The 72,089-nt window shown below is 45.3% G+C and overlaps 1 protein-coding gene across 2 annotated transcripts; it reads left to right on the top strand.

Moving 5' to 3' along the window:
• The first annotated feature begins 41,809 nt into the window (after positions 1–41,809).
• LOC123401238 lies at positions 41,810–45,807 on the top strand. Of its 2 annotated transcripts, none has more exons than XM_045094986.1 (4): positions 41,810–42,658; positions 43,660–43,960; positions 44,720–44,824; positions 45,633–45,807. In XM_045094986.1, exons 1-2 carry the CDS (start codon positions 42,024–42,026, stop codon positions 43,688–43,690), a joined length of 666 nt encoding a protein of 221 aa, XP_044950921.1. In that variant the 5' UTR covers positions 41,810–42,023; the 3' UTR covers positions 43,691–43,960; positions 44,720–44,824; positions 45,633–45,807. The 2 variants fall into 2 exon arrangements, with proteins under 2 accessions (XP_044950921.1, XP_044950922.1); XM_045094987.1 differs by having other exon boundaries at positions 44,720–44,919.
• Positions 45,808–72,089: the final 26,282 nt, after the last annotated feature.

Genomic DNA, 72,089 nt, shown 5'->3' with positions numbered 1-72,089 from the left:
TAGTCCCTGCGGGACCTGCATCAACCCGTGGCACCTCTGCATCGCCCTTCAATCCTTCCGGAACCTACTTCATCCCGTGACACTCTCACATAGTAACATGCTGCAGCTGTATACGCCCGAGGCCCCCCGAGGATGCGGAGGGGTCCCTCCCACGCCCAGTGGCAGCTCTACGCTACGTGCTGGGGAGAAGACGGAGGCAATCAACTTGGTCCGCCAATGACTATGACCGCAGCTGGCAAGGAAATCAACACAGTACACCAATGACTATGCCCGACCCAAAAGGAATCAGGCGCCTATGCCTCGGGGGTAGGGACACTCGCGAGGCCAAAGCATCCTCACGACCTCCCAGATACAGTCCCACCGTGACACTCTCACGTAATAACAAGTTGCGGTTGTATACGCCCGGGACCCCCCGAGGACGCAGAGGGGTCCCTCCCACGCCAAGTGGAAGACCTATGCTCCGCGATGGGGGGAGATGGCGGTGAAGATTAGCCTAGGTGCCGGACGCGGCATTTGCTTGCTTCTTCCTGGAACTTAAATTATCCTGTGCCGCACTTAAATTTGTCGATTTCAATAGTTGATGTTTGAAAAACAAAACGGGGGGGGGGGGATTTTCTCTTCCTCTTTCTCCTTTTGCCGGCTTTGAAGCCTCCTTTTCTGGATGACATTTTCTGAGGAGCAGAACTCTCCACACCGCCCCTAGGCGCCAAGGAGCGTGAAAGCAAGTACGTGCCGTCCTAGGGGCCAACATTTTATGCGATCAACCCTCGCCCGGGGGCCCGGATCGAAGCACGATACCGCCAGAAAGAGTCTCGGGAGGCCTCAGGGTGCCGTGGGGCGATAACCAAAGGGACGGAATGGGGAATCGCTCGAGCACCGAAGGGGGCTCCTGGGCACTGCTCCAGGATCCTTACCGATCATAATGCCGCTTGCCACCCCTCATGTCGTCCTGAAGCTCCGGTCGGTGTCAGGGGCGGCGGGGCTCCGCCCTGTGAAGTGCATCGAACTTAACGGCGGGGGGGAAATGTCTAGGACAGGGACCCGTCGACGTAGAGCGGCGTGAGTGTCAAGGGGGGCTCCTGGGCAACATGCCTCAGGGGGCTTACTGGTCGCAAAGCCACCCGGCCACCGAGGTGTCGCCCATGTCGGCACCCAGGGCGTCGGGGCTTTGCCCCGTGAGGAACAACCTTGGTAATAGCTTGCGCCTCACGGTGACGGGGAAATGTGCGGGACTAGGACCCGCAGACATAGAGTGACGAAAGGGTCTCCACCCCGTCCCACCGACAAAGCAGGAGCTACTTAGGAGGAGATGCTGGATGGACCGACGCAAACCCACGAGCTAAGTACTCCGCAGGCCCAGACGGGGGCCATCTGGTTTCGCGTAGAACCACGAAGGAACAAAAAACATGCATACTAATGAAAGGATGCAAGGCCTAAGGACTAAGCTGCGGCAAGGAACAAGGCCATCGACCAAGCGTGTAGCGGCATGAATGATGCCTCGGGAGGATGGGACCTCGTGAGGGCCCTGGCCGCCGTTGCTCCCGAGTAGAGGCTGGGTCAGTGACGGGCCCTATGCAAGGAAGCTAAGCTGCAACGAATACCAGAGAGCAAGCCATCGATTGAAGAGCGAGAGGTAAAAGGGAGAACTGTGAAGGTAACATACAAAAGTCTAATGCCCGACAGGGCAGAGTTCATGGTCCAACATTACAGGGGAAGGAAACAGAAGCTGGGGGACACCTAGGGAGAGCGGCCACCGACACCGCCCTTGGCACCGGCGGGCTCGGCGTCGGAGCCCTCCACCTTACTGGAGACGGGCACAGACGTAGCGCTCCACCAGGGCGTCCATGCGCGGGTGCACTTCGTCCTGGAGAAGACGCCGGAACTCAGCGGGCACCGACTCGACGACGCGATGGAGATCAAGATGTGGGACGAGGCGGCGCAGGTTGGAGAAGTCGAACATCAAGGCAAATCCCAAGAGCTCGTGCGCGTCGGATGTGCTGTCCTCCTCCATACGGGAGACGCCGACCTCCAGCGTCTCCACCACCTTTTGGAAGAAGGCGAGGTAGCCCCCGTCGCCGCTCACCCTTGGCAGCGTCGGGGCATCCCTCATGAATCGGCGTGTCGCGCCTGCCGCCCGGACGGCGATGCTCCCAAATTTTTTAGCACGCTGGGACTCCATCATCCGGGCGTACGCCGCATCATCCTGGGCGGCCTGAACAGCGTAGGACACCTCCTGGTCCTGTGTCTACAGCGACGCCAACTGCGCCTTGGCTTCCGCTTTGCCCTGGCGGGCGGCCTGAAGGGCGGCCTCGGCGCTCTCGAGCTGAGCCCGCATCCCCTTCCCCCTCCTCCTGAAGCTCGCCGAGCTTGAGCTTCTTGGCTGTGGGAGTTCTGGAGAAAAGGGGAGATCAACCACCAAGCAGCGGATGGGACAACAAGGAAAAGAGGTGCAATCGAGGGACTTACTCATCAATCAGAGCCCAACGGCGGCGGGCGCGCGGCGACCCTGAGGGCCCTCCCTCACTGCTCTTGGGGGCGCACGAGGGCGCGAACGGAGTCGCACATTTCCCCGTGCCAGGATCGCCTCCTAGAGACACCATGGAGGACGTAGAAACCAAGGGGAGAAGAGGTTTATCTCGGCAGAACAAAGGAAGCAAAGAGGAAGCTCAAGATCGCAGTGCCTCCCCCTTGCCAGGGGCGGGGCAGATTTATAGGTGAACTGCGGCTACCAAGCCTCGTGGGAGCACGAGCGTTGCGCGCCCCTCGGGTGCCGTGAGGTGGGCCGGGAGGCGCATTGCTGCCCACATCGCCTCACCTTACAACCGAGCAGTCATGTCCGTGAGGGCCGTTGGGCGTGGGGCGGGTGCGCTGATGCCATCCAGTGAGTAACTATGATGGCCGGCGCGGTTCCTGGAGATCTTGCCATCGTGGTCTGGCGTGCCCCGAACGCCTCGGGGAGCAAAATCGTCGCCGCATGGCGGCTGGAAACGTGTGCCGCCTGGCCCTCGACGCATCGGGCCATCCCGAGGCTTCGCCCAGAAGCCAACCCGAGCATGCCTTGGGCCCGGGGGCTATTGTCGCCGTTCTCGGAATGGGGGTACCAAGCCCTGCCTGCCTGTGGCCCAAGGCTGGCCCACTTCATCAAGCAAGCCCAATCGGGCACGGCACCACTCAAGGCAAAGCCCTCGTGAGGGACCAAGCCTCGCGAGGAGGAACAACATCAAGACCCGTAGAGGGCCTCCTTAGGACCGCTCCGGAGCGGCGGATATTCCGAAGCGAGAGCCGGCCTGAGTAGTCGAGGATGACGCAGGGCAAGGATAGGCGAGCAGCGGACATCAGGATGGTGCAGTTCCCCCTTTAGTGCAAAGGGGATGAGGACTGACTCCGTAACAGCAGACCTTCCCTTGCAACGGCACCAGAAGAATGTTGCTAGCACTCTCCGGCAATCGAAACTAGAAGAATGTTGTTGACGGCCCACCAGCGCGTCATGCCAATAGGGACGCAGTTGATTTGTCGGCCATTTGCAGAGAAATTTCAGTGGGTGTCAACTTATCCAATTCAAGTCTACGATAAAGAGAGAGCGGCATAACACTAACACCGACTCCAAGGTCACATAAGGTAGTTCTTACATAGTTTCCTTTAATGGAGCAAGGTATAGTGGGCACTCCGGGATCACCAAGTTTCTTAGGAGTTCCACCTTTGAAAGTGTAATTGGCAAGCATGGTGGAGATCTCAAGATCTGGTATCTTCCGTTTATTGGGAACGATATCTTTCTTGTACTTGGCATATGGAGACATCTTGAGCATATCAGTTAACCGCATCTGCAGAAAGACGGGTCTTATCCTCTCAACGAAGCGCTCAAAATCCTCATCATCCTTTTTCTTGGACGGCTTAGGAGGAAAGGGCATAGATCTCTGAACCCATGGCTCCCTTTCTTTACCATGCTTCCTAGAAGTGAAGTCATTCTTATCGTATCTCTTAGGTTGTGGGTTATCAGGATTAACCGTAGGTTCAATCTCCACATCCTCATCATTGCTAGGTTGAGCATTATTATGAACATCACTGTCCATATTGTCACCAGGTTCATGTTCATCACCATATTGTGTTTCTGCATCAGACGTAGGAATATCATTAGGTTCTTTAGGTGTGACAGTATTTGGTGAACTGGCATGTAGGTTTCTATCATCCTTCTTCTTCTCCTTAGGATGACTAGGTGTATCAGCATTGATTCCTTGAGAATCTTGATGAATTCTCTTAGGATGACCTTCAGGATACAAAGGTTCCTGAGTCATTTTGCCTCCTCTAGTAATGACTCTAATAGAGTTGTCATGCAATTCATTGAGCAAGTCATTCTGAGCTTTAAGTACTTGTTCTACCTAAGTAGTAATCATAGAGGCATGTTTACTCAGAAGCTTCGGATCATTGACATTTCTGTCTACACAAGCACTTAAATGGCTAAGCATACGAGTACTTTGTTCCAAATGTCTGCTAACATAATCATTGAAACTCTGTTGTTTGGCAACAAAGTTATCAAATTCATCAAAGCACTTCAGATCTAGTGCCTTTCTCTTGCATAGATTTCTTGGCTTCTTGCATATCTTCGGGACTGAGGAATAGAATACCTCTTTTCTTCGGAGTTGGCTTAGGAGGTGGTTCAGTAATAGTCCAAGCATTATCGTTGATCAACATGTTATTCAGTAGGGTCTCAGCTTGTTCTACAATTCGTTCCCTAAAAACCAAACCAACACAACTATCTAGATGGTCTCTAGAGGTATCGGTAAGTCCGTTATAGAAGATATCAAGTATCTCGTTCTTCTTAAGAGGGTGCTCAGGCAAAGCATTTTGTAGCTGGACGAGCCTCCCTCAAGCTTGTGGGAGACTCTCTTCTTGGAGTTGAGCAAAGTTGAATATTTCCTGCAAGGCAGCTTGCTTCTTATGGGCAGGGAAATATTTCTCACAGAAGTAATAGACCATATCCTGGGGACTACTCACACATCCAGGAGGAAGAGAGGTGAACCAGGCTTTAGCGTCATCCTTTAGAGAGAAAGGAAACAACTTAAGGATATAGTAGTGGCGGATCTTCTCCTCACTAGTGAAAAGGGTGGCTATATCGTGTAGTTTGGTAAGATGGGCTACGACCTTCTCAGACTCATAATCGTGAAAAGGATCAGATTCGACTAGAGAGATTATCTCAGGATCGATAGAGAATTCATAATCCTTATCGGTGATAAAGATAGGTGAAGTGGCAAACTTCGGGTCGTATTTCATCCTAGCTTTCAGAGATTTTTCCTTCCACTTGAGAAGTAATTTCTCAGTGTCATAGGCATCCTTACACGCAAGAAAATCCTCAGCTATCTCTCCCTCCATAACGTAACCCTCAGGTATATCAGGCAATTCATATCTAGGAGAGCTAGATCTAGCAGGAGCAAAAGCAGGTTCTATCTCAATAGTATCGGCAGTTTCAGAAGCATCACGAGCATTGGCAGTAACTCTAGCAATATGAGCATCAAGGAACACCCCTAGTGGAACATCAGGCAAAGTAGTATCTCTAGCAGTATCAAGCATAGCATCATCAGGCAAAATAGCATCTCTAGCATCATCAGGCAAAGCAGTATCAGGCATAGCATCAGGCATAGTATCAAGCATAGTATCACCAGGCATAGTAACAAGGATAGCATCTCTAGCAGTAGCATCATAAGCATCATCAAGCACAGGCGACATATCAAGATTTCTAGCAGGAGGTGATGTCGCAAACTTACTCATAAGTGAAGGTGAATCAAGTGCAGAGCTAGATGGCAATTCCTTACCTCCTCTCATAGTTGAGGGCAAGACTTTGGTTTTTGATCCTTTAGATTCTCCATAGTGATGAGCAGATATAAATCCCAAGTGACTCAGAGAATATAGCAATACCTCCCCGGCAACGGTGCCAGAAAAATGCTGACTCCGTAACAGCAGACCTTCCCTTACAACGGCACCAGAAGAATGCTGCTAGCACTCTCCGGCAACCGAAACTAGAAGAATGTTGTTGACGGCCCACCAGCGCGTGGAATCGTAGCAGTTTTCGAGGGTAGAGTATGCGACCCAAATTTGTTGATACGCCTATAGGAGGTGAGAGGATACTCTCAAGTATTAGCAGCTGAATATGTCAGATTCAACCACACCTGAAAGATTAGTATCTCCAAGCAAAGTATCAGTAGCAAAGTAGTATGATAACAACGGTGTCATAAATGATCTGTTGAGGGCAGACTATTCCTAACGATTGTATCAATGGCTCCAAGTTGCCTCGTTGATGGAAATTGTCAGTTTCCGTCAAAGACTAGCGAATCAAAATTGTAGCAGGTAGCAGCAGTGTAACGAGTAATAGCAGTGGCAAGGAACAGCAGTAGTGACATCAGTAGCAAATAGCAACAGTAGCAAGCGACAGTAGTAGCAACAGTAGCAGCAGAGCAAGACAAGTAACAACAGTAGTAGGACGAACTCGTAGGCAATGGATCGGTGATTTGTTTGGATGATATTCATCATGCAACAGTTATAACACGGAGAGATATGTGGCCAGCTCCCGTTCGTCAATGTGATGTACGCATGCATTCCCTGTGTCGTCATACGTGCTTAGGGAAAAGAACTTGCATGACATCTATTGTCCATCCCTCCCGTGGCAGCGGGGTCCAAAAGGAAACTATGGGATATTAAGGTTCTCCTTTTAATAAAGAACTCGACCAACGCATTAGTACTTGGTGAACACATGAACTCCTCAAACTATGGTCATCACCGGGAGTGGTTCCAGTTATTGTCACTCCGGGGTTGCCGGATCATAACACATAGTAGGTAACTACAACTTGCAAGATCGGATCTAAAACACACATATATTGGTGACAACATAATAATTTCAGATCTGAAATCTTGGCACTCGGGCCCTAGTAACAAGCATTAAGCATGGCATAGTAGTAGCAACATCAATCTGAGAACATAGTGGATACTAGGGATCAATCCCCATCAAAGCTAACTCGATTATATGGTAGATCTCATCCTACTCATCACCGCCCAGCGAGCCTACGAATAGATTACTCATGAACGACGAAGAGCTTCATGGAACTGGAGAGGGAAGAAGGTTGATGATGACGATGGCGGCGATTTCCCCTCTCCGGAGCCCACAACGGACTCCAGATCTGCCCTCCAGATGAAGAACAGGTTGTGGCGGCGCCTCCGTATCGCAAACGCGACGAAATCTTCTCTTTTTATTTTTTCTGCGACGAAAGTGAATTTATAGAGCTGAGATTGGGGGCGATAGAGCCACATGGGCCCCACAAGCTTGCCCACCGCCACCAGGGGGTGGCGGCTAGAGGGCTTGTGACCCACTGACCTACCCCCTCAGGTGGATCTTTGCGCAGGTATTTTTCATATTTTCCAAAAATAATCTACATAAGTTTTCAGGATGTTTGGAGAACTTTGATTTCTGCACAAAAACAACACCAAGGCAATTCTGCTGAAAACAGCGTCAGTCCAGGTTAGTTCCATTCAAATCATGCAAATTAGAGTCCAAAACAAGGGCGAAAGAGTTTGGAAAATTAGATACGATGGAGACGTATCAAGGACACACGCAGGTCTCCAAGGCATTTCCCAAAGGTTTCCATTCTGGTGCAACAAGGTCATCACCGCTCGCCAGCAGGACAGACATCATCCCTAGACCCGTCCCTGCAGTGCTAGCAGCCCCTTTGCAGCCGAATATTACTTTTGGATAGGGGAAGCATGTTCCCCTACCCCCCCCCCTTAAAAATTGGCCGTTGTGGGATCCCATCCCGCCGAAACGATAAGGGAAGAGGACCGGGGCGCCACTATATATAGAGAGAGTAGGTTACTTCATAGGGCACGAGATCCATTCATTCACACACAGACACCACATAAAGGCCACCTAGCCTCCTGAGGCCCTTGAACACTGTACTAGTTCATCCACCAACCTCCCCGAGAGGCAATCCACCAAAGCACGAGTAGGGTATTACGCTTCTCGGCGGCCCAAACCTGGCTAAACTGTCATGTTCTGTGTCTTCCTCACCATCGAGTGAGTTCACTGCCATCCCCAACGAGTAGCGAGTTAGGCGGGGCGAGGCCGTGAGAGATCTTCGTACACGCCCCTGAGTTCGAATCTTTAGGGTTTTTTGGAGCCCGAAATACGACAGCGTGCCCGGAACACATAAAAACGGCATAGTCGCCTTACCTGGCACGACCACGTCACGAGAGTGACCATATCACTTCCGCCACTAGTAATGCAAGCTCTTTGCTAGCACTGACCAGAGTAATCAGTAGAGCCCCATCCCATAAAGTGGTATCGTGGTCGCACATGTAAGGTTGGTACGTTCGACAAATCTTAAATCTAATCCCATTTTTGAAACCACTCACACAAACCTTTCCAGTACATGACTTCTTTCTCAAGTGTTCATCCCGCTCTACATCATCACCCTCGGTCATTAGTGGCACCCGGCGGGGTTTTCGTCAAACTTTTGATATCTCCTCTGTGTTGCCATCACCATGCATACGCTCATCCAATGCGTAGCACTGCTAACTACTTGTCAACTTTTCATCAACGTGGCCCTCATAGATGGTAAGGTCATGCTCCAATGCAAGTGCTCCAGAGGAGCCATCGGTAACACCATATCAAAGGTTTACCGATTAATCATGATCATATGCATCGGAGTAAAGTAATGGCATGCACAAAATATTTTCTTAGACATGGTCAAAGGGCTCGTTGCCTTGCTCAAGTAGGTCTCCGGGATCTTCGAGGTCTTCTAGTCAAACTCCGAGTACCCTGTCTATTTCGCCAGCTGTCGTCGGAAACAAGTAGAGTAAGCCACACAGCAAGCAGGAAAAAATTGCTCTAAAAATAGGAGTTTTATTTTTCTTGGACCTCTCTAGTCATAAAAAAAACTTGAAGCTTGTTCTAGGAGATTTGGATCATCGGAGATTTTTGAATGGAGGAAAGGAGGAATAGGTGATCCTTTAAGAAGTTTACAGAAATCATTCTACTAAAAATGAGTGGAGGCACTCATTTAACACATCATGAATTTAGAAACATTTAAGAAGTGGTTTCACTGGATTTGGAGTTGGTATGAATTTCCTATTGATTTTATAATATGGAACAAATAGCAAAAAGGGGCTATTTATTTGATGCAACATAAATATAGGGAATGATTTAACAAACCTCTCGAAATTAGAATCACTCCATTTGGAGTTGATTTGGAGGCTGCAAGAATTTACAAGGGTGGAGTTTGAAATAATCAAATCCATGTTTGCATTAGATCACTACTGAAAATATCTTGGGGAAAATGTGCAAAGCACCTATTCGGGTAGATCTTGATTCCTGGAACCTACAAAAACTTGAATCACAAAATTTGGAGGTCAAATGGATTAGATATGAATTTTTGAAGTTTCTGCTAAAAGAAAAAGTGTTAAAAGCAATTATACGATAGGGCTATTATCGCCCTAGGCGAAAGATAGTCATTGGGCCAACCCAGCGGCTTCGGCTGCGCGCAGCTCGCCATGCCAAAGGTGCAATGTGCGAAATACATCTCCACGCTTGGGAGGCGGCATCCAGCCGGGACGCGGCCACTCAAACCTGTGGCATCGAGGCCTAGCCGCTGACCGAGGGGGCGCGCTCGCCAGCTCCTTCGTTCTCCTCCCGCTCGACACAGAGGAGGATGGGGAGGATGGCCGAGCTAGTGCTGGTGCCCGCTCAAGTGGCTCTGGCCTCCTCTGGCAGAGCTTCAGCAGTCGGTGGCTCAGGGAGGCCTACCGCACGCGCCTGGGCCCTCATTCCCGTCGAGAGAGAACCGCGGAGAGGGGAAATCCAGGCCGCGGTGGAGATCTACTAGGGTGCTCTTGGGGGTGAGGCTGTGGTCGCCGGAAGGAGAGGGAGGAGCCTGCGGTTTATCTTGGGTGCTCTGAGAGGTACTACGGGGAGAGAAGGGGTCGGGAGAGCTCAGACGCAAGTGGGGCCGAGGCGACGATGCAGTGGCCATGGGAAGTGGAGAGAGCTCGGGAGAAGGAGAGGGGATGCTCAGGAGATTCACAGGAGTAGGGGAAATGGATTCAAGGCTCTGGGGCTCGAGGGGAAAAGGATAAACGAGGGGGCACCAAAGAGAACCTCATATGCTCTCGGGTACACTCTCGACAGAGTGGTCACGCGTGCCAGAGCCATCTTGGCCACATCCTAGCATCAGGGAGGGGCAGGACCAGTCAAAGGATGCTCCGTGGCGCTCTAGGACACGCTGCCCTTGCTAGACCTAAGCTGCAGCAAGAGGCCAAGGTGCAGAGCACTGTTTCTACATGCCAGTGGTGTGGTCACCATGGCCACTCATGCCTACAGTGGCCTTACCACCAGTCCAAGATTTCTTTAATCAAGGGCATGCATGCAAGAGGGTGATGGTGGAGTTTGGAAGTATATGAAGATGGTTAGGTTGTGTTTTGACTGCGATTTAATTTGCAGCAGCAAACTTAGGTCTATCAATGAGGGCACCTACTCGAGTGCTTGTCAAACAAAACCTTGTCTAGAAGTATTTGGTATGGAAAGACTACACTACTGCAAAGTTTCAGATCGAGAGGAGGTGTTTAGCTAGTACTTGCAGTTCAAAGCCATATTTCTGCCAAAAACAAGTTTCAGATGGGTTGCTCATATTTCTCACATGAGCATGCCATACTTTGGTTTGGAATGATGCATTATCATGCTAGAGGCTCTCTGAAGGAGGTGGGGGGCATTTGCTTAAGCAGAAGTATAGCAAGAGGGGTAAAATAGTACTGCCAAGGTAAAAATGAGAGGTAGATAGATGGAGTCACCCTCCAATAATTGACTAGTGGCCATGGCAAGGTTACTTGAGGTAAAAAGGCACTACAAGAAATATGTCAACTAAGGACCTTATGGCAGCGACGCTCGCAGAAATGGTCGTAAATCTACGGCCATTTGAGACCAATTGGTCGTAAGATGTCCGGAGGGGTCCTAACCCTGAATCTAACGACCATCTACTAGAAATGGTCGTAAAGTGGATAGCCCTGGACCGCTGCCTAATTTGTAGCTAATTACGACCAATATAGATGGTCATAGCTATGACTAGGTGCCACATCATCAGTTTTGCCTACATGTCATGTCCATGTGTCAATTTTTGCCCTAGTTTGTGAAGCAACCTACAATTGTGTCATTCCAAAAATTCTCGAAAAATTCTCATAAATACTTTGGATCATATATTCCTCAAATATGTGAAAACCCTTCCTTCCATAGTTGAAAAATAATTCAGCAATATTCATTTTCCTATTCTGTTCAGAATAGCACATTGTGAAGGAAGTGCTATTTCTATTTTTTTGATTGCCTGAATTTTTTTGGACACTCTTGACAATCCAAATCATTGCCTCATTAAAACTTTCGTATCCATTTGCCTAGTAAATCTTTATCAACAAATTGCCAAAGTTTGTATAAATGGTATAATTTGTTTAGAGTGCCTTCATATGCCCAAATTAACATTATACACCAAATTTCAGCTCAATCAATTCATTCATTTGATCCCAACTTGAACATTCATATTTATGCATGGTGTGGTACTATGGAAAGAAAGTGCCACCTAGGTTGATCCATTTGAGCTAAAAATTTGCCAGGAGAGTCTCCGTAGTATATGATAATCCTCAGCCAAAATTTAGGCCCATTGTCTATGTGCATTACCCGCACCGCTAATCAAACACTTGGCTGCTAATTCATGTTTGAGCGTAGGTCAGTCTCCTCGTGAGATTCTTATATTGTATTCTTCTTCCTAACACCTACCGAGGGATTGTCCAACCCACCAGACATGCCTATTCCACCTAGAACACGTGACGATGCAACGGTCACGCGGTGACCTTGCGGTTGGCATGCAAGTTTACGCGCTCTGGATTTGGGGTCCTCGACCACCATCCAAACCTCGACGTCAAGCCACCACATCATGTATTTCTGAGTAAATAGATACTTATGTACCTATAAATGATTTTTTGGAAAAATAAATAGGAAACCATAATGCATCTGCAGTTCAAATTTAACCCGCTTCTAACTGAATCGATATAAATTTGTCTTTTTGACGAGAGGTGTATAAAAGCTTTTAACACCCAACCATTTTGTCAATTGTACATTAGATATGGCCTAGTATTTCAGAAAAATGATTGGTACAATTTTGAAAAAAATGTATGGTAGGTCCTTCACAAAAAACCTCATTTTGGACATTTGAAAAATGGAAAATGATTTTTTCATACAGGGAAAATGAAAACTTCCTTAATCAGCATTGTTTTCCATTCCAATATGCACCCTTATGCATTATATTAGATCATTTCAACAAACTATGTCATGAATGTCGAGATAAGATTTATCATTTGGCTTGAAAACCATGAATCTTCACACATGATAACCCATTTTTGAGAACACTTCTTAAAAATAATTTCCATATTACAAGTTTATTATTTTCCTGGTAAATTTGTCACATATAGTGACACAATGCAAAGGTTTTCCATTTTTTGATTTTTTCTGAATTTGTCATGGCCATTTCAAAATGCGGTTAAAACGGCGGGTATGACCGTTCCTACCTAGTGGTTGAGTCTTGGAAAACTTTTGATGTTTCTCTGATTAAATAGATACTTCTGTACCCAAAAATCATTTTTGGGAAAAATAAAAAGCAAACTATGAGGCAGCTGCAGTTCAAATTTGACCCCATTCGAGCTGATTTGATGAACATTCTTCTTTTTCACGAGAGGCGGATCAAAGTTTCTACACCCAACCATTTGGTGAATTGTACATTAAATGTGTCCTAGTATTTTATAAAATTGGGTTGGTCCAATTTTGCAACAAATATATGGTAGGTCCTTCACAAACAAACTCATTTTGGGTACACGAAAAATGGAAAATGAATTTTCCATCCAAAGAAAATGAAAACTTCCTTAGGCAACATTGTTTGCCATTCCAATACGCACCCTTCTGCATAATATGAGATCATTTGAACAAACTATGCCATGAATGTAGCCATAAGATTGATCATTTGGCTTGAAAGCCATGAATCTTCACACATGATAGCTCATTTGTGAGAACCCTTTTTAAAAATAATTGTCATATTACAAGCTTATTATTTTACCTCGTAACTTTGTCACATATAATGACACAATGTGAAGGTTTTCCATTTTTTTGATTTTTTTTTTAATTTTTCATGGCCATTTCAAAATGTTGTCAAATCGGCGGGTATGACCGTTTCTACCTAGTGGTTAAATCTTGGAAAACTTTTGGTGTTTCTCTGAATAAAAAGGTACTTGTGTATCTAAAAAAGATTTTTTGGGAAAAACACAGTGCAAACTATGAGGCAGCTGCATTTCAAATTTGACCCGCTTCCAAGTAATTGGATGAACATTTGTCTTTTTCACAAGAGGTGGATCAAAGCTTTCTACACCCAACCATTTGGTTAATTGTACATTAAATGTGACCTAGTATTTAAGAAAATTTGGTTGGTCCAATTTTGCAACAAATATATGGTAGGTCCTTCAGAAAAAAACTCATTTTGGGTACTTGAAAAATGGAAAATGAAATTTCCATCCAAAGAAAATGAAAACTTCCTTAGGAAACATTATTTGCCATTCCAATACGCACCCTTGTACACAATATGAGATCATTTTAACAAACTATGCCATGAATGTAGCCATAATATTGATCATTTGGCTTGAAAGCCATGAATCTTCACACATGATAGCTCATTTGTGAGAACCCTTTTTAAAAATAATTGCCATATTACAAGCTTATTATTTTAACTCGTAACTTTGTCACATATAATGACACAATGTGAAGGTTTTCCATTTTTTTGATTTTTTTTAATTTTTCATGGCCATTTCAAAATGTTGTCAAATCGGCGAGTATGGCCGTTTCTACCTAGTGGTTAAATCTTGGAAAACTTTTGGCGTTTCTATGAATAAAAAGGTACTTGTGTATCTAAAAAAGATTTTTTGGGAAAAACACAGTGCAAACTATGAGGCAGCTGCATTTCAAATTTGACCCACTTCCAAGTAATTGGATGAACATTTGTCTTTTTCACGAGAGGTGGATCAAAGCTTTCTACACCCAACCATTTGGTTAATTGTACATTAAATGTGACCTAGTATTTAAGAAAATTTGGTTGGTCCAATTTTGCAACAAATATATGGTAGGCCCTTCAGAAAAAAACTCATTTTGGGTACTTGAAAAATGGAAAATGAAATTTCCATCCAAAGAAAATGAAAACTTCCTTAGGAAACATTATTTGCCATTCCAATACGCACCCTTGTACACAATATGAGATCATTTTAACAAACTATGCCATAAATGTGGTCATAAGATTGATCATTTGGCTTGAAAGCCATGAATCTTCACACATGATAGCTTATTTCTAAGAACACTTTTTAAAAATAATTGCCATATTACAAGCTTACTATTTTACCTCATAACTTTGTCACATATAATGACACAATGCGAAGGTTTTCCTTTATTTTGTTGTTTTCTGAATTTTTCATGGACATTTCAAAATGCGTCAAAATGGCGGGTATGACCGTTCCTACCTAGTGGTTGAATCTTGGAATTTTTTTTGTGTTTATCTGATTAAATAGATCCTTGTGTACCTAAAAATATTTTTGGGAAAAATATAGAGCAAACTATGAGGCAGCTGTACTTCAAATTTGACCCGCTTCGAGCTGATTCAATGAAAATTTGTCTTTTTCACAATAGGTGGATCAAAGCTTTCTGCACCCAACCATTTGGTGAATTGTACATTAAACGTGGCCTAGTATTTTATAAAATTGGGTTGGTCCAATTTTGCAACAAATATATGGTAGGTCCTTCACAAAAAAAAATCATATTGGGTACTTGAAAATTGGAAATTAATTTTTCGTCCAAAGATTATGAGATCATTTGAACAAAGTATGCTATGAATTTGGCAATAATATTGATCATTATTGGGCACGCGAAAAATGGAAAATGAATTTTTTTCGAAAGAAAATGAAAACTCACTTTTAACATGTAACCATTTGGCCAACGGTGCATAAATTATTGTCTAATATTTTTGAAAATTTGTGCGGTTCAAATTTGTAAGAAAGATGTTGTAGGTTCTTCACAAAAAGTTGAATTTTGGCACTTCGAAAATAGAAAGTGAGCTTTATATGCAAAGAAAATGAAAATATCCCATATCACATTGTTTGTTATCCCAAATTAGACACATACACTACTGAAATTCAGGAATTTGCTGTCTGCCATGGCGGACGTCAAAGGGGGGAACCACTGACGGTCGGTCAGCAGACGACAAAAAAATTTCCGGTGAAGTGGATCTTTGTCGTTTGCTTTTTTAAAGCGGAGGGCAAAGAATCTTTGCCATGAGAGGGCAGACGGCAAATTAAATGGGACGGCACATACACCAACGGCTCCGTTAAGTGTTGTCGGCAGGCCTCCTCTCTTTGCCGTCTTCCATCCCCCCTTTGCCATGTGGGGGCAGACGGCAAAGGGGGGAACCAAACCCCTCTCTCTCCCCTCTTTGCGGTCTTCCACCCCCCTTTGCCATGTGGGGGCAGACGACAAAGGGGGGAACCAACCCCCTCTCTCTCCCCTCTTTGTCGTCTGCCATCCCCCCTTTGCCATGTGGGGGCAGACGGCAAAGGGGGTAACCAGCCCCTTTTTATTTTATTTCTTATTATATCCACCATTTTTCACAATAATGATGATATATATATATATATATATATATATATTTGACATAAATAAATTTCTTCCCGTACTCATAACCATATTAAAATAACTATCATCCATAGTACATACATATTATGCAAGTTCCATCTGTACCAAACCATATATTACACCAGTTTCATCTACATGCATACAAACTCTCATATATATCCATATACTACAATAGTTTCAATACAAGCTTCCGTGAAGCCATTGTACAAGAACTCATCTTCAAGCATTCCATCAATATAATCCAAGCTTCCCGTGAAGTGAATGTCATCTGCAAAATGACAAATAAGAAAGTTTGAAGTATAATACTAGGTGAAGAAGTATATAGGTTATTTCGGAGAGAAATTAGCTAAGTATAGGCCATTTAATAGCTAAGTTAGGTGGAATAGGTCATCTTGGAGCTACATAGCCTTATTATGTCATTTAGGAGAGAACTTAGCTAAGTATAGGTCATTTTAGAGCTAACTTGGATAAAATATGTCATTTTGTAGCGAACTATGATTATTAATCCATTTTGACCTTATTATGTCAATTTGGAGCTAAATTAGTCATTTTAATGAGCTAACCAAGGTTCTTATGATGTTTTCACCTAACTATGCTAATTATCTCATTTTGGAGGATAATTAGCTAAGTATGTCTTTATTGGGGAAAATAACCTACGTAGAAGAAGAAAGAGAAGAAGGAGAAGGAGAAGGAGAAGGAGAAGGAGAAGGAAGAGGAGAAGAAAAAAAAAGAAGGAGAAGGAGAAGGAGGAAGAAGGAGGAAGAAGGAGGAAAAAGAAGGAGAAGGAGGAGCTCCTTCTCCTTCTTCTCCTCCTTCTTCTCCTTCTTCTTATCCATCCTCTTCTCTTCTTCTTTTCTTCCTTCCTTTCATTTTTCCTCTTTCTTCTCCTCTTGTCCCCTTCTTCGGGCTAAATTAGCTTAGAATGCCTTTTTGGAGCTAATTATGTCATTTCGAGGATAATTAGCTAAGTATAGGTCATGTTTTATTAAATAGACCATTTTGGAGCTAACGAAGCTAATTATGTCATTTATGTGGAAGCCTCGCTAACTATAGGTCGTTTCGGAGCTAACTTGGGTAAAATAGGTCATTCCGGAGCAAACTATGCTTATTAAGCCATTTTGGATCTAGCTAGGCTAATTATAGGCCATTTAATACCTAAGTGAGGGGGAATAGGTCATCTTGCATCTACGTAAGCCTTATTATGTCATTTAGGAGAGAACTTAGCTAACTATAGGTCATTTTTTATTAAATAGGTCATTTAGGAGCTAACTAAGCTAGTTATGTCATTTTGTAGCATAATTAGCCAATTTAGTCTTTCTTGGATGAGTCTAAGCTACGTAGAATAAGAGAAAGAGAAGAAGCAAGAACAGAAGAAGAAGTAAAAGAAGAAGGAGGAGGAGGAGGAGGAGGAGAAGGAGAAGGAAGAGGAGAAGAAGAAGAAAAGAAGAAGGAGAAGGAGAAGAAGGAAGAAGGAGGAAGAAGGAGGAAGAAGGAGGAGAAGGAGGAGGAAGAAGGAGGAGGAAGGAGGAAGAAGAAGGAGAAGGAGGAGAAGAAGGAGGAAGAAGGAGGAAGAAGAGGGAGAAGGAGGAGCTCCTTCTCCTTCTTCTCCTCCTTCTTCTTATTCTTCTTCTTCCCTTTTTCTTCTTCTCTTCTTCTTCTTCCTTCCTTTCATTTTTCCTCTTTCTTATCCTCTTGTCCCCTTCTTCGGGCTAAATTAGCTAAGAATGCCTTTTTGGAGCTAATTATGTCAATTCGAGGATAATTAGCTAAGTATAGTTCGTGCTTTATTAAATAGACCATTTTGGAGCTAACTAAGCTAATTATGTCATTTAGGTGGAAGCCTAGCTAACTATAGGTCGTTTCGGAGCTAACTTGGGTAAAATAGGTCATTCCGGAGCAAACTATGCTTATTAAGCCATTTTGGATCTAGCTAGGCTAATTATAGGCCATTTAATACCTAACTTAGGGGGAATAGGTCATCTTGCAGCTACGTAAGCCTTGTTATGTCATTTTGGAGATAACTTAGCTAACTATAGGTCATTTAGGAGCTAACTAAGCTAATTATGTCAATTTGTAGGATAATTAGCCAATTTAGTCTTTCTTGGATGAGTCTAAGCAACGTAGAAGAAGAGAAAGATAAGAAGCAAGAAGAGAAGAAGAAGTAAAATAAGAAGGAGGAGGAGGAGGAGAAGGAAGAGGAGAAGAAGAAGAAAAGAAGAAGGAGAAGGAGAAGGAGGAAGAAGGACGGAGGAGCTCCTTCTCCTTCTTCTCCTCCTTCTTCTCCTTCTTCTTATCCTTCTTATTCTCTTCTTCTTCTTCTTCCTTCCTTTCATTTTTACTCTTTCTTCTCCTCTTGTCCCCTTATTCGGGCTAAATTAGCTAAGAATGCCTTTTTGGAGCTAATTATGTCATTTCAAGGATAATTAGGTAAGTATAGTTCATGTTCTATTAAATAGACCATTTTGGAGCTAACTAAGCTAATTGTGTCATTTAGGTGGAAGCCTAGCTAACTATAGGTCGTTTGGGAGCTAACTTGGGTAAAATAGGTCATTCCGTAGCAAACTATGCTTATTAAGCCATTTCGGATCTAGCTAGGCTAATTATAGGACATTCAATACCTAACTTAGGGGGAATAGGTCATCCTGCAGCTACGTAAGCCTTATTATGTCATTTAGGAGAGAACTTAGCTAACTATAGGTCATTTTTTATTAAATAGGTCATTTAGGAGCTTACTAAGCTAATTATGTCATTTTGTAGGATAATTAGCCAATTTAGTCTTTCTTGAAAGAGTCTAAGCTACATAGAAGAAGAGAAAGAGAAGAAGCAATAAGGGAAGAAGAAGTAAAAGAAGGAGGAGGAGGAGGAGGAGAAGGAGAAGGAAGAGGAGAAGAAGAAGAAAATAAGAAGGAGAAGGAGAAGGAGGAAGGAGGAAGAAGAAGGAGAAGGAGGAGCTCCTTCTCCTTCTTCTCCTCCTTCTTGTCCTTCTTCTTATCCTTCTTCTTCTCTTCTTCTTCTTCTCTTCTTCTTCTTCTTCCTTCCTTTCATTTTTCCTCTTTCTTCTCCTCTTGTCCCCTTCTTCGGGCTAAATTAGCTAAGATTGGCTTTTTGGAGCTAATTATGTCATTTCGAGGATAATTAGCTAAGTATAGGTCATGTTTTATTAAATAGACCACTTTGGAGCTAACTAAGCTAATTATGTCATTTAGGTGGAAGCCTAGCTAACTATAGGTCATTTCGGAGCTAACTTGGGTAAAATAGGTCATTCCGGAGCAAACTATGCTTATTAAGCCATTTTGAATCTAGCTAGGCTAAATATAGGCCATTTAATACCTAACTTAGGGGGAATAGGTCATCCTGCAGCTACGTAAGCCTTATTATGTCATTTAGGAGATAACTTAGCTAACTATAGGTCATATTTTATTAAATAGGGCATTTAGGAGCTAACTAAGCTAATTATGTCAGTTTGTAGGATAATTAACCAATTTATTCTTTCTTGGATGAGTCTAAGCTATGTAGAAGAAGAGAAAGAGAAGAAGCAAGAAGAGAAGAAGAAGTAAAAGAAGAAGGAGGAGGAGGAGGAGGAGAAGGAGAAGGATAAGGAAGAGGAGAAGAAGAAGAAAAGAAGAAGGACAAGGAGAAGGAGAAGGAGGAAGAAGGATGAAGAAGAAGGAGAAGGATGAGCTCCTTCTCCTTCTTCTCCTCCTTCTTCTCCTTCTTCTTATCCTTCTTCTTCTCTTCTTCTTCTCCTCTTCTTCTTCTTCCTTCCTTTCATTTTTCCTCTTTCTTCTCCTCTTGTCCCCTTCTTCGGGCTAAATTAGCTAAGAATGCCTTTTTGGAACTAATTATGTCATTTCGAGGATAATTAGCTAAGTATAGGTCATGTTTTATTAAATAGACCATTTTGGAGCTAACTAAGATAATTATGTCATTTAGGTGGAAGCCTAGCTAACTATAGGTCGTTTCGGAGCTAACTTGGGTAAAATAGGTCATTCAGGAGCAAACTATGCTTATTAAGCCATTTCGGATCTAGCTAGGCTAATTATAGGCCATTTAATACCTAAGTTATGGGGAATAAGTCATCTTGCAGCTACGTAAGCCTTATTATGTCATTTAGGAGAGAACTTATTTAACTATAGGTCATTTTTTTATTAAATAGGTCATTTAGGAGCTAACTAAGCTAATTATGTCATTTTGTAGGATAATTAGCCAATTTAGTCTTTCTTGGATGAGTCTAAGCTACGTAGAAGAAGAGAAAGAGAAGAAGCAAGAAGATAAGAAGAAGTAAAAGAAGAATAAGGAGGAGGAGGAGGAGGATGAGGAGAAGGAGAAGGAAGAAGAGAAGAAGAAGAAAAGAAGAAGGAGAAGGAGAAGGAGGAAGAAGGAGGAAGAAGAAGGAGAAGGAGGAGCTCCTTCTCCTTCTTCTCCTCCTTCTTCTCCTTCTTCTTATCCTTCTTCTTCTCTTCTTCTTCTTCTTCCTTCTTTTCATTTTTCCTCTTTCTTCTCCTCTTTTCCCCTTCTTCGGGCTAAATTAGCTAAGAATGCCTTTTTGGAGCTAATTATGTCATTTCGAGGATAATTAGCTAAGTACAAGTCATGTTTTATTAAATAGACCATTTTGGAGCTAACTAAGCTATTATGTCATTTAGATGGAAGCCTAGCTAACTATAGGTCGTTTCGGAGCTAACTTGGGTAAAATAGGTCATTCCGGAGCAAACTATGCTTATTAAGCCATTTTGGATCTAGCTAGGCTAATTATAGGCCATTTAATACCTAAGTTAGGGGGAATAGGTCATCTTGCAGCTAAGTAAGCCTTATTATGTCATTTAGGAGAGAACTTATCTAACTATAGGTCATTTTCTATTAAATACGTCATTTAGGAGCTAACTAAGCTAATTATGTCATTTTGTAGGATAATTAGCCAATTTAGTCTTTCTTGGATGAGTCTAAGCTACATAGAAGAAGAGAAAGAGAAGAAGCAAGAAGAGAAGAAGAAGTAAAATAAGTAGAAGGAGGAGGAGGAGAAGGAAGAGGAGAAGAAGAAGAGAAGAAGAAGGAGAAGGAGAAGGAGGAAGAAGGAGGAAGAAGAAGGAGAAGGAGGAGCTCCTTCTCCTTCTTCTCCTTCTTCTTATCCTTCTTCTTCTCTTCTTCTTCTTCCTTCCTTTCATTTTTCCTCTTTCTTCTCCTCTCGTCCCCTTCTTCGGGCTAAATTAGCTAAGAATGCCTTTTTGGAGTCATTTCGAGGATAATTAGCTAAGTATAGGTCATGTTTTATTAAATAGACCATTTTGGAGATAACTAAGCTAATTATGTCATTTAGATGGAAGCCTAGCTAATTTTTATTAAAACACTATAAATAACATATCATTATCGTCATCACGGCGGTGAAGCACGGTGGCTCTGGCTTGTTTCACGTGGAAAAGGCTGTCGTGGAGAAGGCTCCACTTTAGAAGGGTCGCGCGATGCGTTTCGGGAGATATTTTGCACCAAACATCATTTGCAATGTGTCGTTAGCATGAGGACACTCTTAAGATCACTGCACTGAAATGAACTCACCGTCCCCGCCATGTTAATGACTGGCATCGGCGGAGGGACTTGGCCGCTCTTCTGGCACATAGACTGTACATTTGGTTTCAACAAGTCAAACTTTTTATTTATTAATGAAACGGACATTAAAATGCAAGATTTGAAATAACATGAAGAAGAAACTTACCACGAAGAGCTCGTATATGGCCCTATTAGACGCATCATTCCGTGCCCTCTCCGCCTCCACCAGTGCAGTCGTCCTCTCCTCCAGCTCCCTAATCTCCTTATCCTTCTCCGCCATAGCCGCCTGCATTGCCTCTCTCTCTTTCTAAATAGCAGCCTACAACACAACTCATTATTAGCAATGTAATCATATTGGTTCCAACGCTCAACATAATGCGGAAAGATAGTTGAGTCCATTAAACTAACCTCGATGGCGAGCTCGACTAGCCGTGGACGACGTGTTAGCTCCGGACAGGAGCTTGTTTGGCGTGCCTTTATCTGCTGGAGAGTGCTAGGACAACGTATAAGGCCGTCTCCAATGGCGATCGAGCCATGGGGCCTCCCGTTGCCAGCTATCATCACCAGCTCTGGATCAATAGGCCCCTCACTCGGGTTAAAGTCCTCCCCTTTCCTCGCCTTCCCGTGATCTCTATACTTCACGAGCTTGTGGTGGGAGGAGATGTTGGTGATGTTTTCTGGATGCTCGAGGTCAGACTCAGAGAATGCCTTGACCTTCTTGTACGAGGCAGTATGGGCCATCGCATACAAGTCGTACATCTGTGGCACCTCCGTCTTATTGTGACGCGCCTAAAAGAGAGAGAGAGGAAAATTGTATTAGTAAAGGGCTCAAGATAGCATTAAGAATGAATTGCATGAGGCATGAAGCAAACCACATACCCAGTTCTCGCCAAATAGGATTAAGTTGACGCTCCCTTGATGGTGTGGCACACCAACCATTTTGCCATGCCTCTCCTTGGTGTTGTTGTGGCTGGCCTCCCACGTTTCGGAGAACCACTGATCCACCAAGGCCTCCAACCATCCATCTTATCCACACACCATCTCGGGGGCAGCTAAGTTAATATAGAGAAATTTGAGCGCGTAAGAACGAAATCAAGGAGACTAACTACAAAGCCTTCATAATGTGTAATTACCTTCATGTGATGCTCCTTCTCCATCTTAGCATCACGACACTTCGCCTTGTCAATCCTAATACGCCGGGTGGCATAGTAGTCTCGAACAGCCTGCACCCGAGCCTCGTGCCAAAGTTTTGAAGTAGGCGGCGACATTCGGTTTCGATAACCTTTGTCGCGTCCTCCTCGTATACCTCCTCACACCTGTAGTAGGTCTGCAAACGAGACAACACCGATTAGTACAATAACTAGCTATGGTTGATTTATAATTGTGTGAAGGAGAATTTACCGAGAACTATCGGATCACCATGTCGGCCCTCGTGTGGCACAAAACACCATCGATCTCCACCTCCGGCGGGGCCGGGGCACCCAAGTAGTGCTCCCAGGTCATTCCTACCTCTCGCTCCCGACCGGGCAACGTAACAAACCCTGGGAAGTTTTTACGGCAAAGCACACCAAGGACGCTGTTGGGCTTGCGGACGCCCTTGGCAACAATCCAACCCCTACGGTATGACAAATTAAAGCCAAAACATTAGATATTTGAGAAAACGTGAAGGCAAAAGGTTAAATAAGACTAAATTAACTTACTTGTCCCCATTTGGCCTAATCAACCACCTCTGCTCGGGGGTCGCCGGCACGAGCGGGAGCCCCGAACTACCACGCTGGTAGACGGTAGCCCCCTCACCCAGCTCCTCGTCGCTACCAGCATGGCCACTTGGCTCAGCCCAGGTATCCCACTGGGTCTTTGGGGACGTACCCTCATCCCTGCTTTGCTACGGAGTCACCTGGAACGAAGCCTCTGGGACACGAGTCTCGTGGGTCGAAGGCTCGTCGACCTGAGGCTCGTGAACCGGAGACCATGTAGCCTCCACCTTAGACGAATCCACCCTAGAAGTCCTGTGCTCAGGTGAATCAGCTTGGGGTGGTGGCGGAGACCGTGTAGCCTCCACCTCAGAATGTGTGGCAGCCACCGCCCTACCTCTCGCGCGGCCACGTGTACCTTTAGAACAACATAAATACCATCATGAGTAATAAAATGTATATAAATACCAATATGCATACAACATGAGTACAGCATAAATACCAACATGAATACAACGTGTACCTTTAGTACCTCTCGGCTTTGCGGGGGATCAACCTCCTCTCACGGGGGGCGCTCCTTGCATAGTAGAGAGAAACACTTTCCAAAGAGGCGAGGCAGTAATGGAAGTACCCATCCCATCACCCACCGACGAAGAAGGAGCCACGGAGTGGTTTCGACCCTTTCCCACCATCTTTCAACACCTGTCATAACAAAGAGTAAATGAAATTAGTACAGCATAAATACCAACATGAGTAATAAAATGTATATAATTTAAGTGTATCATCTTCATAAATACCAACATGACTAATAAAAATTGAATACCTAACATGAACTCAAAATTTATATATAGTATAATAGTTGAATACCTGACATGAACTAATAACAATCTTGCTCGTCTATATATGCTTCGGGGTCAATAAATGCATCATGATCATCACTATCATCAATAAATGCATCATCATCATTACTATCACGAAGAACATGTGGAAGGCCACCATTATGTAATCGGTCAAGAAGTGACAGGTCATCCGCAGCAGTAAGCTCTTCTTCTTCCAGCTCTTCCTGTTCGGGCTCAGGGGTTAAGACGGATTCACTGTCGCTGTCTACTTCAATGTTCTGGGGTGAAGTAGAGCGGTTCTTGAAAGGTTTCTTGGACATACGTGTTTCTTGGAAGAATTCTCCTTCATATGTGTCTCGGTTAATGTGAGGTTCGTAATCCTCTTCATTGAGGGTAGGTGGTCTAAAATGTGGTGGCACTTCATAAACGACATCCCAACCTTTGAGATTTGGATCAGTTTGGCAGGCCCACGGTAGATAGAAAACTTGTGTCGCTTGTTGATCCGTAATATAGACATCAGTGTTTTGGTTGATTTCGACTAGTCCTATATGTTCATGAGTCCTTCTAGTCTCCCTCGGCTCAAACCAATAACATTTGAAGACTACGACGGTCGGTGGGTTTTCACCATAGAATAGAAGTTCATAAATTGCTTCAACTCTTCCATAATACTCGGTGTCTCCTTCGCCGATAGCGGAGACAGAACAATTTGTAGTCTTTAGGTCGGGCATAGATAGCTCTTTACCAAAGGTACGAAAGTGATACCCGTTGATGTTGTATTTGTCAAATGAAAGGACCTTATAGTCAAAACCATTAGCGACTTGTCTCAACTCGGCGTCCATAGACTCTGCATCATCCTACAAGTTTAATACGAAAGAATGGATGAATTAGCCACAAATTAGACCAAGAAATCAAATGAGCCCTTAATGGTAATTAATTACCCTTTGTTTGAACCAAGAGATGAAACCAGGATAGTCGCCTCCATGCTTTGCGAGAAGCTCATACTCTTCGACGGAATCCTTTTCGATGACCGCTCCATCCGAGAATTCGGTGACGTATCGACTATATCAAATATCCAGGAATAAGAGTAGTTCAAAAAATTAGAAGTTGCGGAACAATAAATTACCTAGAACTTACTCGATGTACGGCCGCACTTCTGTTAGGTTGGTGAAGATATACAATGAAATGGTCCGCCATTCTTCGACATCCAACGATTACCCTTTCGAAGCACCAGATGGTGCGAGCTTACCTTTGAATAGGCTGAGGTTGGATCAAACTTTTTTTGGATCGCCATCATTGTACCGAGGCTTCGGGTTATGCAAATGATGATTTTTGGCTTCGTAGTGTGCTGTCACGAAGTTTGTCACTTCCTCAGTAATGAATGCCTCGGCCATCGATGCTTCAATTCTACGTTTATTTTTACACTTAGCTCGAAGCGTCTTCTGCATCCTCTCAGTTGAGTAGCACCATCGATTTTGAACTGGTCCCCCATTCTTGCCTCGGTCGGGAGATGCAAAATCAAATGTTGCATTGGATTAAAGAAGCCCGGTGGGAAGATCTTTTCTAATTTGCAGATCAACTCCGGCGCCAACTCTTCCATTTCATCTAGCACGCCAGGCGATAGTTCTTTCGCACAAAGAGAACGGAAGAAATAGGTCAGCTCTGCCAGTACTAGCCATCCATCCTCAGGGATAAAGCCACGCAACATCACCGGCATTATCCACTCAATCCATATGTGCCAATCATGACTCTTGAGACCAAATATTTTCAATTTCTCAAGACTCTCTCCCCTCTTTAGATTCGCAGCATACCCATCAGGGAACATCAACCGCATTTTCACCCACAATAGCATTTCCCTCGTAGCTGGCCTTTCAAGATTGAACCATGCCTTTGGCTTCACTATGCTTTGCTTTCCTTTCCATTGTCGCAAGTTTTGCAACGGTCTATCACATAGAGCCTCCAGGTCGATTCTAGCCTTAGGATTATCTTTTGACTTCCCCTCTATGCTGAACAATGTACCAAAAATGGCCTCCGCAATATTCTTTTCAGTGTGCATCACGCCGATGTTGTGTGGGCAAAGGAGGCCTTTGAAGTAAGGCAGATCCCATAAGCATGACTTGTGAGTCCAGGCGTGTTCCGTATTATACCCTTTGAAGTATCCTGGACGCAAAGGATCAGGCTTGAGAGCATTTAACTGATCAAGGGTCTGTTGGCCTGTCAACGCAGCTGGTGCAGTGTTTTTGACAACTCTACCTTTGATGAAATTCTTCTTGTCTTTTCTGAACTTATGGTCAGGATCCAGGTATTGTCTATGCATGTCGAAGCAAGAATACTTGCAACCACCCTGCAGCCAACGGAACTAAAGAGCTGCCTTGCATGTGGTGCACGAGAACCTTCCATGTACACACCAGCCAGTGAATAGCGCAAACGTCGGATAATCATGCGTCGAGTACATGTACCACACATGCATTTTGAAATTTGATTTGGTAGCCGCATCGTAGGTCTTGATCCCATTATCCCAGGCTTCTTGCAACTTGATACGTCTCCATCGTATCTACTTTCCCAAACACTTTCGCCCTTGTTTTGTACTCTAATTTGCATGATTTGAATGGAACTAACCTGGACTGACGCTGTTTTCAGCAGAATTGCCTTGGTGTTATTTTTGTGCAGAAATCAAAGTTCTCCAAACGTCCTGAAAATTTACGGGGAGCAGTTTTGGAAAATAAGAAAAATATCTACGCCAAGTTCCACCTCAGGGGGTGGGCCAGTGGGCCACAAGCCCTGGCTCCGCCACCACCACCCTGGTGGCGGTGGGCAGGCTTGTGGGGCCCACACGGCTCTGCCGGCCCCAATCTCAGGTCTATAAGATCCCTTTCGTCCCAGAAAAAAAGAGAAGTTTTCGTCGCGTTTTCGATACGGAGGCGCCGCCACCACCTGTTCGTCATGAGGGAAGATCTGGAGTCCGTCTTGGGCTCCAGAGAGGGTAAATCGTCGCCATCATCATCATCAACCTTCTTCCCTCTCCAATTCCATGAAGCTCTTCGTCGTTCGTGAGTAATCTATTCGTAGGGTCGCTGGGCGGTGATGAGTAGGATGAGATCTATCATGTAATCGAGTTAGTTTTGATGGGGATTGATCCCTAGTATCCACTATGTTCTGAGATTGATGTTGCTACTACTTTGCCTTGCTTAATGCTTGTCACTAGGCCCCGAGTGCCATGATTTCAGATCTGAAATTATTATGTTGTCACCAATATATGTGTGTTTTAGATCCAATCTTGCAAGTTGTAGTTACCTACTATGTGTTATGATCCGGCAACCCCGGAGTGACAATAACCGGAACCACTCCCGGTGATGACCATAGTTCGAGGAGTTCATGTGTTCACCAAGTGCTAATGCGTTGGCCCGGTTCTTTATTAAAAGGAGAACCTTAATATCCCATAGTTTCCTTTTGGACCCCGCTGCCATGAGAGGGATGGACAATAGATGTCATGCAAGTTCTTTTCCCTAAGCACGTATGACGACACACGGAATGCATGCCTACATCACATTGACGAACGGGAGCTAGCCACATATCTCTCCGTGTTATAGCTGTTGCATGATGAATATCATCCAACAAATCACCGACCCGTTACCTATGAGTTTGTCCTACTGTTGTTACTTGTTTTGCTCTGCTGCTCCTACTACTGTTGCTACTACTGTTACTTGTTTTGCTCTACTTCTACTGTTGCTATTGCTCTCGCTTGCTACTGTTGCTACTTGCTACTGCTGTCACTACTGCTGTTCCTTTCCACTGCTATTGCTCGTTACACTGCTGCTACCTGTTACAATCTTGGCACGCTGGACGTTGACGGGAACCGACAATTTCCGTCAACGCGGCAACTTGGCGTCATTTATACAATCGTTAGGAATAGTCTGCCATCAACAGATCGTTTCTGACACCGTTGTTATCACACTACTTTGCTGTTACTACTGTGCTTGTAGATACTAATCTTTCAAGTGTGGTTGAATCTGACAAATTCAGCTGCTAATACTCGAGAGTATCCTCTCACCTCCTGCATGGTAAACCAACAAATTGGGTCGAATACTCTACCCTCGAAAACTACTGCGAACCCACGCGCTGGTGGGCCATCAACAATATTCTTCTAGTTTCGTTGCCGGGGAGTGCTAGCAGCATTCTTCTGGTGCCGTTGCAGGGGAAGGATTGTTGTCATCAGCATTCGTCTAGCCATCGCCAGAGATTGCAATCAGCATTTTTCTGGCGCCATTGCCGGGGAGGTATTGCTATATTCTCTGAGTCACTTGGGATTTATATCTGCTGATCACTATGAAGAATCTGAAGGATCCGAAGACCAAAGTCTTGCCCCCAACTACGAGGGGAGGTAAGGAATTGCCATCTAGCTCTGCACTTGATTCACCTTCAGTTATGAGTAAGTTTGCAACATCACCTCCTGCTAGAAATCTTGATATGTCGCCTATGCTTGATGATGGTTGTGATACTACTGCTACAGATGCTATGCTTGATACTATGCCTGATGATACTATGCTTGATACTATGCCTGATACTGCTAGAGATGCTATGCTTGATACTGCTTTGCATGATGATGCTAGAGATGCTATTTTGCCGAATGATGCTATGCTTGATACTGCTAGAGATACTACTTTGCGTGATGTTCCACTAGGAGTGTTCCTTGATGCTCATATTGCTAGAGTTACTGCCAATGCTCGTGATGCTTCTGAAACTGCCGATACTATTGAGATCGAACCTGCTTTTGCTCCTGCTAGATCTAGCTCTCCTAGATATGAATTGCCTGATATACCTGAGGGTTACGTTATGGAGGGAGAGATAGCTGAGGATTTTCTTGCGTGTAAGGATGCCTATGACGCTGAGAAATTACTTCTCAAGTGGAAGGAAAAATCTCGGGAAGCTAGGATGAAAAATGACCCGAAGTTTGCCACTTCGCCTATCTTTGTCACCGTTAAGGATTATGAATTCTCTGTCGATCCTGAGATAATCTCTCTATTCGAATATTATCCTTTTCACAGTTATGAGTCTGAGACGGTCATAGCCCATCTTGCCAAACTATCCGAAATAGCCAACCTTTTCACTAATGAGGAGAAGATCCGCCACTACTATATTCTTAAGCTGTTTCCTTTCTCTCTAAAGGATGACGCTAAAGTGTGATTCAGCTCTCTTGCTCGTGGATGTGTGCGTAGTCCCCAGGATATGGTCTATTACTTTTGTGAGAAATATTTCCCTGCCCATAAGAAGCAAGCTGCCTTGCAGGAAATATACAACTTTGCTCAACTCCAAGAAGAGAGTCTTCCACAAGCTTGGGGGAGGCTCGTCCAGCTACAGAATGCTTTGCCTGATCACCCTCTTAAGAAGAATGAGATACTTGATATCCTCTATAACGGATTTACCGATGCCTCTAGAGACCACCTAGATAGTTGTGCCGGTTCTGTTTTTAGGGAACGAACTGTCGAACAAGCTGAGGCCCTAGTGAATAACATCTTGATCAATGATAATACTTGGACTATTCCCGAACCACCTCCTAAGCCAACTCCAAAGAAAAGAGGTATTCTATTCCTCAGTTCCGAAGATATGCAAGAAGCCAAGAAATCTATGCAAGACCAAGGCATTAGATCCGAAGATGTCAAAAATCTACCACCTATCAAAGAGATCCATGGTCTCGATAACCCGATACAGGTAGTGGAAGTGAATTCTCCGCGTAGGTTTGATGAGAGTGATATTCCTTTTGATAAACCTGCTAGCCTATGCTTCGATGAATTTGACAACTTTGTTGCCAAACAACAGAGTTTCAATGATTATGTTAGCAGACATTTGGAACAAAGTACTCGTATGCTTAGCCATTTAAGTGCTTGTGTAGACAGAAATGTCAATGATCCGAAGCTTCTGAGTAAACATGCCTCTATGATTACTACTCAGGTAGAACAAGTACTTAAAGCTCAGAATGACTTGCTCAATGAATTGAATGACAACTCTGTCAGAGTCATTACTAGAGGAGGCAAAATGACTCAGGAACCTTTGTATCCTGAAGGTCATCCTAAGAGAATTGATCAAGATTCTCAAGGAATCAATGCTGATACACCTAGTCATCCTAAGGAGAAGAACAAGGATGATAGGAGCCTACACGCCAGTTCACCAAATACTGTCACACCTGAAGAACCTAATGATATTTCTGCGTCTGATGCAGAAACACAATCAGGTGATGAACATGAACTTGATGACAATATGGACAGTGATGTTCATAATAATGCTCAACCTAGCCATGACGAGGATGTGGAGATTGAACCTACGGTTAATCCTGACAATCCACAACCTAAGAGATACGACAAGAATGACTTCACTGCTAGGAAGCATGGTAAAGAAAGGGAGCCATGGGTTCAGAGACCTATGCCCTTCCCTCCTAAGCCATCCAAGAAAAAGGATGATTAGGGTTTTGAGCGCTTCGTTGAGATGATAAGACCCATCTTCCTGCAGATGTGGTTAACTAATATGCTCAAGATGTCTCCGTATGCCAAGTACATGAAAGGTATCGTGACTAATAAACGGAAGATACCAGATCTTGAGATCTCCACCATGCTTGCCAATTACACTTTTAAAGGTGGAACTCCTAAGAAACTTGGTGATCCCGGAGTGCCCACTATACCTTGAACCATTAAAGGAAACTACGTAAGAACTGCCTTATGTGACCTTGGAGCCGGTGTTAGTGTTATGCCGCTTTCTCTTTATCGTAGACTTGAGTTGGATAAGTTGACACCCACTAAAATTTCTCTGCAAATGGCCGACAAATCAACTGCTTTCCCTATCGGCATTTGCGAGGATGTGCCTGTTGTGGTTGTTAACACCACTATCTTAAGAGACTTTGTTATCTTGGATATTCCCGAGGACGATGCCATGGCTTTCATCCTCGGAAGACCCTATTTAAACACTGCAAGGGCTGTTATAGATTGCAACAAAGGCAATGTCACTTTCCATGTCAACGGTAATGAGCACACCGTGCACTTTCCGAAGAAATGATATCCAGTACATTGCATCAATGCTATCGAAAAGACTTCATCGATTCTCATTGGGAGCTTTGAATGCCCCATTCCTCGTGTGATTTGCTTGTTGGGGAGATACATATCCCCATTGAGGTGACTTAGTGGCTATTCGAAAATTCTCCGTTCTCTCTTGCGATTCGAGAAGGCTTTGTCATGAGAATTTGATCAATCCGATTGATGGATTTCTTTCGATGACCATGAAACGGATGAATCAAGGAGTCACATGCCTCTGTTTTAAGCTTTCCTTTTCTTTTGCTTAGAAGAAAAATGATGGAATTAGTTTAGTTTTTCCTGTTTTCTGTTTTAGCGTTCCGGAGAAAAATACCTCAAAAATAAAAGTTCTCCGATGGTCCTGAAAATTTAGAATTTTTGAAAATTTCTGGGCCTGAGAGCTGGCCTGGGGGCCTGACAAGTGGGCCACAAGCCCTGCCACCGCCACCTACCCCCTGGTGGCAGGGTGCAAGCTTGTGGGGGCCACAGGCACCCCCTCCACTCATTCCAGCTCCCAGCCTCTTCTTCCACCTCTAGAAAAAAATGTTTCGTAGCTCAAACCCGTGGTCTTGCTCATTTGGCTGTGATTTTCGATTTCCTTGCTCAAAGCAGCATTCTCCGAACCATTTTGGGGAAATTGCTCCTTGGTAAGTGACTCCTCCAGTGGTCCAATTAGTTTTTTCTCTAGTGCTTTATCCTTCGCGTATTCTTGCTACCTTGGTGACCCTGTTCTTGAGCTAGAAATGTTAATTTCAGCTGGTCCCAAGTAGTTTTAGCGCGTGATACAGTCTCTAGGCACTAGTAGGATTAGTTGCTACAAGGTGTGGTGGGTCTTTATTCACTTTTCTCTTGAACTTCAAAAATTTCAGCAAAAGGAAATTATGTTCAAGAGGAAGTTTCATGGTGGTTCCTCAAGTAAGAAAGGTCCTCGTCTCCCTTTCAGGGAGCCCGAACCTTTTCAACTAAGGGACGCACCGGTGCAACCATGTGAATGGCCTTCCGATGAGTTCATGATCGAAGCAGGCTTCAAGGATGAGTTTGATGCACTTGTCCGCAATGCCGGGTTAGAAGAATTCCTCTCAGATAAATGTGAATAGTATGCTATGGTCACTGCCTCTTTCATGCGTAGATTTAAATTTTTAGCTGGCCGTGACTCATCCATACTATTTGATCTGTACGATAAATCTTATACCGTGGATCTGGAGGATTTTAATAGGATTTGCAAGATACCCGATTGGGGTAGTGTTAATGATCCTCCTAAGTCTTCGGTCAGAGACTTTGTCTCCAGTATAACTGTTGGAGAAACCAGAGATATCGCGCAAGCCACCATAGGAAGCATCCATTTACCTGCCATGCACTACCTTGCCCTCTTCATAGGTAGGTGCATTAACGGCAAGGGTGCACATTGTCACCTATGTGCTTCCGACGTTAGTATCCTTAAGAGCGCAGTAACAGGTGACAGGAGCTTCAATACGGGAGCTATAATAGCAAGGAGGCTGAATAAAAATGCCAGTGAGGGGGATTTCTTTGGTGGGGTTTATGCTACACGCTTAGCAAATTTTCTTGGAGTATCATCCGTATAGAAGACCCTCCTCTCCATACAGCCTACCTTGATCGTGTCGCTCTAACACGCTACCAGTTCCTTGAGAGAGATCATGTATCCCTCCTATACCGCTTGATATTTAACCGGCAGCATGTTTTCCATATTAGCCTTCCCGCTCTTGCTTTCTTTGACTTTCAGGTTAAACGAAGATACTACATAACCATAGGAGAGGCAAAGGAGTATGAGAGGGAGGCGGCTGCTGCTCGACTTCGTGAGGCAGCTATTCAGGCAGTGGCTGCAGCACTCCCGTATAACACACATTATGACTTCGGGTTTCGCCAGGATCATCCATGGGAGTAGACCAAGCTAGGCCAAAAGCCTAAGCTTGGGGGAGTACGTGTTCTCACCAACTTTACATTCATGCTTATGCTTTCAGTTTGTTAGCTGGTGTTTACACTTTGCCACTGTATTATCCATGCTAGTTTCTTTTCGTTTTCTTGTTTTCTTGTTTTGTGTCCTTTTGAGAAAACCCCAAAAGATTTTTCTTTCTTCTTTTGCTTGTTGGGAGCTTTCCCGTGTAAATAGTTTTCTTTTTTCTTTGTGTCAAGGTAGAAGATATTGGTTACAATGTTTATTGGTTCTTGCATGCTTACCTGTTTAGCTTTCAAAGAGCCATATTATTTTGTCTTCTCCTTTGTGTTTGCCTACAGATTCAACTTAGTTCAATGCGCTTATTATCGTTCTCATCGTTCGATCGTGCAAATGAAAGGCAACAATGATGATATATGATGAAGTGACTGAGACTGAAAAGCTGGTATGAACTCTATCTATTTTGTTTTTGTAAATATGACTAGCTTGTCGACCGAGATTTAGCTTTGTTGGGAGAGAACCATGTTTGCAATGACAACTTAGAGATCATAGTTTCTAATGCCATGCTAATTTAGCTGTGAGCTTATAATGGTTTGTCTTGAATGCCAACATTGATTTTTAGATGACTATGATGTAGTATGATAGGATGGTATTCTCCTTTGAATGTTTCAAGTGCTTGACATGGTGCATGTTCATGCTGTAGTTGAAACAAAATGAACATAGCCTCTATGATGTTCGTGTTCATGGTGATTTATATCCTGGTCATGCTTGCATTCAATGTTAGTCAAACTCATTGCATCTTGATGACTGTTGTCGCTCTCTAGTTGGTCGCTTCCCAATCTTTTGCTAGCCTTCACTTGTACTAAGCGGAATACTGCTTGTGCATCCACTTCCATAAACCCAAAAGTTTTTCCATGAGAGTCCACCATACCTACCTATTCGCGGTATCTACCTGCCGTTCCAAGTAAATTTGCATGTGCCATTCTCTAAACCTTCAAGAAATAATCTGTTTTGCATGCCCGAACCGCTCATGTGGTGACACAGGGCTATTGGTATCTTCCATACTAGGAGTGTTATCCTCGACATGTGTTTATTCACAGTCATTCACGAGAAAGGGGCCGGTATTTGGAATGCCCAGTTCCACGCTTAAATCGAAAACATAACTGTAAAATAAGACTCCCCCCGGATTGATGTTAGTATGGACGGTACCCGAGGATTCGGCTAGCCGTGGAGTGTGATTGATTGGTGGTGGGGGAGTTAAAACTTTACTTTTCTGTTTGGGAACTGCCTATAGCATGAGTAGCATGGAAGATATCGAGAACTCTTGGTCATTGCGTTGACAATGAAAGCATGCCACCCAAAATTAGTATCTCTGTTTTCAAAGCTTGAGCTCTGGCACCTCTGCAAATCAATGCTTCCCTCTGCGAAGGGCCTGCCTATTTATTTTCCTGTCTAGTCATCCTCCTCTTATATAAGCACCAATTAGAGAGCACCTCTGTCATTTTTATGCTTTGCTTTTGATTGATGTTGAGTATGACTATGACTGGATCTTCGTTACTATGAATTACAATGTTTAGTCAGCCCTTGATCTTTGAAAGTGCTCAGCATTTATGTTTTGCGGTCTCAGAAAGAGCTAGCGAGATACCACCTATTCATATTACTTCATGCTTGTTTTGATTGAAGTGTTGGTATTTGAAACTCTTTATTATTTGCTCGTTAGCTGATTATGCCATTGATATTAGTTTACCGTGAGACCTTTGTGTCATTGCTTATGTGGTTAACTTGTGATCTTGCTGAAATTCTGGTTATGAGTTAGACATAGTTGCAACAACAAGATCAAACAGAGTTTGTCAAAGTTTTTCTTTCTCTCTCAGTTTGTCAACTGAGTTGCTTGAGGACAAGCAAGGTTTTAAGCTTGGGGGAGTTGATACGTCTCCATCGTATCTACTTTTCCAAACTCTTGTGCCCTTGTTTTGGACTCTAATTTGCATGATTTGAATGGAACTAACCTGGACTGACGCTGTTTTCAGCAGAATTGCCTTGGTGTTATTTTTGTGCAGAAATGAAAGTTCTCCAAACGTCCTGAAAATTTACGGGGAGCAGTTTTGGAAAATAAGAAAAATATCTGCGCCAAGTTCCACCTCAGGGGGTGGGCCAGTGGGCCACAAGCCCTGGATCCGCCACCACCCCTGGTGGCGGTGGGCAGGCTCGTGGAGCCCACACGGCTCTGCCGCCCCTAATCTCAGGTCTATTAGATCCCTTTCGTCCTAGAAAAAAAAGAGAAGTTTTCGTTGTGTTTTCGATACGGAGGCGCGGCCACCACCTGTTCTTCATCTGCAGGGCAGATCTGGAGTCCGTCTTGGGCTCCAGAGAGGGGAAATCGTCGCATCGTTATCATCAACCTTCTTCCCTCTTCAATTCCATGAAGCTCTTCGTCGTTCATGAGTAATCTATTCGTAGTCTCGCTGGGCGGTGATGAGTAGGATGACATCTATCAAGTAATCGAGTTAGTTTTGATGGGGATTGATCCCTAGTATCCACTATGTTCTGAGATTGATGTTTCTACTACTTTGCCTTCCTTAATGCTTGTCACTAGGGCCTGAGTGCCATGATTTCACATCTAAAATTATTATGTTGTCACCAATATATGTGTGTTTTAGATCCAATCTTGCAAGTTGTAGTTACCTACTATGTGTTATGATCCGGCAACCCCGGAGTGACAATAACCGGAACCATTCCCGGTGATGACCATAGTTTGAGGAGTTCATGTGTTCACCAAGTGCTAATGCGTTGGTACGATTCTTTATTAAAAGGAGAACCTTAATATCCCATAGTTTCCTTTTGGACCCCGCTGCCACGGGAGGGATGGACAATAGATGTCATGCAAGTTCTTTTCCCTAAGCACGTATGACGACACACAGAATACATGCCTACATCACATTGACGAATGGGAGCTAGCCACATATGTCTCCGTGTTATAGCTGTTGCATGATGAATATCATGCAAACAAATCACCGACCCATTTCCTACGAGTTTGTCCTACTGCTGTTACTTGTTTTGCTCTGCTGCTGCTACTACTATTGCTACTGTTGTTACTTGTTTTGCTCTGCTACTACTATTGCTATTGCTCTCGCTTGCTACTGTTGCTACTTGCTACTGCTGTCACTACTGCTGTTCCTTGCCACTGCTATTGCTTGTTACACTGCTGCTACCTGTTACAATCTTGGTACGCTGGACGTTGACGGGAACCGACAATTTCCGTCAACGCGGCAACTTGGCGTCATTTATACAATCGTTAGGAATAGTCTGCCATCAACATATCGTTTCTGACACCGTTGTTATCACACTACTTTGTTGTTACTACTGTGCTTGCAGATACCAATCTTTCAGGTGTGGTTGAATCTGACAAATTCAGCTGCTAATACTCGAGAGTATCCTCTCACCTCTTTCCTGATAAACCAACAAATTGGGTCGAATACTCTACCCTCAAAAAGTGCTGCGAACCCACGCGTTGGTGGGCCATCAACAACATTCTTCTAGTTTCGTTGCCGGGGAGTGCTAGCAGCATTCTTCTGGTGCCGTTGCAGGGGAAGGATTGTTGTTATCAGCATTCAGCTAACCATCGCCAGATATTGCAATCACAACTCATCCTTAAGCGGCTGCATGTACACATTCATATTCTTCCCCGGATAGTTGGGCCCTGGAATTATCAACGTCAGTAAAATGTTCTTTCTTTTCATAATCTCTCCGGGTGGCAAATTTAGTGGAATGACAAATACAGGCCAACAACTGTATTGTGCTGCCGTCATACCATACACATTGAACCCATCCGTGCTGATGGCAACTCTAGGTTGCCTTGGATCTTCCGATTTATCCTTATGTAATGCATCGAAGTGCCTCCATGCAAAACCATCTGAAGTGTGTACCAGCATCTTGTTCCCATCCGCATCTAGTTCGGTTCTTTTGCCCAATTTGTGCCATGTCATCTGTCTGGCCGTCTCTTCGACCATGAAAAGACGTTGAAGTCTTGGTACGATTGGCAGATAACGAAGAACACTAATGGGGATTTTGGTCTGATTATTCTCACCCATACCGTTGTCTACCACAATATACCTGGAATAATTGCAAATGGGGCAATAGTTCAAGGCCGCATACTCAAGCCTAAATAAGGCACATCCATTCTCACAGGCATATATCGTCTCATAGGGCATCTTAAGTACACGGAGGATTTTCTCTGACTGGTACAGGTTTGCAGGCAGTACATGGCCTTTGGGTAGAAAGCGTCCAAATATCATCATCATCGTGTCGTAGCATTATCTGTCTAGGTTGAATTGAGCCTTCAGAGCCATTACTTGCGCGATGGCATCCAGCTGACAAAGCTCAGTCTGCTTGTGGAGAGGACGTTTTGAAGACTCCAACATTTCGTAGAAGGCCTTTGCAGATTCCTCCATCTCATCGTCCGAATCCCGAGTATCATCAAAGTCTTGCACCATGTCTTCAATCCTGGTACCATGCTCGTCGGTGCGACGAGAATCACCTCAGCTCTGGCACGTTGGTCAGACTCACCATGAAAAGTCCACACCGTATAATTAGGCGTAAAACCCCACTTCTGCAGGTGTTTACCCATTTCAAACTCTGTGTGCTTTTTCTAGTTGTCGCAGTTGGGACAGGGGCACCATGTTTTTTGCTCGCCATTTGCAAATGCGGCTCTCACAAACCCCTTGGTTTTTGTTAACCATTCATGGGTCATGTATTTCTTACTAGGGTGACCAGTGTACATCCAAGCACGATCACTCATGTTGCCTAGCTACCTATGGGGCACAAGAAATAAATATATAATTCATCATCTATATTCATACGCTAATCAAGTTTGTCAGTTTTATTACGTCCATGCAACCTACACGCTAATAGGTAAAGATAGGTCCTAATCCCACCCGAGTATGTGTAGATTGGGTTCGTTTTCCCATGCTCTGCTCGAGATGCGACGCAGAATTTCGGCAGCACCTGCCCGCTGTTCTCCGGATACACATCTCGGCAATAAGCACAGAGGATGTGTACCCGGAGAACAAGAGGGAGGCACTGACGAAATTCTGCATCGGATCCAGAGGCAGCATACGGGAAAACGAACCCAATCTACACATACTCGGGTTATCCATGGATAATGTTGGACAATTCGAAAGGATGGCGATTATAAATATGCAAAGAAATGCATATTTGTAGATGTCGCCCTTTCAAACGGGATACGCATACTGGTCACGCATACTCATGATTGAAGAAACCTATAGCTAGCAAGTTTCATCGGCACGAAGACCGGGACAGAGAAAATTAAGGGGGTAGGAGGAGAAGTCATTTGTGCTCACCAACAAACGCAAGGGCAGAGCTCGTCCAACGCATGTGGAGGTCGTCGAAAAACTGCACATTGAAATTCACACGATCAACACAAATACGATGTTTTTATAATTAACATAAGTATCTCACCTAACTCATAACTATGTGGGTTAGTGTCGTCGGGGGTCGAGGGTTACTGGCGTCGGGGGTTGGGGTCTTTTCGGTCAACAAGAGGCCGAAGAGGTGCCGGGGCTCGGGAGTTGGGGGTCAGTGGCGTCGGGGGTCGGGGTAGGTGGTCGGGGGTCGAGGGTGAGTGGCGTTGGGGGTCGGGGGTCAGGGGTCGAGGGTCAGTGGCGTCGGGGGTCGGGGTAAGGGGTCGGGGGTTGAGGGTGTGTGGCGTCGGGGGTCGGGGGTCGAGGGTCAGTGGCGTCGGGGGTCGGGGGTTCGCGTACTACGGCATCTCCTCCAACCTCATCAGCTACCTGACCGGCCTGCTCGAGGAGAGAACGGCCGCCGCCGCCGCCGCCGTCAACGCCTGCTCCTGCGCCGCGTCCTTGTTTCAAAATTTCATTGTTTTGTCCGGTGGAAGCACACACACCACAACATAGTGCTTCCCACGTCGCTGTGCTCATGAATCAGCTCGACCGGGTCGATCTTTTTTTTGGGAGGGTACCGGGTCGATCTTCGAAGATAGAATAATGTGCTCAACCCTAAACCTTTTTCTTTTCTCATGACACCACATTTTTCTTGAAACACATCATCAGTACTCCCGAGTCAAAAACATATCTTTTTAGCCTTTCCTATGAAGAGGTACTGTAAGAAAAAAATATTTTTTGTAAATAATAAGTGTCACATGTGTGACACAGAACACATCGGCGTTTTCAAACTACAAATACCATTAAATAGAAACAAAACCAAAAAACACAACATGCTTGACAACTAATGTTATCATCCTCGTGTGATTAATTTTACCATAAACAATTGGCATATACAGTATAACCTAACAAACTAATTACCACAAACTAATTACCATGAATTAATTACCATGAACCTAAAAATGACAAAAGAGAAAAAACAAAAAAAAATACTAGGGAGGAGGGGCGGCGCAGGGAGGAGGGGCGACGCAGGGAGGAGGGGCAGGGACGAGGGGCGGCGCAGGGACAAGGGGCGGCGCATGGTGGTGGCAGGGAGGGGCGGTGCAGGGTGGTGGCGGCACCGGGTGGAGGAGGCGCCAGGGGAGGGGGCGGCGCAGGGAGGAGGGGCGGCGTAGGGAGAAGGGGCGGCGCGGGGCAGGGAGGAGGGGCGACGCAGGGAGGAGGGGTGGCGCGGGGCATGCAGGAGGGGCGGTGCAGGAAGGAGGGGCAGCGCGGGGCAGGCGCGACGCGGGGCAGGCGGCACGAGACGTCGGCAGGCGGCGGTGCGCGCGGTGGGGGATTTGAGCACTGGGGTGGGCTACGTGGGAAGCGTTGGTTGGAGGGGGGCGGGCGTGAGTGTGTTCGGTGGGCCGCCGCGCCTTTGCCGCCCGCCGCGCTCCCAAGCAGACGGCAAAGGCCCCCCAGGCAGACGGCAAAGGTCCCGGGGGGAGGCACCGGGTGGGGGTTGGGTTGGTGGGCCGCCGTCGCCTTTGCCATCCGCCGCACTCCTAGGCGGACGGCAAAGGCCCCCAGGCAGACGGCAAAGGGGAGGGGTGGGTGGGGTGGGGTTTCGGCCGTTGAGGGGCTTTGCCGTCTGCCCTCCCTTTGCCGTCCGCACAGGGCTTCTTTGCCGTCCGCCAGCGGACGACAAAGAGGTGGCCGACGGCAAAATAAAATTTTGCCATGAGCCACCTCTTTGCCGTCAGCGCTGTGATAGCTAACGACAAAGAGTACCTTTGCCATGTGTCAGCAGACGGCAAAGGCCAAGTGCTACTGCGACAACAGAACTTCCCTGACAACGGCACCAGGAATCCTGCTGCTACGAGCTACGCCTATAGGTACTTCCTTGACAAATATGCAAAGGATTTCCACGCGGCCTTGGAACCTTGCGTTGGTGTTCCCTTGAAGAGGAAAGGGTGATGTAGCACAACGGCGATAAGTATTTCCCTTAGTTTGAGAACCAAGGTATCGATCCAGTGGGAGGATCACGTCGAGTCACAAGTACCTGCACAAACACAAAGAGCTTGCACCCAACGTTATGAAGGGGTTGTCAATCCCTTATAGATTGTTTGCAAAGTGAGAACTGAAAGCAAAGAGTAAACAAAACAAAGTAAAAGTGAAAGTGAAGACGATAGTTGTGAATAGAACCAGGGGCCGTAGTGTTCACTAGTGGCTTCTCTCAAGAAAGCAATTAGACGGTGGGTAAACGAATTACTGTCGAGCAATTGATAGAACCGCGCAAAGTCGTGACGTTATCTAAGGCAATGATTATATCTATAGGCATCACGTCCAAAACAAGTAGACCGATACTTTCTGCATCTACTACTATTATTCCACATGTCGACCAATGTATTAAGTTCATAAGAACAGAGTAACGCCTTAAGCAAGATGACATGATGTAGATGGACAATCTCATATCTATGATAAAAGCCCATCTTGTTACCCTTGATGGCAACAACACGATGCGTGCCTTGCTGCCCCTTCTGTCACTGGGAAAGGTCACCACACGGTATGAACCCAAAACCAAGCATTTCTCCCATTGCAAGAATCATAGATCTAGTTGCCCAAACAAAACCCAAGACTCAGAGAGACTTACAAGGATATCAAATCATGCATATAAGAAATCAGCAAAGACTCAAATATAATTCATAGATAATCTGATCACAAATCCACAATTCGTCGGATCTCGACAAACACACCGCCAAAGAGGATTACATCGTATAGATCTCCATGAAGATCATGGAGAACTTTGTATTGAGGATCCAAGAGAGAGAAGAAGCCATCTAGCTACTAACTACGGACCCGTAGGTCTGAAGTGGACTACTCACGAGTCATTGCAGAGGCGATGATGTTGATGTAGAAGCCCTCCAACTCCAATGTCCCCTCCGGCAGGGCACCGGGAAGGGTCTCCAGATGAGATCTCGCGGAAACGGAAGCTTGCGACGGCGGAAAAGTGTTTTCGTGGATGCCCTGATTTTTTCTGGAATTTTAGGGAATATATAGGCGAAAGAGCTAGTGCAGGGGAGCTCCGGGGGGGCCACAAGCCTTGTAGCCGCCAGCCCCCCTGGTGGCGGCTACAGGGCTTGTGGGCCCCCTGTGGCTCTCCTGCCTTGGCCCTCAAGTCACCCGATTTTCTTCTGTTCTGGAAAAATTTATTTCGGGGATTTTATTCCATTTGGACTCCGTTCCAAAATGAGATCTGAAAAGAGTCAAAAATACAGAAAAAATAGGAACTGGCACTTGGCACTGAATTAATAAGTTAGTCCCAAAAAAGATAAAAAAAGACATGTAAAACATCCAAAGTTGACAAAATAACAATATGAAACCATCAAAAATTATAGATACGTTTGAAACGTATCACCAAGCAGACGGCAAAATTCTGAATTCCAGTAATGTATATGCATAATATTGGTTAATTCTGACAAACTGTATGTTTACCCCGAGTAAGAGGATGAAAAATATAAGAGAAAAAAAATATAAGAGAAAATTACACAAGCTTAAGTCTGAATGGTGGAATGAGTTTTGACATGGATCACTGATATGGCAAACATCCGCCCATCCATCCGTCCACCCGTCCATCCATCCACCCGCACCAAACCTCTCCTAACCCATCGTGCCCTCCTCTTCCTCTGTCTGCGTGAACCCTAGCCGCCGCCTCCATCTCTCTCCCGATCTAGATCGACAGGTCCTGCCGCCGCCCCTCGGCCCCTTCATTCCCTATGCACGCGGTCACCCACCCTCTCCCATCCACTTCTCTCCCACCCGAGACGGATCGCCCAACATGTCCATCTCTCCTCTCCTACAACCCCTCGCTCTCTCCACGCACTTCACCGCGACATCAAGCACTCCAGATCCATCCGAATGCCGAACATGGAGGAGTCTGCGCAGCCCATGCCCGCCGACCCCTCCGACCCGGAGCTCCCCAATGGCGTCGAGGATCCGAACAAGCCAGAGCCAGTGGAAGAGGAGGAGGTGGCTGTTGAAGAGGTCCGACGAGACCGGACCCGCCCAAGGGCGAGGGGACGAACGTGGAGGGCTGGCGCCACTAAATCATGGAGGAGCCGCTCGGGAAGGCCGCCGAGGCCACCGCCGGGAGATCCAACTTTGCCGGGAATGGGGCATGGGGCCTGGCTGGACCACGTGGAGCCCATGTGGCCGGCCAACAAGCCGCAGCCATGGGAACCGCCGCTCACCGACGCGGGCGTCCTCTGACCCTGGACCGTCGACATGCGCATCCGGGCACAGGCCGCTCCTGATGGCTACGCGCTCCACCCCATCCTCGTCTCCACCTTCCACCGCTGCCTCCAGACCGATGCCCAGGACGCCACCACGCTCTACGCTGTCCCTGATGATGCAGCGCTCTGCGCCGTCCTCGACTCCAGCGTCAATATGCCCCTCGACACCTCCCGCGACAAGGTTTGATCCCTTACTCCCTCCCTTCATTGTTTCATGTTTGATTCATTCATCATGCTTGTTGTTCGCGCGAGTTCATATTGATTGGATCAGTAGGCACATATAAAATCTGTGCTTGGAATGAATTGGAGTTTCGAACTTTTGGATAGATGGAAACTACTGCGAAGTGTTGTTACTTTCTAAATTTATTCTTGTCGACAAAGACTATGAAGGCCATGGATGTCGGCAATTAGTGGGTCTTGAGAACGTCGGAGGCGCCCAATCATCTTCTTCTTCGTCATCTGCTCTTGTTGTTTTACCGTTGGTCATAACAGCTAGAGAATTGGTCAAGGCCTTAATGCATCAGTGGTGACACTTCAGTGATGTCCACTCTGAAAACGCTCCAATGAGTAACTGTCAGCCAAATGGCAGGTTTCATAATGAGGCTCCTAATTTAGTTTGATGAGTACGTACTGTTTACTATATCCCATCTTGTACAAGTAACTGTAGGTTCGGTTTTCATTTTATTTTTGAAGTTACTTTAGTTTTCTGACGGACAAGCATTGTGGAGGCAGTACTGTTGTAAAGTGTAAACACCCCCACAGTAACCAGCTTCATCTTTTACTCGTTTCTTCCTTGGTGATGGTGAGAGGTTTGGTTGAGGTCTTGACGCTTCGGTGATGCCGGCCATACAGAAATGTTTATTTCTTGATGAGTCCCCCACGTCCTACACTTGCTTTGATGCCACTATTTGGCAATGCTCCTATTCATTTCTAGCTGCATTAATTCATATTCCTTCAGAAACTGAACGAGTGTAAATCTAATTCACAATTAGTAGTAACAGTAGGTTTAGTATTGAATTTTTTCAGTTACTTTGGTTGAAACAACTAAATAAATCAATGAACCAGGGACCTAGCACACTGTACTCTGAACCACCGCGAGGATAATGTATTTGATCTACATGATTACATGCCTTGTATGTTGAATTAATATCTGCATGCCATATCTACGGGCGTTTTTTGCAGGGTTATAAAGAGGGACAATCTCATTTTCTGAAGGAAGGGGCTGACCATGGAGAAGATCTTGTGGGCATAATATCGTCCATGGCAGCCTAGGAAGATCTTGCTCCGCCCCTTCTATTCTCTTCTTCTTCTCCATCTCTCCATCTGATATACGTAGTTCTATGCAGGTTGCTCCGATCTAGTTGTGTGAAGGGGAACAAGCAAGGCCAATGTAATGTTGCTGATGTGCTCCCCTTGAACGATTCGGTGAAGGACAAGTTGGTCCATAGGTCCTCCTCCCCTACTATCTCTCTCTGCTGCATGGGTAGGTTCAGTTTTCTTTTCTTCTCATTCTAGTTTAAACATTAGAAGATTCAAGTAAGTGTCTATGTATGTGGATCATAAGTCGGAACATTTTAGCTTCGCCTCATTCTAATGTGTATTTGTCGTGCGTGTGGTTATATAATCTTGTTTATGTTGTGTGTCTATGCTGTTTTGATACCTGATAGCATTGTCTGGTGTATCAATTTGTTGTTAAATGGAAATGTGAAGAAAGCATGAAATTTCTATCCATGGAGAATGCTTCATATGCAGTGTGAATGTTTTGTCCACTAATTTACTTTAAGACACTATACAAATTTTCTGTTGTAGTGTGAGCCTTGTAACTGTATATTTGTGGTTGCTAACATGATTGTTGTAGGCTACAAGATATATTTCTGTCGGTTCATCTTGCTGTAGAGTATGCCCATGTTCATTTGTTTATGTGTATTGCTATTTGTCTCTGGTGAGATGTGAGAGACACTCATTTATATGTTTATGTTTTGAGCAACTGGGTACAGCTACACTTGCAAAATCATCCACCAAATTTTGGGAGGGTGGCATAAAAGATTACGTAACCCATGCTTTTGAAATCATAGTAAGCTTCACAAGCTTGTAAGGTGTTTTCTGTTTTCAAGTGACTTTACATCAAGTTACAGTTTCTCAATAGAAATTTTAGACTTTATAGCTCTTTATTGTTCTCTCCACTTATTTTACAGCCAAGGATGCTTACTTAACTGTATAACTCTTTATTGTTCTTTTCCAGGTATTCTATTTGTGCTCCATCCCAAAATCTATTGTGCACTACCAAGTACATGAGGCGAAGCACTCACTCCTCGACCATTTCTTTACTGAACTGGGAGCAACAGAGGCAAGATATTTGAAACAGGCTGAAGTACTTTTGATTCTTGATTTGTAGCATACACATGCAGCCTGATTGGTGATGTTAATGTAGATATGACGAAGGTTCAGTACTTACTATTTCTTGATGTGCTGCATAGTACCTTTGTTTCTGTCTATGCCTTTTCTAGTGTTTTGCCAGCTAACTAGTCTATTGGGAGTTTCGAAATATGAAGATGCATGTAAGCACTGTTGCTAGCAATCTGGCATATCATATCAGTAAGAGGGGGCATATCATTTGCTCTATATAATGATACAATGCATATTTTGCATTGTATGAACTTAGAACAATATTACATTGTAGTGTTTTTTGCATGTTATTGCATCACTAGTTCCATGATGCCTTCACATTTGAGTCTATTACTCCCTCTGTCCAGGTGCGTTAAGCGCCTAATGAAATTTACAAATTCCTGATATATTAGTTACCAAGATTAACTAGTATGTTGTACCATAATTAATTTTGTGGGCAAGAACGAGGCACTTGCGGCCAATCGCTAGTGGCATCCAAATGGCTTCGCTTAATTAGCACAACTCCATGCGACTTGCCTGGTATGATGGTTGGCTGCCTAAGTGCGATGACCCAAAAATTTCAATAATTATGCACACAAAACATGTTAATCAATATTTTATAGTTCAATAGATACATGTCTAGATTACGATGCATATTCTTAGACACCCTATGCACCCGGATGGAGGAAGTACTTGTTTTTGTTTTTATCCTTGATTAGTATCAATTGTTGTATTGTAGACTTAAAATTGTTGTGGTTCCTCTTCTACAGAAGCTCAAATGTAAAGTCTGAAGACGTGAAGTGTGAAGCCGCAAAGTCCTACTTAGTGAAGAGTAGCATATTGTAGCATATATGGGTTGTAAAGATTATAATAGAATTATTTAGTGGTATATTTGATGAATTTTACGTGTTCTTTGTTTTATTTCAAAAATTGATTATGTGAAAACTTGTGAAATGGAAACCTGACCAGTGGGGTAACGTCTGAAAATAATCTGTCAAATTTTAACATTTCTGACATGTAGGACCAATTTGAGAGATGAACATATGACAAGTGGAACCCATTTGACTAGTTGGACCAGATTGAATATATAATGTGTGGAAATAGAAAATCAATAAACTATAAAACGCCACAGCCTAGAAAATAAAAAGGCTGAATTGATGGGCCAGACCCATATAGCTAGCGAAAATAAAAAGGAAAACTATATACTAAAAGGGTTGAATTAATGGGCTCGGCCCATATATATACAATATCGGACCGGGCTGATTCTTATCAATGACCAATCGAATTGGTCGTAACTTTGCCACGTCAGCTTGCCACGTTGGATCCGGCGTGGTGTGGGCAGACTTCTAACGACCAAAATGATTGGTCGTAGAAACTATGACCTTTTGTTTGGTCAACAAAGTCGACGACCAATCCAAAAGAAAGGTCATTATAGTTCATTAGACACCCTCAGCTTTTGACCGTCTGTTTTTGGTCGTAAAAATGTCGTAAATGGAAATCAACGACCATTCCGTGACCAATATTGAAGGTCGCAAGTTAGCATACTTCTTGTAGTGAGGAACTAGAGAGAGCCGTGGTAAAATTTTAAGCTCTAGGAGATAAGTGGAACGGGCCAAAGCATAAGTTTTTGTAATTGGACAAAAGGTGTTTGATGGATGCTAGAGCTAGCACATGTACTCCATTACTATGAAACTTAACATGATCACATAATAGGTGAAAATAGGCTTGGACGCCAAATTTGGCATTTGGTGGAAAAAGTTTTCAATGTAGGCTTGAAAAACCCATGAAATGGGCAGAAATGGCTTTGTGCATATAAAACCATGAAATAAATTCCCACAAATCCAAAACTTGGTTTGGTGTTATTATTTGAGCATTAGAGCATGCCCAAAAAGTTTGGGATCAATTGGAGAAACTTTATAATGTAAAGTTTCCCAAAGTTAGAAATCAACACAGAATGTTTTGAGGAGTTTGGGACAAGTTCATCTATTCTCCTTGATGCACCACTTGGCGTGGATGCATTATTGGAGTTTCAGAACATGTCCACGAAATTTGAGCACAATTGGAGATACTTGGCAATGTAGAGTTGCTCAAATTTGGATCTGTACAGATTGGGTTTTGGAATATTTAGGTGAATCAAATCAACTTGGATTGAAATCTAACTTTGCAAGATCATCACATATATCATGTATGACATGCTAGAATTTACTAGAATTTATTAAGAATATTTCTTATAGAAATATTCCAAAAGCGTGAAGTAGGCACTAAGGGTTTTGAAGGGTTGTGCCTAATATTTTGAACATGACCATGTCTTGAAACTCTTATATATGGAATATATATGTCCACTAAGTTTCCCTAAATTCTCTCAAATATTTTGAAAGTAATAAAAATAACTTTCCTTCATAAGGGACCATTTCTGGCCTCATAGAAAGGCATTTAAATAAAATACTTAAATAACTTTTATAATAATAATCTTGTGGTTTTGGGAATCCTTTTTGATAATGGGATTTAAATAAAATGTTCGGTGCAAAACAACTTCCCTAATATGAGGACCTATAGTACAAATCCCAACTCATGGGTTTTTGAAAGCTTAAATTAAATTAAAGCTTGTTGGTGAAAATAATGTTTGGTAATAATAGTTTCTCGTCCTATACACATGGCATGATTATTAGGCAAGGGTTTGGGTCAAGTAGGTGAGTCTCGAGAGTAGCAGCAACATTGGGATTTAAAAATAAGTAAACAAGCAAGCAAGCAACAATCACATCAAGCATCACATCAGTCTAAAAAAAAATTAATTGGTCATAAATTTTCAGCTAGTTTAATTTAGTTACGAGAGTCAAACAGAGGGTGTGGCAGATGATCATGCAATTTTATGCAACTATTCATTTCTACAGAGATGGATCTTTGGTCTGGATGACTGATGGTCACATGCACGAGTCTACGATTGATGAGTGGACCAATATCATTGGTGCCCCAAAGGAGGAAGATCGAGATGTTGATGTGTATTATTAAGCAAAGAAGAGCCACAACTCTATGGCCAATATGTACAAGCCAATTCCTCACAAGTATTCGGCTAGTCACAATATGGGCTCAGTGTACTTTTTGCAAGAAGGAATACCCACTACTAACACTATTCTCAAACACACCTTGATTCCTAAATCAGGTGATGATAAGATGATCAGAGGACACTCCATCAACCTGGTACACCTTTTGGACACCCATACCAGATTCAGAGTAATGGACTTGATAGTAGAGACTATCCGGAGGACTGCTGCTGATCAGAAAAGATCATGTGGATATGCCCCTTAGATTCAGATGCTTATCAATGCCAATATAGGCAAGCATGTGTATCTACTTGATCGTCCCCATCTACCCCTTCAGCCAAGATTGAAGACAATGAAGTGGTAATAGATGCCAATGATCCCAGCTCGTCTGCAGCAAGAATAGCAGCAGATGCAACAGATGCTGAGGCAGCTAGAAAGAGGCCACCACCAGTTCCACAGCTCCAAACTCAAGCTGAGCAAATGGCATTTCTAGTTAGCTCTTTCCAAGGCATGGAGATGAATATCCAAGAGATACTACAAAGTTAGAAAAGCCTTGAGAGAGTCGTGGAAACAAAGTTTCATGACATGGATGTGAAGGTTACTGAGTTGACCACTATAGTCAAACAACTTCAACGTGAAGTTGACTCACTGGAGATCCTGCACTCAGATGATGAAGATGATGATGATGAAGAAGAGTCTCCTCCTCCCACTACCACACGGTTCAATACTCAGCTTAGATCAGTTGTTGTTCGTGCTCAGGAGACAAGGCGGAGATCTTCAACTCAAGCATCAACACCTTCAGCACCAGCTCCAGCTCAAGCACCTCAAGTATCAACTCCTCCACCTCCAGGACACTCATCAGATGCCTTCGTGGATGCTCTTCTGTCAACTCTGTGTTCAGCTGCCTAGACACACGGTTAGTTCTATACTTTTTGAATTTTTGGTAACTTATTGCCAAAGGGGGAGAAGTGTATAGATCATAGACTTCGAGACAGATATATTTTGATTTTATTTGCTCTCATTTGGTTTAAAAAACTTTGGTGTTTTGGAAGACTTTATCCCGTTATCCACGTTTGATCATACACTTTTGCTTGATTGATGCTACACTATTATCTTTTAGCTATCTATGTGATGATCATCCACTTATCTTGTTGATGTCACGTGCCTTGTTCTTCATTCTTACCTTGTATGCGCACCACCAAGATGTATGTGACATGGAAGAGTGACCCATGATCCTATTCGATTGTGCATTTGCATTCAAACGCGAATTTTAAATAATGCACAAATTTGGGGGGAGCTCTTGCTTTTCACATACTTCTCAAAGCGTCGATGCTAATCGTTGATTATATCTTTTTTCAAAACTTTGATCTATATGTTGTCATCAGTTACCAAAAATGGGGAGATTGAAAGCACAATTGCTCACTATGGTGGTTTTGATAATTGATCACAACATATGCATCATTGGACTAAAATATGTTATACAAGTATATTTCAGAAAAGTTCAAAAGATGTTATGGCTGAAGGCTTATGTGGAGATGCCCCTTGATGCAAGAAAGGAATAACATTAGCTCAATCTTCAAGCTAGAAGACTCTTCATTTTATATTTGTGGGAAATCACCTTTGAGTCTATAGGAAAGCCAATACTATTAAAAGGGTGTGAGGTAGTAAAATAAATTGATTGCTCAAAGTGCTCAAAGTTAGCCACCAAAATACTGAGTCATTTTTTCCCACATATCCACTTTGTAAAATTCCAAACACATAAATTTGGTGTCACCAACTTTCACATATCGGACCCACCGGGTTTGACCTCAGACAGAAACACTAGCCATTCCCACCAAATCGGTGCAACCGAATCCATATTGGTGCTACCAAGTTTGGGTGACCAACTTTCGGGTGCCTCGGTACACAAAATCAGAATTTCCGAGTTTGGGTATAGGTGCCACCGAGTTTGGCCATCCGACTGTTAGCCACCTTTTCGGTGGCACCGAGTTTCATATATCGGTCTCACCGAGATTCAATAGTTGCTACCTTTGTGCAAATCGGTACCACCGAGTTTTTCACTTCGGTGTCACTGAGTTTGCCACTTTGTCTGTAACGGTTGGATTTTGTGTGCTGCCTATATATACCCCTTCACCCACCTCTCATTCGTGGGAGAAGCACTCATAACACACACTTCATTGCCAGATTCGTTTTCTGAGAGAGAACCACCTACTCATGTGTTGAGACCAAGATATTCCAATCCAATCATTTGAAACATGATCTCTAGCCTCCCCAAACAACTCTCCATCAAATCCACCTCTAATACCCATGCATATTCTGTGAGAGAGTGATTTTGTGTTGATGAGACCATCTTTGGAAGCACAAGAGCAAGGAGTTCATTGATCTACCACATCTATTACCTTTTGAAGGGTGGTGCCTCCTAGATTGGTTAGATATCGCTTGGGAGCCTCCTACTTCGTGTTCTGGAGTTGAACCAATATGTTTTTAATAGAAAGGAAATCGCCTACTTCATGGAGATCTACCCTGAGTAAGTCTAGTCCGGCTGAGATCGCCTACTTCATGGAGATCTACCCTGAGTAAGGCTAGTCCTCTGTGGACGGAAGCCGGGGTGGAATAGACAAGGCCGCTTCTTTATGGACCCTCCGTGGACTTTCGCAGCCGTTACGCTCGCGGGTTGAAGTCTCCACTAACATGGGCGTACGATAGGGCCACTTATCGGAACCATACCAAAAATTGCCGTGTCAACCTCATGCGTTTGATCTCCCTACCTTACTTCTCTACTTTACACTTGCATGTTTTACATTCCGCTGCTATACTCTTGGAACTGCATGTGTAGGGTGTGCTTGACTTGCTATAACTTCCATAGCTGCCTCTCAACTAAAATTGGGAGAAGCAAATTTTTTATCTTGTCAACTAGTCTAATCACCCCCCTCTACACATACTTTCGATCCTACACACGACTGGTGATGAGTTCGGCGTGTGAGCTAGCGCGCCAGGCCGAGTCGGCTGTGAGCAACTTCCAGCTGGTGAGCGGGCAATTTAGGTAAGCACCGCAAGTTCTTGTTTTGTTTGCTTTTTAGTGGCAGCGCACGAGCACACCCACTAAGTGTAGTCCCCGAGATCTGGGACGGTTGCGCCGCTGCGTGGTAGCCGGGCCAAATCTTCTTAATTCTTCCGAGTTCTTCTGTGATTCTTTGGCAGGTCGTCACACTTAGATGCGATGTGTTCTTTGTGGAGGCGGCCGTGTTGTGCAATTTTAGCAAAAATGCCTACTTCAAGACCCGGAAGGAGCTCGACATCCGCAAGACCGAGCTTCTTAAAGCTCGAGGTACGTCTTCGGGTGGTGGGTGTGCGTGAGCGCACTCATTGGGTGTAGTCCCCGAGATTCAGGTCGGCTGCGTGGCAGCCGGGCCAAATCTTTCTTTTGCGTCTTTGCCTCTTCAACTTCGTGGGTGCGCGCCAGCGCACCCAGTGGGTGTAGTCCTTGAGATTCGGGCCGGCTGCGCGGTAGCCGGGCCAAATCTTCTATCGTCTTTGTTGTGTTCTTGTCGTGCCGGTTGTTGACCGGTGTTTTGATGTAGTGGGGGCATCCCCGAGATCAAGACGGTGAATTTGCCTCGCGCACTTGCGGACGTCCGGGATAAGCATGACAAGATCATAGTGACCTTGACCAGGTGGGGAGGCAGCTTAGGGCCGAGCGAGCGGCAACGGAGGAACTAAAGGCCTCCCACATGGCGCAGGTGGAGCGGCTCACCAGGGCACTACAACAGGAGGCGGTGGCGAAGGCGGATGCGTCGCGGGCTTCGGCCACGAGCGGGAAGGAGGCAGAGACCCGACCGAGTGACGAAGATTCCTGCCAGCCAGGTGGTGAAGTGGCTTGAGCATGCCGTGGGTTGGTTCGACACGCGAAGGGCGTATACATCGCAGAGCGGCCCAGATGGCCTTGTCTCTTTCTTGGTGACCGGACATCAACCTGGGCGAACAGGCACCATGTAGGCGGAGGCACGGAGCGACATGGCATAGCATGAAGAGGCCATTGCCCTCCGGGCCAACGACCTCGCCACGTATGCGTTGTTGGACACGTACTTCCCAGAGCTGGGGGAGGACGGCGTGCCCGTCTCGGAGGATGAGTTTGGTGTCGCGGTCGGCTACAACTCGGGGGAGCCTGGTGCCGACTATGTTGTCCGCGAGATGGACGTTGGATGGGCGGCCACGTCCTTTGTGGGGGGCGACGGAGCTGTGGGCTGGAGACGTTGAAGCAGAACAAAAGACCCCGCCGGCTGGCGATGAGGAGGCAAGCCAGCAGACTTCACTGGTTGGTGACATGGCCGTGGGCGAGACGCCCCCATCGGCTGGCTCGTGACGAGAACCTGGACCAGCAGCTGCCAATCGTGTAGACTTTTTTGCTTCCTGCTCTTTTCATCTTTCGAACATTATTATGAAGAAGTCCAACCACTACGGTGTAAGTTTGATGTAATGCACTCTCAGCCTTGCGGCGCTATCTTTACTTAAGTATTGCAATTATTTTAACTTTGTTGGTTTCTGTTTGCCGGCCCATTCAGGACTTCCCTTGCCTTAGTTGTTTTTCCCATGTGCCCAGCTCCCTTTGCCTTTTTCCTGCTGGCCATCCGGATTGCGGACTCTGGTCGGGTGATGAGTGGGCTGTGGGTGGGCAGGGTGTTGATACTTTAGGATTTTGCAAGTTTGGTTCCGGACGAAACTATTAGCATGGCCGGACTTGACCTGCCCTGCCCCTTTGCTTGTACAACCACTGGCCGGATAGCCAGGTTGTGGTATGTAGTCGGGCAAGAGTGAGGGCATGGGGGAGGGGGTATACTACTTTGCCGGTCTGGGGAGGGATTGGGTGGGCTAGGGAGTCCCCGAGCCAGCTGGGCTGGTCCGTGGGCGACCGACGAGAAAGATAAGAACTTTGCCATAGATAGGATTGGAAAGGCAATCACCGAGTCCTGCTCGAGGATGCTAGCTATTCATTGATTTGCTTAAAAGGAGGCGATATATACATACGCTTGCTTGAACTATAGAACAGACGGAGGAGCTCTGTGTTCCACAGGTGCTCCATCTCGGAGCCGGAGTCGTCGTTATTGTTCTTTCTTGGCTTCTACGCATCGATCAGGTAGTAAGCGTTGTTCCTCAACGCTTTACTGATGATGAAGGGGCCCTTCCATGGGGCGAACAACTTGTGGTGCTCGGCTGTTTGTTGGATCATCCAGAGCACCAGGTCGCCCTGTCGGAATGAGAGGGGCTTGACCCACCGGTTGTGATAGTGACATAGGCCATGTTGGTATATGGCTGTCCTCGACAGCGCCAGCTCGCGTGCCTCCTCGAGGTGGTCAACACCGTCTTATCATGCTTCTTTTGCATCAGCCTTTGTGTAGAGGGTGACTTGCGGCGAGTCGACCTTGATGCGGTGGGATGATTGCTTTCCCCCCACACACTAGGAAGAAGGGGGTGAAACCGGTCAACCGGTTGGGCGTGGTCTATAGGCTGCATAGCACAACCGGCAGCTCCTCGACCCAGGAGTCGGGCGAGCGCTCTAGCGGCTCGACCAGTCATGGCTTTAGGCCGGCCAGGATGAGGTCATTGGCCCTCTCTGCCTAGCCGTTCAACTCTGGGTGGGCTACACACGCGAGGTCCCACCAGATTCCCCGCACGTCACAGTAGTGAGTGAGCGCGCCCTTGGCGTAGTTGGTGCCGTTGTCGGTGATGATGCTGTTGGGAAGGCCGTAGCAGACGGCGATGTACTTGATGAATGTGATGGCCGTCGGGCCATCAAGCTTCTTGATTTGCTAGCCCTCAATCTATTTCGTGAACTTGTCGACGGCCACCAGGAGATGCGTCACACCACCTCGGGTGGTCTTGAATGGACCCACCATGTCCAGGCCCTATATGGTGAAAGGCGATGTGAGAGGGATGGTTTGCAGAGCTGCGGTCGGCTGGTGACTGTGCGCCTTGAAGCGTTGGCAGCCATTGCACTTGTCGACCAGCTCTTTGGCGTCCTCCTGGGCGGACAACCAGTAGAACCCATTGTGGAAAGCCTTGGCCACCAGGGAGAGCGAGGCAGCATGGTGGCCACACTCGCCCTGGTGGATGTCTCGGAGGATCGCCCGGCCTTTCTCCGACTCGACATAGCTCTGGAATACCCCAGACACAATGTGCTTGACGCGCTTGTTATTGATGATGGTGTAGGCGGAGCACAGTTAGATTTGTTGGGCCTCGAGCTCATTGGTAGGCAGGTTGCCACTTTTTTGATAGTCAAGGAAGGGTTGTGCCGTGGATGGGGCCATGACCACCGTTAGCATGGACGTCGTTGCAGGGCCGATTGGGGGGGGGGGGGTTACAACCGGTGGGCCTGCTGCGTGGATTCCCAAGCCGGACGGAGTGGTCCCTGATACGTCCATTTTGCATCATATTTTAATGTTGATATTTATCGCTTCTTTGGCTGTTATTTCACTTCACGGTACTATTCTTATGCCTTTTCTCTCTTACTTTGCAAGGTTTACATGAAGAGGGAGAATACCGACAACTGGAATTCTGGCCTGAAAGTGGAGCAAAGCTGAGATACCCATTCTACGCAACTCCAAACGCCGTGAAAATCAACGGGGATTTTTTCCCAGTTTATCAAAAATACTGGGCCGAAGAAGTGCCAGAGGGGCACGAGGGGGTGCCCACGAGCCTGCACGGCGCGGCCACCCCCCAGGCCGCGCCATGGGGGCCTGTGGGCAGCCCATTGGCCCACTGGCCCCCCTCTTTTGCTATATGGAGGGTTGCGCCTAGGAAAAAAAATAAGAGAGGAGCTTTTTCATGGTTTCACCGCCGCCACGAGGCGGAATGTGAGCAGAACCAATCTAGAGCTCCGGTAGGACAATCCTGCCAGGGAAACTTCCCTCCCGGAGGGGAAATCATCGCTATCGTCATCACCAACACTCCTCTCATCGGAGGGGACTCATCACCATCAACGTCTTCATCAGCACCATCTCATCTCCAAACCCTAGTTCATCTCTTGTAACCAATCTCCGTCTCGCGACTCCGATTGGTACTTGTAAGGTTGCTAGTAGTGTTGATTACTCTTTGTAGTTGATGCTAGTTGGATTATTTGGTGGAAGAGATTATGTTCATATCCTTGATGCTACTCATTACCTCTCTGATCATGAATATTATTATGCTTTGTGAGTAGTTACTTTTGTTCCCTAGGACATGGGATAAGTCATGCTAATAGTAGTCATGTGAATCTGGTATTCGTTCGGTAATTTGATATGTTGTATGTTGTTTTTCCTCTAGTGGTGTTATGTGAACATCGACTACATAACAATTCACCATTATTTGGGCCTAGAGGAAGGCATTGGGAAGTAGTAAGTAGATGATGGGTTGCTAGAGTGACAGAAGCTTAAACCCTAGTTTATGTGTTGCTTCGTAAGGGGCTGATTTGGATCCACTAGTTTATTGCTATGGTTAGACTTTGTCTTAATTCATCTTTCGTAGTTGCAGATGCTTGCGAGAGGGGTTAATCATAAGTGGGACGCTTGTCCAAGTAAGGGCAGTACCCAAGCACCGGTCCACCCACATATCAAACTATCAAAGTAACGAACGCGAATCATATGAACATGATGAAAACTAGCATGACAGAAATTCCCGTGTGTCCTCGGGAGCGTTTTTCCTCCTATAAGACTTTGTCCAGGTTTGTCCCTTGCTACAAAAGGGATTCGGCCACTTTGCTACACAATTTCTACTTTTGTTACTTGTTGCTTGCTACGAATCATCTCATCACACAATCACTTGTTACCGACAATTTCAGTGCTTGCAGATTTTACCTTGCTGAAAACCACTTGTCAGATCCTTCTGCTCCTCGTTGGGTTGGACACTCTTACTTATCGAAAGGACTACGATTGATCCCCTATACTTGTGGGTCATGAAGACTCTTTTCTGGCGCCGTTGCCGGGAGTGAAGCGCCTTAGGTAAGTGGAAATTGGTAAGGAAACATTCATATAGTGTGCTGAAATTTATTGTCACTTGTCACTATGGATACTAACCCTTTGGGGGGCTTGTTCGGGGTATCTTCACCTCGCACGCAAGCACAAAGAGTTGCTCCTCAACCTGCTACACCTACTGAAAAATATTTGCTTTGAATTTCCTTTGGGTATGCTTGAGAAACTGCTGGCTAATCCTTTTACAGGAGATGGAAGTTTGTGGTTTATTTAAGCTTGCAGGTGTGCCCGAGGATGAGGTCAAGAAGAAGGTCTTTCCTTTATATTTTAAGGATAAGGCGTTGACATGGTATAGGCTATGTGATGTTATTGGATCATGGGACTACAATCGGTTGAAATTGGAATTTCATCAAAAGTTTTATCCTATGCATTTAGTACATCGTGATCGGAATTATATTTATAATTTTTGGCCTCGTGACAGAGAAAGCATCTCTCAAGGTTGGGGGAGGCTTAACTCAATGCTATATTCATGCCCCAATCATGAGATCTCGAGAGAAATTATCATTCAGAACTTCTATGCTCGGCTTTCTCATGATGATCGCACCATGCTTGACACTTCTTGTACCGGTTGCTTTATGAAGAGAGATATTGACTTCAAATGGAATTTATTGGAGAGAATTAAACGCAACTCTGAAGATTGGGAGCTCGAAGAAGGTAAGGATTCAGGTATGAATTTCACGTTTGATTGCGTTAAATCCTGTGTTGAGACAAATACATTTTGTGACTTTAGTGCTAAGTATGGACTTGACTCTGAGATAGTACCTTCATTGTGTGAATCCTTTGCTGCTCATATTGATATCCCCAAAGAGAAGTGGTTAAAATATCATCCTCCTTTAGAAGTCAATGTAGTTAAACCCACTCAAGTTGCAGAGAAAGTCATTGCCTATAATGATGATGTGGTTCCCAGTGCTTACATTGAGAAACCACCTTTCCCTGTTAGGATAAAGGATCATTCTAAAGCTTCAACTGTGATACGTAGAGGCTACATTAGAACACCTACACCCCCTGAGAAAATTAGAGTTGAACCTAGCATTTCTATTATCAAAGATCTTCTGTCCAACGATGTTGAGGGACATAATATTCACTTATGTGAAGATGCTGCTAGAATTGCTAAACCTCACGTTAGAGACAAACATAGGCCTGTTGTTGGCATGCCTGTGGTTTCTGTTAAGATAGGAGATCATTGTTATCATGGTTTATGTGACGTGGGTGCTAGTGTTAGTGCAATACCTCAATCCTTATACGATGAAATCAAAGATGAGATTGCACCTGTTGAGATAGAACTTATAGATGTCACTATTCAGCTTGCCAATAGAGATACTATCTGCCCTGTGGGAATTGTTAGGGCTGTTGAAGTCTTGTGTGGTAAAACGAAGTATCCTGCTGATTTCCTCGTTCTTTCTACCGCACAAGATAGCTTTTGTCCCATCATATTTGGCAGACCTTTTCTCAATACCGTCAATGCTGATATTGATTGTGAGAAGCAAACTGTCACTGTTGGCTTTGAAGGTGTGTCACATGAGTTCAGTTTCTCTAAGTTTGGTAGACAACCTCATGAAAAGGAGTTGCCGTAGAACAATATAGATGAAAGGGATGAAATAGATAGAGTTGTCGTAGAACAATATCCTATCCTTAAGAATAACTTGCCTGTTGAACTGCTTGGGGATCCACCCCCACCAAAGGGTGATCCTGTGTTCGAGCTTAAACAGTTGCCTAATACTCTTAAGTATGCCTATCTTGATGAAAAGGAGATATATCATGTCATTATTTGTGCTAGCCTCTCGGAGCATGAAGAAAATAAGTTGCTAAAAACTCCGAGGAAGCACCGTGCTGCTATAGGATATACTCTTGATGATCTTAAGGGCATTAGTCCCACTCTATGCCAGCACAAGATCAAAACTGATCCTGAATTCAAACCAGTTGCTGATCATCAAAGGAGATTGAATCCTAAGATGAAAGAAGTAGTAAGAAAAGAAATAGTAAAGCTCTTGGAAACGGGTATTATCTATCCTGTTGCTCATAGCGATTGGGTGAGTCCGGGCATTGCGTTCCTAAGAAGGGAGGCATTACCGTTGTCTCTAATAATAAGGATGAATTGATCCCACAGAGGATTATTACTGGCTATAGGATGGTGATCAATTTCAGGAAACTGAATAAAGACACTAGTAAAGATCATTACCCTTTGCCTTTTATCGACCAAATGCTAGAAAGGCTGTCCAAACGCAGACACTTCTGCTTTCTAGACGGTTATTTTGGTTTCTCTCAAATACCAGTTGCACAATCTGATCAGGAGAAAACCACTTTCACCTGCCCTTTCGGTACCTTTGCTTATAGACGTATGCCTTTTGGCTTATGTAATGCACCTGTGTAGTGCCCAAGATGTAATCCTTCCATATTTGCTACCTATCTCATGTGGGTCCACCTTGTCAATGCTATGAGAGAGACCATGCTCATTATTTCATGTGTTGTCACCTTATTATTTTCTCTTCCCATGCATGCATGCATAACGTATCATGTCATGCCCATGTCTTTGTGTTGTTGCCATATGATCTTAGCTTTTCATGTGATGTGGTGGTCTTGGGTATAGTTCCTTTGTGATGTTGTGTGATGTTGAGGTGTTCTACGATGCCATGTGATGATGGACCGAAATGTAGTGTGCTTGTCTTGTTGCAACCTCTCTTTAATTCCCCAATTCAAAATTCACTTGTCACAACCTTGTTTCAAAAATGTCCAGGATTTAGTGTGTTTTGTGGAGGATGCCAATGTGTGTATTTGCTGATTTGTATCTTGGTTTTGAATGTGCAAATAAATCCAAAACAGTAAATTAATTACTGTTTTGCATTTATTCCAAAATGCTCCAAATATTGTTTTTCTATTTTATTCAAATAGGTCATAATTCCTTATGACCAGGGGCATTTTTGCTTTGATTTTTACCCCAACAGAACTGCCAGTGGTTTAAAACCCTTGCTGTGTTTATTTAAATAAGATCAAACCCCTCTCAGCCCCCTCCTCTATCTGACGCTAGTGGCGAGCAACCAGCGCGGCCCAGCCCACTCCTTCCCACCTCACGCGCGCGGGCATCGTCCTCCTCCCTTTCAAGCGAGGCAGGCGGCCCCACATGTCAGCCTCTCACTCGCTCCTCTCTGCTTTCCACCGAAGCTCACCGCACGCACATGGCTGCGCCGCGTTCCTCGCCTCTCCTTCCCTCTATTTAATCCCTCCTTGGCGTCCGTGCCAAGGCTAGGGTTCCTCTTCCCCGCCGCCACTTCCTCCCATCTCCCTCTCTTCTCTGTCGGCGGCCTCGGGTAAGAGGAGAGCGAGTCCGCCATGCCCGGATCGTGAAGGTGCTCGTCGCCATTGCTGCTGCGCCACTTCTTCCTCTCCAAGGCGACGGCGCGCTCGCGAAACTCGTGGGGATCCATTTCCGCAGCTAGATCGCGGCGTCCACCTCTTCTTCCCCTACTTCATCGACGTCTCCTTCCGCTCCAGCAAGCTCCTCCGACACGGCTCCTTCCTCGATGTCCTCTGCTTGCTCTCTGGTTGGCTCGCGTCCTTCGGCTGTCGGGTGAGCAGATCATCCTTCCCCCTTTCATGTCTTCGATCTGGCCTAGGGATCGCGTAGTTGGACGCCGAGATACTCTCTGTCGCAGGCGCCGCCGCTCGCCGACGCTGCGCCGTAGTAGGGCCCCTCGGGTGCAGCTAGCACATGAAACGTACCCGTGTGTGTGTGGGCTTACTCCCCCCCACGAGCCGTTGCTCGATTTGCACCACGTCGCCGGCGAGGGCCTTCCCCTGTTTCGGTCGACCGCCGGCAGTAGTTCAACAGAGGTAGATCCTTCAGTTGTTTTGTTGCGTGTGCTAGATCACACACCGCAGCGTAGCCAAGTGGTTTGTTTCCTGTTGTGCCTGATGCAGGTACTGGGTTTGATCCCCCCGCGACACCTTTTTCTTTCTTTGTTTCTCGGGACAGTAACTGCAGGGGATGGCTTACCTAGCCCAAACTCTCTGTCCTGTCGACTAGTTGACAGTAGCAGAGTGGTACGGCGCAGAATTGTTGCACCAGTAGATCTGGGTTCAAACCCCAGGGCGCCTCCTTTTTGTTTTTTCTCTGTGCTGCAATTTTATGTCACCTTTGCTACTGTTGTTCCTGTTTCAAACATAGCTGGCCATGGCATCTAGTTCCTACTTTATTTTTCTTGCTGTTATATCTATGTTAGGTGATGTAGTGTGTGTGGATGGCTTGTGAGAATTGCATTTATGTGTGAGGCCATATATATATATGGAGTAGCTTTACATGTTGTGTGTGCATGGTGGTGTTTCCTAGTAGTTTATCCTAGGTGAAGCTAGCAAGTGAAGAGGTAGCTTGTGTAGCTTCTTCCTTGTTGTAGGTACGATCATTTGTTGATGCACTAGGTTGTGTGTTTAGATATGGAGTTGACCTTGTTCTAGTTAGTGGCTAAGATAATATGTGCAAGTGTGTGGTGTTGACCTTGAGTATGTTGTGCTTGTGGGTGATGTGGACTAGGAGTGTGTGTGAGAAGCATCCCACCTTGACAAGCAAGCCTTGCACCTCCACATGTCCATATGTGAGAGGGCATGGCATGATAATTATGTGAGAAGCTTAGTAGTAAGATTTGTGAAATTGATGTGCATGACACAAACATGGGGTTCAAACCCCATGTCACTTTGTCATTGTGCACATGAGCTCAAGCTTTGTAGTTGATGTTTTAGTAGGACCTACATGAAATGATGCCCATTCCCTAGGCATGATTTGGAGTAGTCCCCTCTCCCTTAAATTGTGGCCATTTGATCCAAGTAGATGCCCACATTTTATATATGTTTTAGGGTAGAAACTCCCAAGGAATCCAGTGGTGAAGTTAGATTTGCCATTGGGATACTTTATGGAGTGGACATATTCAGATTTGTTGCAAGTTTGATCTTGGTTTCCATGGAATAGGTGGAGCCCAAGGGCATGTGTTTTTGTGTGATAGAAGTAGGGGTTTTTCTCTACACCATAGTGGTGTCACTTATCACTTGGTGCTATTTGCATGCAAACTATGCCTAGACAAAGTGGGCATGTGGCTGGAAAAGTCCAGCTTAGTGAAATATGGAATTTCACTAAGTCTGGGAATTGTGGAAACATTTTCTTCTCCTATAGATGAGGATGTGCTGGTCATTGTATTGAGAACTAGCCTTAGTTCAGTGCTAGGATATTGGACCTGATATGTTTGTGAAGCTCCCTGACATATTTCATATCATTTGGAGTCCAGTAGGTTGTGTTTTGATTGCTGTCAAAAAGCTTCAGAACAAAGACAGAAATTCAGGTGCAGGAATTTTCACAAAGTCCGTGAGATCTGTTGGTTTTGTGAAAGTTTGAGGCCTTGTATCTTCTAGAGTTTAATTACTTTTGCTGTTATTCTTGCTGGTGCTTGTAGTGTTCTTGGTTGGCTACAGACACATATATTATTTGTCATATTTGGAGGGCTGTAGCTATGTTGCATGTAGGTCCCAAAGAGCTAAGTTGCAGATTATGGCAGACTAGGTAGTATAGCCATTTTGATCATTGTGTGAGCTTAGTTGATGTTGTGGTGTTATTCCTTGCTCCAATCCATTCATGTTGAATTGCTACATGTCTTGGCAACCTGGGAATACCAGATTTGTGCCAATTGTGAGTGTGGTGTTGATTCGTCCACGTAGAGCTTCATATCTTGTTTCGTTGATTCCCGTTCATCCGTAGCTCCGTTTGCAATGTTCTTTATATGGTTTTGCATCATTTTCACGAGAAGCATCTGTTCATACCATCCTAATGCATCTAAAAATAGCTTAGTGTACAATTCAGTCCAGAAACTTGCAGTAGTTTATTTTGCTTGTGCTAGTGATAGAAATAGCGATGCATGCTCATTTTTCCTCTCATGCATCATGTGATTGTGGCATCTTGTGGTGCTGCTGTTCATTAGTTGTTATTCTTATGTTGGGTAGCACCGGGATCGGAGAACGAATACGTGGAGTCAGGAGAGTACGTGCAGGACGGACCAGAACCATTCCAAGCTGAGGATATCACAGGCAAGATGATATGACCTTGATTCCATCTCTAGACTTGTCATGCTTGTTTCGTTTCCATGTCATATCGCTCACTGCCTACCACTGAAATTAAATTGCCTCTTCATATGCCATGAGCCCAAACACTGATCCCTTCCCAACATAACCTGTATGGCTAAGTAGGCTTTGCTTAGCCACTAATATTAGCTTTGCTAGATGCAGGTGCTTTGACTCATGTGATAACATGACCTTGATATCATTATTTTTAAATTATGTTATTTAATTAATGCACCTATATACTTGGTAAATGACGGGAGGCCTAGCCTTTTGCCGGGTGCTTTGTTCCGTTATTGCCGCCTTAGTTACCGGTTACCGGTGTTTGATTCCATAATGATCGCTCCTAACACGTTCGGGGTTGTTATGGGGACCCCCTTGATAAATCGCTTAGTGCTAAGGCTTGTCCGGCAGGACCCAACATTGGTGTTGATTTGCTAATCACTTAATAATAATCTGCATAGGCAATGATCACTCCGAGGATCTTTAATCAACAACCCGGGCCAGTGCTCCTCATGAGTGTTGGTCCAAACTGGTCTGCCTGCGGGGCCACCACAAGGAAACTTGAGGTTTGGTACCTGTAGCTAGTTCCATCCGGCGTGTCCTGAGACTGAGATACGTGGCTCTTATCGGGGTCGTCGACACGTCGGGAGGTCCTGCTAGCCTTGTCTTACCTTAGCGGTATATCTTGCGTATAGGAATCCCAGTGAAGCTTTGGTTTTCCCCGAAGTTGAGGTTTTCCTCTAAGGAATCCGATGAGATCACGAGATTCGTCATAGAGGATGCCTTTGTGGCCTGTGTTCGTTTGTGATGGACTAGTTGGAGCACCCCTGCGGGGTTTAATCTTTCGGAAAGCCATGCCCGCGGTTATGTGGAAACTTGGAATATTTTGTTAACATCCGGTATTAGATAACTCAAACAAAAGCTAATAAAAATTGCCAACTGTGTGCGTAACCGTGACTGTCCCCCTCGAAGATCTCTCTTTGATAGGGAACACGGTGGGGTTATGAATGCCGTAGGTAAGTGTTCAGGATCACTTAGTGATCAAGTAAACCCGACCGCTAGTGTAGACCACCTTCACAATTACTTTGCGTAAGTTAGCCTCTAAACAAGCTTAGGATGCTGCAGCCTCTTACACTTCACCCTAACCCTACCTAATAACATGACTAGTTCTGGCACCAAGGTCTTAGATTGCTGAGTGCCCGTGGCTCACGGATTCCTCCGAAACTCCCAACAGGTACAGGTACCCCAGAGGCAGATGATCCCGACGGCCCCCAGCTGGCGTGGCAGTACGACGAGGAGACAGACCGCCTCTACGTGAACTATCCAGAGGACTGAGGTGCGGTCGTGATCGTGGGCCTGCAGGCAGGGTAGCATAGCATTTTCATGTTTTGTAGTCCGTAGTGGAACTACCTTGATTGTATCTGTGTTGTACTCTGAGTTATTAATAAGGAGACAGTTGAATCCTGAATTGTCTACTTTTATTATTATTTGTGCTATGTTACTTGCTTGCGAAATGCTTAGATGCGCTTCTTTCCTATTCGGGGCCTCGACCCCCAGATCGGAAAGGACCGCATCTTGGTCGTTCCAAGTTGGTAATCAGAGCCAAACGACCATAGGAGCCTTTGTGTGATTGTATTTGGCTGAGTCGAGTCTAGAAAATGTTTTGAGTCTTAGTTATATCGGAGAGTAGGATTCTTTTTTCTCCTCTTCTATGCTCTGGTGAGGTATCCGTCTTAGGAAATCTTTAACTCTACTCCTTTTCTCGCTCAAAATTGTTTTTAGGATCACGCGGGTATTTGTGAAATTTATATGATTTCGATGTGACGGAATCCTGTCCTGGTGCCTCCTATCTGCTCTAAGTATCAGGGGAGTTGAGATCCAGGGATTATCGCGCACATCGCCATCATTCAGATTTCTGAGTATCTAAGAACGGAGGGTGTTCGTTATTGCTTCGATACGGGTAGTGGTGAGATAACCCCGATGTCCCCAGTACTGGTGTAGATTGTTCGGGGGTATTACCACACTTGGTATTGTTGTGATCACGAGGATCTGTTGTAGATGAAAGTCCGAGATGCTGGTTGTGTGTTGAAGGATGTGATACAGGTGACATGTTAGTTTAGGAGTTGTGTGAAATACTCCTTGTATCCGTGTACCTGATTGCATGACCAGTTATTTCGGGAATTCATAGGTGGGATATCTAGTAGTATCTTATAGGACTATCTTCCTACAGACGCTTGATTGAGGTTTGGGAAATCTCGATCATATGTTTGTTCCGAGCGGTTTTAGCTCACACTTGTTTGCAGTGCTCCTTATCGGAATTTTGTCGTCTATTACTTTGAGCATGCACTCTTGCTATGTTGTTCGAGTGCAATGCTAAATTCTGTTCAGATATTCTGTCTTTTGATTCAGCAATATCTTCAATTATTCTGTGGACTAATATGCTGTCCGTCTTCAGGATGGCTCCACCGACTCGTCAGACCCCCAGCGCGTGAGGATATGCCTCCACCACCTCCTCCTCCTCCGCCGCCACCGCCTCCTCCTGCAGAGGCCTGGCAGGCGATGATGGCAGCTACTAATGCAAACACTCAGATGTTGTTGGAGTTGATCCAGGAGAGAGCCAATCATCAGCAGGGCAATTTCCAGCAGGGTGGCAATCACTTCGCCAATCTGAGTCAGTTCCTGTCAAACCAGCCTAAGACGTTCACTTCTTGCGACCAGCCGTTTGATGTGGAAGATTGGATCCGTGATATGAACAAGCATTTCGAGTCTAGCAATGTGCGTCTGGAGGACTATGTTAAGTTTGCTACGTTTCAGTTGAAGGGACATGCTTCTATTTGGTGACAGCAGCTTAAGGACTCCAGAGGTGACAGGGTGATGTCTTGGGACGAGTTTCGTCGTGACTTCAGGTCCCACTACATCCCTTCCAGTTTTGTGGAGGAGATGCGCGAGAAGTTCAGGCGTTTGAAGCAGGGCAGTAATTCTGTGTACAAGTACAATGTCGAGTTCCACGAGCTGGCCCGTTACGCGCTGCAGGATGTCCCGGATCAGAAGAGCAAGATCTACCAGTTCAGGGGTGGCTTAAAGGAGGATTTGCAGTTAGCGCTTGCTTTGCACGATCCTGAGGAGTTTGAGAAGTTCTACAACTTAGCTCTCCGAGCAGAGGCAGCCTTGCTCAGGGTGGAAACTCCAAGAAGCGCTTCAGAGATTCCAGCTCTTCCTCGGCTCAGGTGGTTCAGAAGCAACAGAGGTTTTTGGTTTCTGCTCCTCCTCCTCGGCACTCACAGCAACTGAAGCACTCAGGTGGACGTGGTTCTTCCCACCCACCCAACCCTGGCTTCCAGCAGAGATACCTGCATCAGAAGCAAGGGCCTCCTCAGACTCAGTTTCGGCAGCCAGCAGAGGTTACTTGTCACAAATGTGGGCAGAAGGGTCACTATGCCAACAAATGTACTTCTCAGCTCCGTCTGCCGCCTCCTCCTCTAGGCAAACCTCCAAGCAACGCTCTTGTCAAATTCAACCCCAGATCAGCTCGAGTCAACATGGTGAATACAGCTGAAGCAGACAACTCCTCTGATGTGATCATGGGTAGCCTCCTCGTTAATGATATCCCTGCTAAAGTGTTATTTGATTCTGGTGCTTCACATTCCTTCATGTCATACCCCTTTGCATTTGGTAATAATATTGCGACCGAGTTCCTTCCCAAGTCATTGCAAGTTGTGTCTCCGGGTATGCGGATGAGCTCTCAGTTGTTCGTCCCAGATGTTTCTGACAAGATGGGCGCTTATGCTTTTCTGGCATCTCCTATTGTCTTGGGCAATTCCGACATTGATTTGATCCTTGGTATGGACTGGTTGGCCATGAACAAGGCGTCAATTGATTGTGAAGCCAAAGAAGTGAAGCTTACCCACTCTTCGGAGGATGTGATTATATTCGCGGCGCGTGAAGATACAATCCGTCTGTTCTCCTTGAACGAAAAGGGTGAGATCAATCCTATTGAGCAAGTTCCAGTAGTCTGCGAATATCAAGATGTGTTTCCTGAAGAGCTGCCAGGCATGCCTCCGCACCGTGAAGTTGAGTTCGTCATTGAGCTTGAGCCAGGCACAGAGCCAGCGTGCAAACGGCCGTACAAGCTGGGTCCAGAAGAATTGAAGGAACTTAAGAGGCAACTCGATGAGCAGGAGCATTTGGGTTTGATCAGACTAAGCTCGTGTCCATGGGGATGTGGTGTTCTATTTGTCAAGAAGAAGGATGGTTCGGACCAGCTGTGTGTCGATTACCGCCCATTGAACAAGAAGACAATCAAGAACAAATATCCACTTCCGAACATAACTGAGTTGTTGGAACAGTTGATAGGTGCTAAAGTATTCTCCAAGCTTGATCTCAGAATGGGCTATCATCAGATTCGCATTCGTGAGGAAGACATACTGAAGACGACATTCAGGACTAGTTTTGGCTCGTATGAGTATACGGTCATGTCTTTTGGTCTGGCTAATGCTCCTCCGACATTTTGTCGATTGATGAACTATATTTTTCCCCATACAATAATGAATTTGTCTTGCTCTATCTCGACGACATTATGGTCTTTTCTGAGAATGAGGAAGAACATGAGAGACATCTCAGGTTGGTGCTTGATAAACTGAGAGAATACAAGCTGTATGCAAAGTTTTCCAAGTGCGAGTTCTGGCTGAAAGAAGTGGTTTATATTGGGCATATTATCTCTGCCGAGGGCATTAAGGTTGACCCGTCCAAGGTTCAAGCCATTGTTGAATGGGAGCCTCCGCAGAATGTGAAGCAGCTTCGAAGCTTTCTCGGGCTTGCCGGATATTGCAGAAGATTCGTTGAGAACTTCTCCAAAATCGCCAAGCCGCTCTCTAGTCTTCTTCAGAAGGGTGTCAAGTATGTTTGGTCTCCAGAGTGTCAACTGGCTTTCGAGACACTCAAAGAGAAGCTTATCTCCACTCCGGTATTGGCCCCTCCGGATGATTCCAAGCCATACCAGGTCTTTTGCGACGCCTCTCTCCAGGGTCTCGGTGCAGTCTTGATGCAAGATAGGAAGGTGGTTGCTTATACCTCCAGGCAGTTGAAGCCTGCGGAGAAGAACTATCCTGTGCACGATCTCGAGCTAGCAGCTGTTGTGCACGCCTTGATGACTTGGAGGCATCTCTTGTTGGAACGTAAGGTTGAAGTTTTCACCGATCACAAGAGTCTCAAGTATATCTTCACTCAGCCTAACTTGAATCTTCGGCAAACACGTTGGGTGGAAATGCTCCAGGATTTTAATCCGAGTGTTGAGTATACGCCAGGCAAGGCAAATGTTGTGGCAGATGCATTGAGCAGGAAGGCATATTGCAAGAGTCTGATTCTACAACCTCTCCAGCCGGGTCTTTCTGAGTCTTTCAGGAAGCTTAATCTTCAGCTAGTACCTCAGGGCTTTCTTGCGAACCTTCAGATCTCTCCTACCTTGGAAGATCAGGTCAGAGCAGCTCAGCTACTTGACGCTATGGTGAAGAAGGTCAAGATTGGCGTGGGAAAGAGTCTCCCCAAGTATAAGTGTTTCACTGTTGATGCCAGGGACACATTGTTTTTTGAGGATCGCCTTGTCGTCCCAAAAGGTGATCTCAGGAAGGTGATCATGGAAGAAGCTCATAACTCTCTCCACTCTATTCATCCTGGAAGTTCCAAAATGTACCATGACTTGAAGCAGACTTTCTCGTGGACTCGTATGAAACGTGAAATTGCACAATTCGTAAACGAGTGTGATGTATGTCGAAGGGTGAAAGCAGAACATCAGAGACCAGTAGGACTCTTTCAGCCTTTGCCGATTCCCGAGTGGAAGTTTGATCAAATTGAGATGGACTTTGTCACCGGGTTTCCGAAGTGCAAGAAGGGCAATGATGCTATCTTCATCGTCATCAACAAATTGAGTAAAGTGGCTCATTTCCTTCCAGTCAAGGAGTCCATTTCAGCAGCTCAGCTGGCAGAGTTGTACACCTCCAGGATTGTCTCTTTGCACGGCGTACCTATGATGATCTCGTCAGATCGCGGAAGTTTCTTCATTTCCAAGTTCTGGGACTCCTTTCAGTCTGCTATGGGCACGAAGATCCGCTTCAGCACAGATTTCGATCCTCAGACTAGTGGTCAAGTGGAGAGAGTGAATCAAGTTCTTGAGGACATGCTGAGAGCCTGTGTTATCTCTTTTGGCATGAAGTGGGAAGATTGTCGGCCTTTCGCGGAGTTCTCGTATAATAACAGTTATCAAGCTAGTTCTGGCAAGGCTCCATTTGAAATTCTCTATGGCAGGAAGTGCCGTACTCCGCTCAACTGGTCCGAGACCGGCGAGCGTCAGACCGTTGGCAATGATATGGTAGAAGAAGCTAAGGAGATGTGTTGGATCATTCGCGACAACCTCAGAGCAGGTCAGTCCCGTCAGAAGAGCTATTACGATAGCAAGCACCGTGACATGTCTTATGAGCTTGATGATTTTGTCTATCTCAAGGTGTCGCCTATGAAGGGTATGCAGCGCTTTGGCATCAAAGGCAAGCTTGCGCCTCGTTTCGTTGGTCCGTTCAGAGTGGTTGGCAAGAGGGGCGACCTTGCGTACCAACTCGAGCTTCCGGCAACCTTTGCAAATGTCCATGATGTGTTACATGTTTCTCAGCTTCGGAGGTGTTTCAAGACCCCCGAGCGCACTGTGCATCTTCAAGATATCGACCTTCAGCCTGACCTTTCTTATCGTGAGTATCTAGTTGCGGTTCTCGAGGCGACTGAGCGCAAGACCCGTAACAAGACTGTCAAATTTCTCAAAGTACAGTGGTCTCACCATTCCGATAAAGAGGCTACGTGGGAACGCGAGGACCACCTCCGTTCCGAATTTCCCGAGTTCTTTCAGTCTTAGATATCGAGGGCGAGATCTTCTTTGTAGTGTGGGAGAGTTTTTAGTGCCCCAGATGTAATCCTTCCATATTTGGTACCTATCTCATGTGGGTCCACCTTGTCAATGCTATGAGAGAGACCATGCTCATTATTTCATGTGTTGTCACCTTATTATTTTCTCTTCCCATGCATGCATGCATAACATATCATGTCATGCCCATGTCTTTGTGTTGTTGCCATATGATCTTAGCTTTTCATGTGATGTGGTGATCTTGGGTATAGTTCCTTTGTGATGTTGTTTGATGTTGAGGTGTTCTATGCTGCCATGTGATGATGGACCCAAATGTAGTGAGCTTGTCTTGTTGCAACCTCTCTCTCTCTTTTAATTCCCCAATTCAAAATTCACTTGTCACAACCTTGTTTCAAAAATGTCCAGGATTTAGTGTGTTTTGTGGAGGATGCCAATGTGTGTATTTGCTGATTTGTATCTTGGTTTTGAAGGTGCAAATAAATCCAAAACAGTAAATTAATTACTGTTTTGCATTTATTCCAAAATGCTCCAAATATTGTTTTTCTATTTTATTCAAATAGGTCATAATTCCTTATGACCAGGGGCACTTTTTCTTTGATTTTTACTCCAACAGAACTGCCAGTGGTTTAAAACCCTTGCTGTGTTTATTTAAATAAGATCAAACCCCTCTCAGCCCCCTCCTCTATCTGACGCTAGTGGCGAGCAACCAGCGCGGCCCAGCCCACTCCTTCCCAGCTCACGCGCGCGGCCATCGTCCTCCTCCCTTTCAAGCGAGGCAGGGGGCCACACATGTCAGCCTCTCACTCGCTCCTCTCTGCTTTCCACCGAAGCTCACCGCACGCACATGACCACGCCGCATTCCTCACCTCTCCTTCCCTCTATTTAATCCCTCATTCACGTCCGTGCCAAGGCTAGGGTTCCTCTTCCCCGCCGCCACTTCCTCCTATCTCCCTCTCTACTCTGTCGGCGGCCTCAGGTAAGAGGAGAGCGAGTCCGCCATGGCCGGATCATGAAGGTGCTCGTCGCCGTTTCTGCTGCACCACTTCTTCCTCTCCAAGGCGACGGCGCGCTCGCGGGAACTCGTGGGGATCCATTCCCGCAGCTAGATCGCGGCGTCCACCCTTCTTCCCCTACTTCATCGACGTCTCCTTCCGCTCCAGCAAGCTCCTCCGACGTGGCTCCTTCCTCGACGTCCTCCGCTTCCTCTCTGGTCGGCTTGCGTCCTTCGGCTGTGGGGTGAGCCGATCATCATTCCCCCTTTCCTGTCTTTGATCTGGCCTAGGGATCGCGTAGTTGGACGCCGAGATACTCTCTGTCGCCGGCGCCGCCACTCGTTGTCGCTGCATCGTAGTAGGGCCCCTTGGGTGCAGCTAGCACATGAAACGGACCCATGTGTGTGTGGGCTTACTCCCCCCCACGAGCCGTTGCTCGATTTGCACCACGTCGCCGGCGAGGGCCTTCCCCTGTTTCGGTCGACCGCTGGCACTAGTTCAGCAGAGGTAGATCCTTCAGTTGTTTTGTTGCGTGTGCTAGATCAGACACCGTAGCGTAGCCCAGTGGTTTGTTTCCCGTTGTGCCTGATGCAGGTGTTGGGTTCGATCCCCCCGTGGCACCTTTTTCTTTCTTTGTTTCTCAGCACAGTAACTGCAGGGGATGCCTTACCTAGCCCGAACTCTCTGTCCTGTCGACTAGTTGACAGTAGCAGAGTGGTAAGGGGCAGAATTGTTGCACCAGTAGATCTGGGTTCAAACCCCAGGGCGCCTCCTTTTTGTTTTTTCTCTGTGCTGCAATTTTATGTCACCTTTGCTACTGTTGTTCTTGTTTCAAACATAGCTGGCCATGGCATCTTGTTCCTACTTTATTTTTCTTGCTGTTATATCTATGTTAGGTGATGTAGTGTGTGTGGATGGCTTGTGAGAATTGCATGTATGTGTGAGGCCATATATATATATATGGAGTAGCTTTACATGTTGTGTGTGCATGGTGGTGTTTCCTAGTAGTTTATCCTAGGTGAAGCTAGCAAGTGAAGACGTAGCTTGTGTAGCTTCTTCCTTGTTGATGGTACGATCATTTCTTGATGCACTAGGTTGTGTGTTTATATATGGAGTTGACCTTGTTCTAGTTGGTGGCTAAGATAATATGTGCAAGTGTGTGGTGTTGACCTTGAGTATGTTGTGCTTGTGGGTGATGTGGACTAGGAGTGTGTGTGAGAAGCATACCACCTTGACAAGCAAGCCTTGCACCTCCACATGTCCATATGTGAGAAGGCATGACATGATAATTATTGAGAAGCTTAGTAGTAAGATTTGTGAAGTTGATGTGCATTACACAAACATGGGGTTCAAACCCCCATGTCACTTTGTCATTGTGCACATGAGCTCAAACTTTGTAGTTGATGTTTTAGTAGGACCTACATGAAATGATGCCCATTCCCTAGGCATGATTTGGAGTAGTTCCCTCTCCCTTAAATTGTGGCCATTTGATCCAAGTAGATGCCCACATTTTATATATGTTTTAGGGTAGAAACTCCCAAGAAATCCAGTGGTGAAGTTAGTTTTGCCATTGGGATACTTTATGGAGTGCACATATTCAGATTTGTTGCAAGTTTGATCTCGGTTTCCATGGAAAAGGTGGAGCCCAAGGGCATGTGTTTTTGTGTGATAGAAGTAGGGGTTTTGCTCTACACCATAGTGGTGTCACTTATCACTTGGTGCTATTTGCATGCAAACTATGCCTAGATAAAGTGGGCATGTGGCTGAAAAAGTCCAGCTTAGTGAAATCTGGAATTTCACTAAGTCTGGGAATTCTGGAAACATTTTCTTCTCCTATAGATGAGGATGTGCTGGTCATTGTATTCAGAACTAGCCTTAGTTCAATGCTAGGATATTGGACCTGACATGTGTGTGAAGCTCCCTGACAAATTTCATATCATTTGGAGTCCAGTAGGTTGTGTTTTGATTGCTGTCAAAAAGCTTCAGAACAAAGACAGAAATTCAGGTGCAAGAATTTTCACTAAGTCCGTGAGATCTGTTGGTTTTGTGAAAGTTTGAGGCCTTGTATCTTCTAGAGTTTAATTACTTTTGCTGTGATTATTATTTGTGCTTGTAGTGTTCTTGGTTGGCTACAACCACATATATTATTTGTCATATTTGGAGGGCTGTGGCTATGTTGCATGTAGCTCCC

The sequence above is a fragment of the Hordeum vulgare genome, chromosome 6H, assembly GCF_904849725.1.
Source record: "Hordeum vulgare subsp. vulgare chromosome 6H, MorexV3_pseudomolecules_assembly, whole genome shotgun sequence".
NCBI classification, from domain to species: domain Eukaryota; kingdom Viridiplantae; phylum Streptophyta; class Magnoliopsida; order Poales; family Poaceae; genus Hordeum; species Hordeum vulgare.
Note: the sequence above shows the minus strand (reverse complement) of the source record. Positions and strands in the feature narration are given on the sequence as shown.

Bases quoted from the DNA above. Each gene is read 5' to 3' on its own strand.
- LOC123401238 (XM_045094986.1), top strand. From the start codon at position 42,024: ATGTCCATCTCTCCTCTCCTACAACCCCTCGCTCTCTCCACGCACTTC. The intron at 42,659-43,659 runs GTTTGATCCCTT...CGTTTTTTGCAG, and splicing joins TCGACACCTCCCGCGACAAG to GGTTATAAAGAGGGACAATC.